The sequence below is a fragment of the Canis lupus genome, chromosome 17, assembly GCF_011100685.1.
Source record: "Canis lupus familiaris isolate Mischka breed German Shepherd chromosome 17, alternate assembly UU_Cfam_GSD_1.0, whole genome shotgun sequence".
NCBI lineage: Eukaryota > Metazoa > Chordata > Mammalia > Carnivora > Canidae > Canis > Canis lupus.
In genome coordinates, this window is record NC_049238.1 from 30518288 (window position 1) to 30590376 (window position 72089).

Genomic DNA, 72089 nt, shown 5'->3' on the forward strand with positions numbered 1-72089 from the left:
ATTGGAAAGATTTTAAAAAACACTTTTACTGTCCTCAAATAGTTTAAAGAGAGCTAACATTCACATCCATTTGTTGCTAAAAGCATCAGTTTCATTTGAAAACATTCAGTCAGTTGGAATTGGTTCCCTGTGTTGTGTAAGACAAGGCCAGTGTACAGTCTCGCATCCCCCATGACTGAAGCAAAGAGACCCCAGAAGCAGGAAGGCCACCAGGAAAACAGACTGGGTGAGCAGCACATGGCTTGAGTCAGAACAATGGAGATTTTTCCCATTTCTCAGTCACAAATATTTTTCCAGCTTTGGCTTTTACTTTGAGTAAGACCTATATTTTGATCTAGCCAACTAATTTCCTGGAGAATTTGCTCAAATTGCTTATTTTGCATCTTGCTAACTGAAGTGGAAAATGAACACTTGAATGTTCCAGTTCACACGTTCCTGATGTGTGGAGATGTGAGCTCCGGGGAACCAAGGTTTCCTCCAGCTGCAGGGATAAAATGAATACACGGGCAGCTTAAACCAGGAAGAAAGTGAGCCATCCTGCAGAAATGTGTGGTTATGGGCTGAGACTTTAGAAAGTGAGGAAAAGACATCTTGTTATCAGACAGAAACTGAGTTACCTCAAAGGACTGGAAAGGTGAATCAAACAGTAGTTACGGGTATGTCAACGCACAGAGGCTGTAATATGGAGAGGATGTGGGGAAGCGCACCAAGGTCCATCTGACTGGAACACGGGATAAATAGAGGGGAGTAAGAGGTCAGAAGATTAGACAAGTGCTTTAGGGAAAATCTGGAATGCCAGGATGGAAAGGAATGTTAGGTGTTCAGTAGTGCCTGGGTGGGGCCCTGGGAGTTTGGTAAGCCTGATGGGAGTTCCCTTGTTGAAAGTAAATCCAGCCATGGTAAGTAAAATGAACTGGAGTAATCAGAGGCAAGACTTAGCAAACAATTGCCTTTGGAAGTCCTTGATGTGGAGCCTGGGTGAAGGGAAGAATGATACTGTCACTAAATTCAAAAAAGACCCCAGAAGAAAAACTTGGTCTGTGATAAAATATTATTAATCTACTTTTAGCTCTGCTAAGTTTAAGACACCATTCAAAACTTCCAGCAAAAATGTCTACCAGAAAGTAAGAAACAGAGTTTGGTTGCTGAAGGGAGAAGATAAAGCCAGAAAGAGAATTTGAGACATCACATGTAAGCAGTAAAATGGTGGGTATGCAAAGTGGGGGCAGTGGATGGAAATCATCTGGGTTTTCTTTTTCTTTTCTCTCAACTCAAAATACAGATGCCTTTTGAGTTTTGTCAGCCACCCCTCCCAAACCATCTACCTCGATTCAGGAATGAAATGCAGAAATATAGGACAAAATTTTACATGTGGTCACATGGATTAATTCCCTAACTTTCTGTTGTTGGGTAGAATCATGGTAGCCTTAGTAGAAGTGTGAGAATTCTAAGTAAAATGATGAGGGGCAACGCACTCTCTTTACTTTGCCCTCCACCAAGTTAAGACAAGGGCATCCATCTTCAGACCTAACATCCTGATCAGTCTCCCCACGAGCCACAGTGCATTGCTGCCCAGGACAGGCTTTGAGGAACTGGCACAGGGCAGGGAGAGCATATGCCTTATTTAGGGGTAGAGGCAAGGTGAGGCTCAAAGCTGGTAGGATATGCCCAGCACCCCCGAGAGATTACCCATCTGAAGAGTCAGTTAGTTCTTTCTTAAAACATCCTAAACAAAAGAAAGTGCAATGAAAAGGCAAGATTCCACTGTTGGATTCCTCAGCCGGTTCTACAAATGAAACATGAGTGTTAATGGGCTGAAAGTGAAACAAGTATGGAAGGAGTCTATACAATCTCATTTGGTCAGGCGTCAGGGGTCAGGAGCATCCGCTCATCACTCTTCCAATGATGGATGCATTCTCATTTCGGTCCGCTGTCTTCCTCTCAACTTGCCTTAGCTGCATCTGTTGGGTAATTTTGTGTCATATTGCATGTTTAGGATGAGGTTGCATGTTTCCATTGTGAGTACAAAGGGGTCACAGTAGGAGAACTCCCCCAACATGAACTTGGAACAACAGGAAATCAGATTGCTGGATGAGACCAAAACTTGAAAGTAAATGCTGATGAATCAGAGAAGAAATACAGCAGATCTCCTGAAAGAACAAATGTGTTCCTGGAAGAGCACGATTTGACTTGATTCTAACTGATAGCATATCTAAAGAAAAAAGGTATCCATGAGAAGGGGAACCCTGCTCAGTTATGAAAAAGGCAATTGCAGTTGTTCAATAAATATTTTTCTGAGTACCTACTATGTGCCATCAGTGAGCTCATATTCTAGGTGAGGAGACAGGAAATAAACAAATGCACATATAACCAAATGTCAGGTAGGGATATGTGTGTGTCCCAGGCAAAGGGTCTGCAAAGTAAAGGACAGCATCCAGTACTCATTGGCCACAGCAAGATGAACTCATTCAAGTTTTGTGCCAGATTTGGAGGCATGGTTGGACCTACAAACCCAAACCTGTGTCTCCAGCACTTACTGGTGATATTTTGACCTAGAAATAGCCCTTCTGTCGATTTCTTTCTGTGTGACTTTCATGAAGACATACACAGAAAAAAGAATACATATACAAGCATGCATGGTTCAATGAATTTTCCAAACTGAGCACATCTGTCTAACCAGCACCCTGAATCCCTCCTCATGCCCCCTCTTAGCCCTTCTTCCACCACAGACTAACCACTACACTGATTCTAACACCATGGATTTGTTTTGCCTGTTTCTGAAACTTAATATATATGGAAATATCATAAGGCTTCTTTTATTCAATATTACGTCTACATGATACATACATATCATCGTATGTATCAATAGTTTATTCTTTTTTCACTGTAGTATATTTCATTGTATATCACGATTTATTTATCCATTCCATTTAAATGGACATCAGGGTCATTTCCACTCTTCTTTTGATAAATTATTTTTGTTTAAATCTGTTAGGGCTAATTTCTGATGTTTGTAACTAAGAATCCTGAGTGATACATTTTTGTTTTAATTCTAAATTTTTATTGAGTGAGAAAGTGATTGAACATTTTCTGTAGAATTTCTGTAGAAATTCTTCTTCTTTTTTTAACAATGCTATGAAGGCATGGACTTTCTCTTCCTCACTATTTGGCAAAGAACATTAACTCACTCTATCTTAACAGTGAGGTCAAATGATCAACAATAACATTCCATGTAGATAAAACTCTGAGTTCCTGGCTTAAATACAGTAATTTCTGGAACAACAGCTATAACTTGGGGTCTCTTTGGTTGCTACACAGACTGGTTAGGAGGTTTTCTCTGCAGGGGCCAGGGAAATGACCACTTTCGGGTATGTGTCTCAGCAGTTACAGTGGTTCAGATTTTGATTGTGCAATAGGAGAGGTTTTGAGACTGTGGTTTTGGTTTTCCTCACAATCCCCATGGCCCCAGCTGCTGCTCTCAGGAACTCTGAAGAGTATTATTAATAGGCAAACACAATCCAGTGAAAAGGAAAATGACAGACTCAGTTAAAAGACAGTCATACCAGTTATTCATCAGTCCCTGAGATCTTTCCATTATTCAAGCACACATCAGTGCCCTTCATGTGGGAGTCCACCCTGTCCAAGCAGGGCTATAGGAGAGAGGAATGGCCCACTCTGCCTTTTCATCATTTTCCTCTTTGGCCAGGCTGAATCAACTGTGGAGGCAATCATTCATGGCCTGACTTTTGAGCAATGACTTGGGCCAGCCGGTAATTGTTCCCCTTGGTATTCCACTCAGACATTTGTAATAACTGTGGCAAGTACTCACTGTGCATTTATTATCTGTACCAGGTACTATGCCAAGGACGCTCTGTGCATGCCCACTCCATTAAAGGCCAATCTCTCTATTTATGCTCTGGATATATCCTCTCATCCTTCCCGTAATTAATCTCTCTCTTCCCCTGTCACGATCAGTTTCTCCCTCTCATTTCCACGAGCAGTCATATCTCCCTCCAGGCACATCCCACTCCTCTGCTTTTTCACAGCGCAACTTCCTGAAAGAATGATCTACAGTCCCATCTTCACTTCCTCATCTCCTAGTATTAGCTCAACCAATTCCAGCAGGCCTTCCTCCTCTCCGTGCCATTTGGAGATTTCAAAGTCATGACCAACCTCCTTTGCCAATCCAAAGGTTACCTCTGTGTCTTCACCTTACTAATTTTGCAGGAGCATTTGACACCATTGACCATGCCCTCCTTAAAATCTTCTTCTCTCCCAGATTCCATGATGCCACTTCTCTTTTCCTCCTACCTAACCAGCTGCATCGTCTCTGACTTTTTGCTGGTTTCCCTTTCTTTGCCTGATCTCCAAGTGGAATGATGGGAGACTTGTCTAGATATTATTCTGTCCATCTCTACCCTCTCCCTAAGTGAGTTCACACAATCTCATGTTTTTAAATATTATCTACATACTGATGTTGTTCAGATGTAAAATATCTAGTCTTGATACCAGTGACCTTCCTCCGACTCAGGTCCCTGCACCACACTGTCTGCTCTGCATCCCCAGGGATGTCAAAGAGGCATCTCAGATTCAGTATCAACAGACAAAGCTGTTCCGGGTCCCCAGTTTTGCCTCCCTGTCTCAGTAAACAGCACAAATACGCACCCTCTTGTTTAAGGCAAATATTTGGAAGTCATCATTAGGTCCTCTTGCTCTCACTTTCCCAAGTGAATCATCAGCAAGTCCTGTTGGCAACAGCTTCATATCCATAGTCAATTCTAAGAGTCTTTTATTCCTTTTAATTTTACAAATTAAAAGAAAGTTTGAAAACAGGAGGGAAACACCAGGGTTTTCTCATAATCTTATAATCAGTATTTTAATAGTTGCACATTGTCTCATGGAGTGGACACATTCTGATTTCCCAATGCTGCATCTTCAATTCTTCTTATATTTCACTTTTATAAACAGTTGTGCAGTGAATATCTGCATGCACATATAGGTATTTTATTTACTTTTCTTTTTTTTAAGATTTTATTTATTCATAGGGATGCAGAGAGAGAGAGAGAGAGAGAGGCAGAGACACAGGCAGAGGGAGAAGCAGGCTCCATGCCGAGAGCCTGACGTAGGACTTGATCCAGGGTCTCCAGATCACGCCCTGGGCAGCAGGCGGCGCTAAACCGCTGCGCCACCGGGACTGCCCTACTTTTCTTTTTAAAATAGAGAAGCTGAGAGGCACCTGGGTGGCTCAGTTGGTTATGCATCCAACTCTTGATTTTGGTTCAAGTCATGACCTCAGGGTTATGAGACTGAGCCCTGCATCGCTCGCTCTCTCTCTGTCCCTCTCTCTCTGCCCCTCCTGCCACCCACTCTCTCTAAGAAAAAAGATAGAGAAGATGATATTTTTATCAAGATCACTGAGTAGTTGTCTTAGCAGAGAAAAAACTAATACATAAAACCTACTTCCTACAATTCAAAATTAGGGAACCCAAGAGGGGGGACCTGGTATGACCTCCCAGGTCCTATGGGCAGGAAAGGCAATGAGACTATTGAGACAAAGGCCATGGAGAAAGGGATATTAGGCTAGTGGTCCAGATGTAACATAGTGAACACTTGGACTCATCATGTAGCTCAAGCATCTGAGCTGGAACTTTTGGAGCCAAGATGTGGAGATTATTAATAATCTCAACCTTGCAGCATGGGGTTATGTTTTAAAGAGCTCCTGTGGCAAGTGCTGGCACTTAGAGGGATCTCAGTATGACCCCAGACATGGATGCCCTGGACCATTTTCAATAGTAGTGCAGGTGGTAATGACAGAAGCAACAGTAACTGAGCCTGGAGGTTCTGCTGTGGACTAGTCCAATCCCCTTCTTTTCTGACTCTCTTTGGATTGAATAAAGCACCTAGTATTCTTAACCAATAAAGGAAGTGATGAGAAGCTTCAAAAAGTCAAGACTCAACTTCCTGCTAGTAGAGCATTAGAAGTTCAGGCAACTACCTAGAAAATGGGTATTTGCATCCCTCCTACTGTGGAGCAGGTTTGCAGGTTACATGAGGGATTCTTTCCTGAGGCTAGATTCCCAGAAAAAGGATTACCGATTCAAAGGGCATGAACATTTTTATGACTCTTGGCCAAAAGTACAATTTCTTTTCAGAGGGATGCACTAATATCCACCATCTATTTCTCTATATCCTCTCCAGCAATGAATAATTAAGTGGATTTTCTTTTTGTCAAAACCAAGAATTCTTGAAAGGAGCAATCAGTGTGAGAAGCAGTGACCCACAGAGGGGTCAGTGCACTTGTGAAATCAGTAGCATTTTGAAACCCACTCATTGCCACTGGTTCCAAAATGTGCATTCCCAGGCTGCTTCCCACGTGCCTCATCCACACTCTCAGGGCTTCCCTTCTGCACCAGCCCTATCAGATTCTCATGCCTTTGCCCTCCTTTCTCGTGCTTCTTAAAGCCAGCATAGGAACAGATATGACAACAGTCACCTCTTCATGTGGCTCTAAATCAAAGTATCATCTCTCAAGTACATGCCTGCATCTCTTAAAGATTTAGGAATGAAAAGTTCTCTGCTAAAGGAACTGTGAGCTTAGATGTCCCAGATGGAGAATCTGTCAAAAGCCATACCTTTGACTTGAAGAGCAAAGGACCTCATCATCAGGCCATGATTTGAGAAGCACCAAGAGGCCAGAGCTTCAAAGCTGAGATCTGGAAGGTGGAATTGGCAGGGGGAAGATAAGAGCAGCCAAAGAAGACTGAGCCCACCAGAGGAATAAGGTGTTGGGGATCAAACATGAGATAAAGAACTGAAAGTAGAAGCCCCCCAGGCTGAAAACATGCCTCACTGATGTCAGCATTTCACCCAGAGCCGCTCCAAGATGAGTGAAACTCACTTAAAATAAAAACCCGAAAGCATAACCCGAAAGTTATGCCTACAAATAAAGAGCAATTTAATAAATACTTGTCAATTATGTTTGTATAAATTGCATGTGAAGCATGAATGGTTTTAATCTTTTATACTCATGACACAAAAGCTTTTAGTCCTGTTTGTGGTTCTATCATTGCATAAGCCTAGGCAAGCCTTGCAATCTTGCTGGCCTTGACTTTTATTTATGGGCTATAGACAATTGCACCCTGCCTAATGGCCTGGGGGGCTGGTGAGGATGAGGAGGGGGAACTGAGTGGTTAAGCTGAAAGTCAGATGTGGTCTTTAGTGGTTGATGCCAAGCATTACCTATGGTCAAGGTCTAATCGTGAAGAGCCGAAGATTAAATAACAAGGAGAATTGAATGCCTTGAGCTCATTGTCTCATGACATGGATGTATAGTTAACAGCCTGCAGCCCAGATTTGAAAGATACTAATGGGAATATAACAAAAACCCCATAGAGAGTAAAGGGCAAAGGAAACTTAAAAATGAGAGGCAGGAAATAAATGTTATTTAATTTGGACATGTGCCCCCAATGCATCTGGAGGAAAATCAACAAAACATAGATATCAATGGAAAACCTAGAGCGATGAGCCATAATTACTCTAAAAAGATATGCAGACAGGAAATTGGATGGGAGCTTACAATGTTGTTTTGGGCTGCACAGATGGCCTTTTGGGCCTGCAAAGGGAAATGAGTTTATCTCTGAATGATCAAACGGAGTTGTACATAAAATCAGACTACAATTTGTCACAAGTCATCTCAGGATGGCCGGGGTTTTGATATACTGCAGGTCAGTCTACGATCCTGGCAGAGACATGGGTGCAGGGAAAGACATCTTTCCGGTTTATGGTCAGACATCTTCATGGGATCTTTGCCTTTGGCTAGCTCTGCCTCGTTAAATGTGTTCTAACTTATCTAACCAATGGGTTTGGTTCAAGAAAATGGAGAGAAAAAAAATCTTCCATTCAAGGTTGTTGGAGGGACTCCAGATAAAGTATATGAAGTTCTCAGCACATGCAAAATGGCAAGCAAATGTCAGTCAGTAGCAGCAACATGAGTAGAAATGAAAGTGGACTCCTAAGTTTTCAAACTCCACCCATCACTGAGTCTTTTTCTGCCTTAAGTGTTCCCACAGTCCTGATCCCTGCACCTGCACTCCTCACCCACAGCCAGTGGAAGCTCTGGGATTGTTTCATAAGAGGGTTTTGGGAGATGATACAAATTGCCTGCAGGAGGTATTCAGCTACTAGGAGAATGAGCTGTTACCTGAGTTTCATGGTGGATGTGATCACTAGCTGCCTTGCTCACCAGCCAGTGCCAGCAGCTACAAATCCACCCAGAGAGTTGCTTAATGAACTTGATAGAATGGAAATCTAGGATATATTGTCTTTTAAACAATACATTTTTCCAGTGGCCAAGTATGTATGACACTTTCTTAACATCTCCCTTCTACAAATTATGGTGGAATGCATTTTCAATACATGCTTTGCCAATTATTGTTCAAATGTTGCTTTTGATAATAACTTTGATCACATGCTTTGCCAGCTACTTTATGTATTTGTTCATATGATAATTTGGGCCACATGCTTTGCTATATGCTTATTGCAAACGCCGTTAGAGATTGAGGCCCTAGCAGCCCGCCAAGTCACCTGCTGGCACCACCACAGCCTCCCAGCTCCAGAGGTAGTTTCTAGGAAAGCAGGAACCCATCCAAGCAATGGCCTTGACTCTGATACCAAAGTTACCACAGGGCCCTTGCTCACTATGCTGCATTCTCAAAATGGAAATGACAGCTGTGTCCATCAGAACCCACAGAACCCCTGAGAAATGAAAGAGGGAAGCAATGATAGGTAGAGGGAGGCTGGTGGGAAGATGTTACCCGGCCCTAATGTTCCCAATCCTTGAGCCCTTTATGCTGAAAACTGTTTATGCCAGACAGACTGTAGATTTGGGCTGGATGTTGGCATGCTGTGGATGAGTCAGGATCTCTTGTCCTCACCCAAAAGAAAGTCATGTGTTGAACGGCACTTTGTCCTCTGTTCCCTTACTTTATTGGTTTCCTGTAAATTATAGCATAGCCTTTGGGTCAGAAGGCTTCTCAGACAGAGAGAATTAAAATGAAAGCCTCAGAGCAACAGAATGAGTCAGAGTGATAGATCAAATATTGAACTATGAGAAAAAGAAATTGGAGAAGGAAAAAAATGGGATTCAGAAGTTTTAAGTTATGACTTCTAGAAAGCAGGCAGAAAACTTGAAGCCAGAGTAAAGAATATAAAGAAATTCATAAATGTTCACTATTTTAGCTAAGTTGAGGAAGAAGCATGAACTTCAATAGAAAAAAGTGTTTGGAGATTAACATGAAGGCCCATTCAAGATGTGGAGGAAATTAGGAGCAGAGAAATACATGCAAAGAGAGACTATATTAAAGAGAAGTGGGACTCAAATAAAAGTTCACACACACACACATACACACACACAGAGATAAAACCAAAATATTTAGTGATTTCCTTTTCCTGTGGTCTGCTTTAGAATTCACCCCAAAGCCATTTGCTTTTGTGGTTATTCAGATTTTGTTTCTCCTTTCAACCTCCTACTGTCTAGTCCCTAATCCCCAGAGTTGGGGTAGAATAAGGGAGAGGAAGTGAAACTCAAATCTGTGTTTTACCCTCTGCTGGCCTTTTGGCTGAGAGATGTGAGGAGTGAAGAGGTGTCTGTGGCTACAGTGTGGTTTGGAGAATGTGCTGGTGCTGTTTGTTTATTTTTGTTTTTAGCTACTCTACTCAGATTACCCCAATTTACCACATCAAAAACTGTTTGGGCAGGAAAGAGAGAGACTCAACAAATGTGTTGAATGGCTCGACTCCGCTTTGCTCCTTTTCTTAAACATTCCTCAGTGGAGTCCTAGCAATAGGAACCCCAATGCTAGTGTCTGATTAATTGGGTCATCGATGATGTGCTAATCATTACTGGGAGACAAAGTGGGCTAAGACTTGCAGTAGCCAAAATACATTTTATAATGTATTCTTTAGAGTCAGAAACAAGGTAAATAGGAGGAAGTCTAAGCTACTCAGGAGCATAAGCTGTTTTCAAATATTTCAGCACTAAGTATTTGCTTACCAACAAGAAACATGCTAAAAAAAAAAAAAAAAAAGAAACATGCTAAATACAAATGGCATTTCTCAATTCGCTAAAGCAACCAGCAAACCCTTAACCTGGGTGTGCCCAATACACTTTCTTAGCCACTAGTTCATGTCCTTACATATACATGTTTGTTGTAACCTGTTCCTCTTCCTAATTCTCAATATTTGAGATCATTCACTAACTTGGTCTCCCCTCCAGTCATTCAAAGTGGGGTTTTACTGTGATTTTCAAAACTATGTAACAAAGCAGGAAGAGGTATGATCTTCTAATATTGACTGTTCCTTTCTCCTTGTGTAATATAGAAAAGACTCTACACACTCCCTCCCCTAAAAAGCAAAATTCTATCCAGCAAGATGACTTCAGGCTGGATGAAAAGAAAAAACAAGCATCTCTGAGGTCAGTAAAGATAGTAAATGTGATTTGTAAGAGGAGAAGGGATCTAAGAAGTTGAAAAGCCCAGCTCAATGTGAGACGCCTTTCTCTTAGAACATGGATTCCAATTCTACTCCAGTTCCATACCAACCTGGGTATAACCATCAGGAAATGTAAAGTCCCTTTCAGGCCATGCTCCATGACCTGGGAGAAACACTACCCACCAGCATGCATCTGGAAAGGCACTAGCCATCCTGGGCTCCCCAAGAGCCCTGCACCTTGGGTTTTTTGAGAGAACCCCAAGTCCCATAAAAGAGATATACTACTCACCTCTATCCTTGATAGTAAGCATTTCTTCAGACTCCTCAAAAGAAGATAAGCCTTTTTTTTTTTTTGTCCTTCGAAAACTTGACACCTGAAAAAAGGGAAGCAAAGAGAAAAAGAAAAGCATAGCGTATACCAGGAGTCTCATATTTTCAGAGCCTCTTCTTCTGTGAATCTACTTTCCACTGAGCTAATGTCTGCCTTCTGACAGGCTGACCACTCTACCCTAAATTCAACTCAGTAACTTGTTCGACTTTGACCAAAGACATTTTTAAGAAAAGCTCCATAATAGCATAACATTTTAGATATGGCAAAGGCAATCAGTATCCATATAAAACTGATAAACATGCATGATTCAAAGGAAGAAATTTTCCTCTATATATTATCTACTGTTGATAAATCCTTGGTCAGTGAATCACCTCCTCTGATTTCTATCCATCCTCTTCACTATTCTTGGGAGGATAGGTCACATCAGGGATACTTCTCCACAATCTCACTGTAAATAAGTCAGGGATTCAGGTTAGGGCAGCTTTAAGAGATCAAATTCAGTTTTGTTTTTTTTGTTTTTTTTTTTTGAGTACAAATACAAGATTGCGTGGCAACCTTCTGACTGGGGTGGTCTTTGGGTTTTGGGTTAGGCAATCCTCCAAGAGTACCATAGGTAGTGCCAGAGAAGTGGATGTCCCTGTGGGACTTAACATAGCCATGAAGACTAAGTCCCATTTTCACTCATTCATAATCCATCTCCCATTCTCCCTTCCCAAGCCATTCTTGTCTTCTTCATACATTCTCACATGGTTTTCCCTGACCCTGTGTCCCAAAGAAGCCTAATTCATTCCTAGATCTCCCTTCCTCCATGAAAATAAAGAATAGATAAAAATTATATCTAGTAATTCTTTTAGAAGTTAAATTGACTTGATTTCTAGTTGAAATCAACATTGGCCAGATGAGATGGTTTTCATGAGTGTTAATTCTTATTTTGACGGTGGAATCAGCACAATGGGCCATTGCATAGGTAAGTACACACCAAGTCAGCCAGTGAGATAAACAATACCTAGAGCCATAAATGCGCTATCACAGGGCTCCTTCAAATGAATCTTTATTTATTTATTTAGTCTACAGCAGGAAGCCAAGTGCCTCACTTCAGCCCAGAGGAGGGATGCTGAGATACTGAATGAACCACATGCGAGTATCTAAGCTTCAGGAAATTCTAATTGACACTGACTGACAAAGCCCATCCTACTTGTACTATATTGAGCTGTTGTTTAAGCCCTTTTTCACATGTGATGAGCGCATATTCAGAATGTTTTGACTCAACATGCATAATGGCTTGGCAAAGGTTTGTGGGGAGGAGCACACTGTCACAGAAAGCAAGAGAAAAATAAGGCTGGGGCTTGGCACATTCTCTTAGAGCACACAGGCCTTCAGGAACCAGGCTTTCTGGTATTAAAAAAGCAAATAGAGACTCTCTTCTCAATACCCCACTAATTTCCAGGTTACAATAAGTCAACACTTTTTCCATGGCTTTCTACTACAGAGCATTCCAATAAAGTGTATACTTGATCTACTAACATATGTTCTAAAAGGTAGAATAATTAGACATTAGCCAATATCGGTTTTGGTTATTTTACCATCACAAACTTGTTTAAAATGGCCATCATTTCAGAGTTCACCACATGCAAGATACATATTGCTTTAATAAGTTTATTTAACATCTGGAAGGGATACATATTTTGCTAGGACACACTGTTCCAAGGAGTTTATAAAGGATGTAGTGCTCACAGGGCCAGAGGTTGCTAGCTCTAAGACTGCGCATACTTGTACTTGCCAGCATAAATGCCCACAATGCACATCTAGCCCCAGACTTACTCTCAGATTTCAGTGCCTCCAAAGAAAGTCCTTGGAAGTCACTATGAACACAGTTCATGCATAACGTTTTCACCCTCAAAAAGACAGTCATCCTACAGCATCTGGGTGGCTCAGGTCATGATCCCAGGGTCCTGGGATCGAGCCTTGCATTGGGCTCCCTGACCAGCAGGGAGCCTATTTCTCCCTCTGCTGCTCCCCCTGCTTGTGCTCTCTCTCTCTCTCTCTCTCTCTCTGTCAAATAAATAAATGAAATCTTAAAAAAAAAAAAAAAGACAATCATTCTATTCCTGTGTTTCAGTGGAAGTTGTAGGTAATCCAAATTAAGAAGAGCTAGAATGGCTGCAATGAATGTACTGCACAGAATGCCATATTGAGTGATATTTACTTTATTTTTCCATTAATGTGGAATCCAGTAAGGTTTTAAAGTCTCTTTGAGAATGAGTCCAACAAGAGTGAGAAAGATGGATTCAAAGGAGTATACAACATACAGAGATGTAGGGAGCAGATCAAGGCCTTGACATATATAATGTTGGTAAGAACACAAAGGAAGGGAAGAAAAGAAGGGACAATTAGATAAGAATTGATTAGCCTTGATACAGAGCAGAATTCTAATGAAGGGTCTTAAAATTCGCACTACTGGATCTGCTTAGTCACATATCCTCCCAGAACCAATCACAATGACCAAGGAGTCAAATATGGTGATCTGAGTCATATGCTCCACCCCCAGAATCAGATTCTGTAGAGACAAATGAATCCCCAAATTGAAATAAGGACTAATGGGGAAAAAATAATAGAAGTTGCAGGATCAACCCCAAATATCTATTATATATTGTTTGGCTGAATCCCTTTCTCTTTTTTTCCATATCAAGTTTATGACTTTTCTGCTAGGTAAATGATTAAGTGGTTTGCCCCAAAGTTTCAAAAATGTATTATACAGAAATCAGAATCGCTGTACTTATGATAGGGCTGAGAAAAAAGAGCAAGTGTTTAGAAAAATTTTTGAAAGGGTAAGAAAAGTAACTAGAGTGAATAGATTCAAGCTCTAGACAAATGCAACCAAGTCTTTGCCCCTGAAATATATTTTAGGCAGCATTCTCTAATGTCAGGTGAAGTCTGAGGCTGACTCAGTTGTGGGCTGGCTTGGTGGTTGGTGACCCAGTTATATGAGGTTACTTGTCACTCTGGCATTGATGATGAGTGGTGTGACAAAGTTTGATATAACTTTGAAAATTATTTTAAAATAACTCCAAATTATCCAGGTCTTTTTCCCCTACACTATTGCATAAGAAAGTCTTTAGCAACCCGTGGTACATGCTTCTGAGAAGCATTTGACCACAAGTGTCTTAGATTCAAAACACATTACTTTGTGGGAAGAAAGGCACTAACCAGCACACAGACCCATCCTAATTTGGAATGGACTTAACTTCTGGATTCTAGACATTGCCTCACAATGCTATTAAAAACAGTAAGTGCCTCATTAAAACTCCAAGAGGCTGAGCCTATGAACAGGGACTAACAGAGTTCCTAAGAAAAGGTAACTGGACGGCATTTCTAAATTTTGAGCTATCTGGCTGGCTAAGGCAGATGATCTCATGGCAGGGATGGCTTTCAGAATATTCGACAATGACCAAGCAGGGCAGACAGCCAACCAACCTAAATAGTCACTGATTCTCACATGCTACCTTTCCTCACCAGTTAAATATCAGACCTACTCCATGGACAGGGCAAATCTGAAGGGGGAAACTCACATAAGGCTGCACTGAAGCAAGTGAAGGCTGGTCTGAGTGGCAAGATGGGGAATCAGCCCACTTCTCCTAAGTCAATGCAGCCAACATGTTCCAAGGAGGAGGCACTGATGAAAAGAAGAAGGGAAAGAAATGGAAGAAGAAGTGGGAGGCAGGTGGAGATGAATGAGGACAGAGCAGAAGCAGAGGAAGAGAGGGAGGAAAAATGAACAGAGGAGAGAATGAAGGAACATGGAATAACAGACCAGGAATAAACAAAACAGTGAAGAAGACTGAGGAAAGAGGAGGAAATTCAGATACTTAGAGGAAGAAAAAGAATAATGATGAAAGGGAAAGCAGAAAAAGGAGAGGTGTTAGGGATTAATAAAAAATGGTAGTGTTTATGAGTGATCATTGTCTCTCATGTGTGTGATGCAGGAGTCAGCAGACTTTTTCTGTAAAGGATTTGACAGCAACTATTTAAGTTTTGTGGATGGTGTGGTCGTCGTTCAACTACGTGACTCCAGTAACATGGAAGCAGTCCCAGACAGTAAGTACACAAAGGGGTAGGTCTGTGTCCCAGTGACAGCCCAGTCAGCCCATGGGTCATAATTTGCTGACTCCCACACACAAGGGTAGTTCTGACACTTCTGGTACCTCCACAGTGCCTAGCACAGACCCAAGCACAAAATACTAGAAATATTAAAACCTCCTGAAAGAGCTATTTTACAGGCAGAAAAAAAAGGTCAAAATGGCAGCCATTTTCAATGGCTTTTTATAACTTTTAGCCTACAAAATGGCAGTTTCCAGTGATTCAACCTATCACTTCCTTAATTGGCCATCTGTTGCCCAGATCATATGACACTCTCACTCCCAAATACATCTTATAACAATGTACACAGAAGAGAAGCACTAGGCAGCTGATTCAGAGCTGTATTCAGTACTGACTGTTAAGCTTTCAGACTGAGAGTTCTCTATGCCCTATAGGTAATGGCTTCACAGAGTTTAGATCTGTGTCCCAATACTGCTTCAGATACCAGCACCAAAACCAAAACCCCTTTTTTGTCTCTTTAATGTATAGCCTCCTCTTTCTCCTCATCTTTGACTTCTAGAATGTCCCCAGCTTAACTGCAGAGCTAGGTTCTACAACCACCCAAAACAGCCTATGGTGCCTGGGAACAGCTTCAGTGATGGGAGGTATCAAGACGTGGCCAAGGGGGGGCTCCCCAGGAGTTGGAGCAAGCTTAACTCTCAAGCTCAGTATCAGAGAGATAGCTGACTCTCTGCAGGCTCAGACTTCTGACAGTGACCTCACATTCTCTTGTTTTGTGATTGGAAAAGAGTACCTTGCAGCCTCTGACACAGGCAGCTCTTACTTGACAATTGGGTTTCTGTTTGGGGAAGGCAGAGTCACTATTCCATGGCCTATGAAGCACCATGTAGGATGTGGGAGGTTGATCTGGTGACTGGTTTTCTTTCATTTATGTTCATTTGGTACCTGGCACCATGGCCATCTTTCCATTCGTTTTGGCTCCTGACCTTGACCGTTCTTCAGCCACTAGGAGTTTTTGAAGTCCTTCTCACATCATCATTTCCCAGGGCAGCACAAGCCACCTTGTGAATTACCAGAGTTAAAAAATGCCCCCGAGGGACATCATCTTGAAACCACATGATGAGAGACACCGTCACATGATTGTAAATAAAGCTTGATGATACCAAACATTCAGAAAAAGGAAAAGCTAGCACAGGTCTAGCATGAGCACCTGCTCTGCATTCCAAAGGGAACACACAGCTCTTGTAGGAAGGGAATCCTAACATGTTACTCTCCAAGTAAATAAAATGCTGAAATGCTTTTGTAGGCATTTTGCCTTTGCAGAAAAAAAATTCAGTTTGCATTTAGGAATGAATGAGTGCACATGGGTGTGTTTGCATGAGCACATTTGCTTCAAAACATTTTCTAGTAACTGCTGACAGCAGCAACCCTAAGCCACCAGACACCCAGTTCTCATCTTGAAATGGACTGTTTGCTTCCCAGAGCAGCAGCTGTGATGCTCCATAGAATCATTCCTGGCCTCCCCAGTTTCTGAAATCTGCAGATCCTGACCCTTCCTCCCTGGCCTCATCTGTCTCCCTGAGCTTCCCTGCTCCTGTCACGCAAAGTTACTCAATACCCAGTAGGAGCTAACTAGAGCCAAGGAACCATGTTCCCACGGCTCCCATCTTGCGATTCACTTTGTGCGGCTGGGTTCCTCTGCACTGCCACCCTGGGGCACAGAGGGGAGAGAGCTTCATAATTCACATCCCTAGCTTTGGTCAGATCAGCCCTCCTCCTTTGTCCCACACCAGTCCCTGCTGCCCCTGGTTGAACCCATTCCCCACACCCTCTGTCTGTAGCCCAGTACATGCTGTTTCTCTTTGTGACCAAATTTCACAGCAGATTGTGTGCAGTTTAGTAATATCACCAGTAGCGCTTCATCTTTTTCAATCTATTTAGAGATCATGCTGAAATCTACCAAACCAGGGGCACCTGAGTGGTTCAGTCCATTAAGGGGTCTGCCTTTGGCTTGGGTCATGATCTCAGGGTCCTGGGATGGAGCCCCACTTCCTGCTCAGTGGGGGGCCTGCTTCTCCCTCTCCCTCTGTCCCTCCTCCCTACTTTCTCTCTCTCTCTCCCTCTCTCTCTCTTAAATCAATAAAATCTTTAAAAAAAAAAGAAAAGAAAAGAAAAAGAAACCTACCAAACTAGCTCTCTTATCTGCATTATCTTCCATAGTCTTTTCTCTTTGAGGCTTTAGTTCATACCATTTCATATGGTATAAGAGACAAGCTTCATTTAAGACAGATTTAATAAATTTTTCTAGTCTCTATATCTTCCTCTATAAAATAGTGATAATACTGTCTTACTAACTCCCCAGGAGTAAGAAAATCTATGTGAAATTCCTAGCATTGAACCTGATTCATAACGGGTACTCAACATATGTTAATAGCAACCTTCCCACCACCATAGCCACATGGTGTGACTAAAGTCAATTCAGATTGTCAGATCACACTCTGGACCAGCAGTTCTCAACCTTGGGAGCATAATATAGCTACCTGGGAGCTTTAAAAAGCACTTGTGTGGGGAGCCATCATCCCCTCCTACCCTTAAATATCCCAAGTGGCCAACCTCCCTCACCACTTCTTTTGAATTTAGGCATCAATATTCCTAGGTGTCAGCCCCGCCACCAAACCAGACATTTGGTTTTCTTCCTCTTCCTTCTCTCTTTCTCTGCTTTCCACAAAGCTTTGGGGACTATTTGTTACATAGCAATAGATATCTAGTACACTCCTCATATCACAACATAGCACAGTTATGTCCCTGACTTTAGATAGATTTTCATTTTTATATGACTTGTTTCCCAGAAATAAAAATTGTCATCAAAATTGTATTGGACTGCTCCATTAGCTGTGTTTTAAAAAATGAATGCCTGAAGCCATAGGACAAGGGAAGGAGTGGCAGGGCTTCCAGATGCACGGCCTAACTACAGCTGTGCTGCTCTGTGCCCTGGCCCAGGCTGCACGTGCAGGGCATCCCACCTACAGGCTCCTAAACATTCAATCTGGAGCCCTTGATGGACACAAAGTCAGTGACTGACAGGGTGGCTCAGACCCTGCTGTGGACTGAGCTCTTCCAAGGACTGAGCAGGGTCCTGAATGTCCTGTTCTGGGAGCCGGCCACCATCAACTACCCAAGGACCCACTGAGCCTGTGCTTCCATCCGGAGAGGGGCACTGCACCATGCGCAAGCTCTTCCAGGCTGTGCACCCTGTCCGGGCCATCACCAGCGAGGCTGAGCCCCGGGGCCCACGTCACCCGCAGGACCAACAGCTAGGACATCCACAAGGCCAAGTGCATCTACTGCAGCATCTACTGGGAGGCCTACCCTGTGGCGGCATAGTTGAGGGCCTCAACTTGAGTTCTCCACAGAGACGCATGAGGAGCTGCTGTAAAACAAGGAGAAGTAGCTCAACTGGGCCTAGGAGGAGGCCAAGATGCAGCCAACATCCAGTCCCATTACCCCTACCACTGACACCCCACCAACCCCCACCTGTAGCCCACAGCCCCCGCAGCCCAATACAAAAGCTCTGCCTTCCCCCCACACTCAAAATAATGGTTTCTTTAGCAGCCCTTGGTTCTCACTGGTGGGGCTGTGTTGAGGCTCCATCTCTTAAGAAGTGAAAGATTACTTCCCCTCTTGAGAATATTGGATAATTCATCAGTGGGAAACTCGTTGTGGAGCCTTCCTTGTATTCAGTATTCCCCTTCCTACCTGACCAATAAATATGACCGATGATGCCCATGAGTTCCTTCTGTTCTTGGAATAGACATTACTTCTTCAGGGACAGCTTGGCTGACTGACAAGTCCCTATATTTCTTCTCTCGTGGAACCAATACAAATCAATACTTTAAAACAGATATATACTTAATATTTTTTTGAGAATGCTTATGTATACTAATAAACTGCATTCACCTTTCTTTTGTATCAGAACTACATTTTTATACACATATTGCTTAAGAGTATTATGATGAATGCATGGCCTTTCACAGACTCATCCTGTACCAATTTACCATCATTATATTCATATTCATTATTTGATGTTCATATGCCTTTTTTTTTCCTGTCCCACAACTGGATTCAACTGACTTCCAAGAAATTCTGATTGCTTTGAGAAAGGAATAATGTTAGAAATGACAGTTCAAGCTTCTTGCCTGTGTGTTACAGAGAAGTGCCAGGCCTTTAGCCACTGTTGCTTGGGGCCTATTTTGTGACAGAGCCAGGAATGATGTTTTCATAGGGTAGAAATTCATGCTGATTTTCCTTATGTAGCATACTACGTTGCTATAAGATTTCTGTCAGCCAGGGTCTCATAAGAAAAATAGAGTGACTATTCCTAGAAAGTCTAAAGGTAGGCAGTTTCCCAGCCAAACAGTGAGGCAGAAGCCCTCAGAGGCACGTCCTCCCCAAGATAGCATCACACAACCTTGCCTGGGTCCTCAAGAGAGAACAACAGGGCTCAAGCTTCCTCAATGGCACTGCCTGGCCCACTGATTATTTCCCTGAGCTGCTTCCTTTTTTAAAACAGATTTATTTACTCATTTTAGAGAAAGTGAGTGAGAGAGAGAGAGAGCATGAGCGGAAGGGGCAGAGAGAGAGAGGGAGAGAGAATCTCAAGCAGATGCAATGCAGAGCATGGAGCTAAACACGGGGCTCGATCCCATGACCCAGAGATCACAACCTAAGTGAAAACCAAGAGTCAGACCCTTAACCAACTGCACCACCCAGATGACCCCAAAGCTGCATTTCTATTAGGACTAATACTTCGTCTGCACCTTGCCTGCTGCTCTACTCCCTCACTGTCTTTCTTTGCCTCCAAGCAGCCTCAGTGCTCCACTCTAGGGTTCTCAGGACCGAGAGGGTTTCTAGGATGCAGGATTTTCCATTTTCAAACCAAACAGTCCCCAGGCCAACTGGGATGAAGTGGTCATTCCATCGCCAGTGACCTAATAGCAGGATAGCTAAAGCAATTCATCACTTCTACACTCTGCTTGATGGAATACTGGAAGATGGAATACAAATATGCTTGAGATTTACATGTAAGGCAATCATTCATGTGAATTTAAGAGTCATACTGCAGTGCAGACAAATTCTCCAGCTCATACAGCCAAGATAATTACATGCAAAGCTGGAAGAGGCTGAGCTGTTTAACCTAGAAAACACACAGCTGTGAACAATTTTCTCATTCAAAAAGCCCTGGTCTTCCAGCTGCAAAACCTGGTTTTCCTTCCCTATCTCAGAGGGCCCTACAGAAGGTAGGTCTGAAAAACTAATCCTGGATAGCATATTCCCCAAGAGGGAGAGGTACAGAGAGTAAAGCCCGTAGGAGTTTTCTTTACCCACAAACACCCTCCCTCCTTACCCAAAACACCCTCCTGCCTCTCACCTTTGAATGATCACAGGTCATTTGGATTTCATAATCAACCAGTTCAATACAAGGCTTATTTTTCCATTTGAAACTCAAAAACTTGAAACCCAAGGGATGTTATTTTACCCACTGTCAAACTGGATCTGTTCATTGTAAGATGCCACAGCACTGGTTTTTGCTGTGCAACCATCCAGTTGAAATACAAATGAATGTGAACCTTCTATCTAAAATACATCATCATAAAAATAAATAAATAAATAAATAAATAAATAAATAAATAAATAAATAAATAAATAAAATAAAATAAAATAAAATACTTCATCATGAAATTTTCCATGCATCAAATAATTGAAAGGCCAAACCACTGATCAGGTTGTAAAGTTGTGAAATTCTCTCAATTCTGAGAGGTAGTTTGAAATTAAACCAAAAAATACCTATGGTCTCAGGAACAGCCACCGTGATTTGTAATCCAATACGGAAAGAGCTATGGAGAAAATGATGACCTTGTGTAAGGTATGTGCACTCTTCCTTAGAGTTCTTCCCTCCAAGGTCAGAGGGCCCATCTCGCTGCCCTATGTGGTCCCCTTGTGGCCTGGAAGTGTCCATTCACCACCAAGTTTACTTCTGAACACTAGGTTACCATAGCATACTTAACTATATTTTCTGAAAGAAGTACCTCAACCTTGTATATTGGCACAAGCTAACTATAAACCTACAAAAGAAAAGGATCCCACATCCTCTGGCCATTTATGGACATAGTACTCGGGGGGCGGGGGAGGGAGAAGAAACTTGAAATTCTCTGTCCCCTACATTAAGAAAGTCCTCTGTAAGAGCTCTTTTCGGATTAGAGCTGACAATAGCAGGGACAGCCCAGTCACGCCATGGAATTCTTCCCAGATCCAGTTTCATAATTCACCCTCTCCCATGCGGCCTCTATTATTACATTTAGAAGACTTTTCTTAATAAGGGTCACTTATGGGATCCTAACTGGGAATGTAAGAAAGAAGAAGTTTAATAGCTATTCCAGGACTCATGACATTGTAAAACAAAGGGTGGATTTTAAGACTAAAAACTTAGCACTGAGTGCAACTTCCACCAGACACTAGATGTGCTGACCTGGGAAAGCTGCTTGCCCTCTCTGAGCTTCAGTTTTTTTCATCTGTCAGTTGTTCAATGGGCTTGGTCATTTGCAATAATTTTTATTATTTTCTAAAGTCCCCTTTAGGTATTGTGAGGGGGGATGGTTGGATGGATGGATGGATGGATGGATGGACAGACAGATGGTTAGAAAAATGATGGATGAGTGGGCAGATGGATAGATATGTTATAGGCTGAACTATGTCTCCTTAAAATTCATTTCTTGATGTCTTAACCCCCAGTAACTCAGATTGTGGCTGTATTTGTAGATAGGGTCTTTAAAGGAGACCTTTAAGATTAAGATTAAAGGTTAATTAAAGATTAATTAATTAAATTAATCTTTAATTAAAGATTAAAGGATAATTAAAATTATCTTAAAAATTAAGATACAATGAAGTCATATGGGTGGCCCCTGATCTATTAGGACTAGTGTCCTTTTAAGAAAAGGAAATTAGGACAGATACACACAAAGAAAAGATGGCCATTCCTAAGCCAAGGAGAGAGTCCTCAAAACAAAACAAAACAAAACAAAACAAAACAAAAACAACCCTGTTGACACCTTGATCTCAGACTCATAGCTTCCAGAACCATGAGAAAAATAAATTTCTGTTGTTTAAACCACTCAGTCTATGGTACTTTGTTATGGTAGCCTTAGAGAACTAGTATAGGTAGTTGGATGGATGGATAGATAGATACATAGATACAGAAACAGATGATAATCTGGAGCAGAGAGACCTATTGTTAGTAAGATTCTGGTGTTTAAAGTCAGCAAATCCAATAAGAAGCATCCCTTTTTGTAATACTATCCTGGCAGAGCCAACAATTTCTGTGTAGATGTGCTATGTATTACAAAGAGTCTTCTGCAATTTCCAAATATAAAAAGATAGTCATCTGAGAACCCCACATCCCCACTTTTTCAAGCCACCAACTCTTTCCACAAGGTCATGAGAAAATTATTGTAACAGGAGACTCCAGAGTCATGTCAACTCTTTATTGCGAACTGGACCTTGGGCCTGAGCCTTAGCCGAGCTGGGCTGATCTGCTGATCCAGGCTGCACAGGTACAAAGAAAGGACTTCTGTTGCCCAGAAGCCTTGGCAGCCCAGACCAAAAGTAATAAAGGAGCTAACTTGGCCTCTTCTCTGAGGCTTACACTTACACCTGGTAGCCTAAGGTCTAGCAACTTGAAAAAGTCAGGAATAATGAACCCAAAGAACAAAAGGAATGAGAGCTCTCCTCCCTGGGGTTAAGAGCAGTTGGCCTGAGTCATCCTTCCCTGGGCTCTACCCTGTTCCTGCCTGGCCTTCCCAGAACAGGATGCTCCCACACATAATGCAGCCCCAAGCACTTTGTGCTCCTCCAGAAGCCTAGGAGCAAGATTCCAAATGTGAAGAAAATGATCCAAGAAAGAAAAGTCAGAGTCAATGGCATTAGTATGTAAATGCCTTTAAACTCTCCTAAAATCTCCCCAGTAGTATCCTCCCTTTTGACATGGATCACACTCCTTTTTCCCAATCATGGAGCTCTGAGGGTGGGGTGGAAAACAGAGAGAGTGACCTGGAAAAAGCACTGAAGTATAAGAGGCCATTACCAAGAGGTTTCATTACCAAGATGTCTATGTTTTTCCATGAACAATTATTCAATGCATCTCGATGCTAAGCGCTGTCCTAGGAGCTCATCCCACTAGATGAGCCTGGCCCTGGTAAGGAATGTGAGAATAAAGTGTGGTACTCAGAGCCTGGCAAGAATTAATTGTCTTACCTCTCTTCTGGATTCCAACTGTCCCTTCTCTGAATTGTTCTTTTTGTGTTGTCTGACGTTGACATCCTCTGCACGTCTTTCCCTCTAAAGTCCTCTGGGAACAAGGCTATGCTTCACTCATTTGTGGGCTTTTGGTACCTCCCAGCCCAACCCCTACTCACATGCAAGTTGGTTCAATGTTTGTGGAAGGAAGGAGGGGAGAGAGGATGGAAACTTATGGCTTGCTTCTGAAGACTTCTTACTAATTCAAGGAAGAATTTCAATGATTATTGGTCACACATTTTGAACTCTCCACCTCACCACTGCCATATATTTATACTATGGACCAACCCAACTGAAATGGACTTACATTTTAAATGTGTCATTTTGCAGAGTAAAGCATACATCACCAAGGGGCTCTCAGAAACAGACCATGCCACTATCTTACCGAGAGTGATGATTTCAGCAGCAGCACACCAGGGTCTCGGACACTGCATGTCCTTAATATGTGAGACATTCATTAGAGGGGCTTTCCCAACTGTTATTTTCATAAACCACCAGATTAATATAGGGGATTTTTCTTGCATTTGTTTGGAGACATTTTATCCTGATGTAGAACATTCAAACTCCACTGCTTACAAATAAGCTACAACCTTTCCTCTCAGTTGTCCCTTGGCCTTCGATCTCATCCCAGCTGAAGCAACAAGTATGCTTAATTTTGGTTTGTTGTCCTTCTAATATAGAAAGCACTTCAGGTCAAAGAACTGAGAGAATATAAATGCTGACCCTACATGTTTCATTATTTGTGGTTTCCTAGGTACTTACTGTAGTGTGGACTTTCCCCCCCCCCTTCATCCCTTTACCCGCACCCCCCCTACCCCTGGGGCCCTTAGGATTAAACCAAAGTATTGTTCTAGCTTTAAAGCAACAGCTTCTTTACTTAGTTACAGCCATGAGAGGCCTACCAGAGTTCAACAACCACAAAATTCCATCAGGAGTCAACATTTCCCAATCACAAGCCTGAGGGGCCTTCCCGGGGCCATCAGGCTCAATGCTGCCTCCTCAGAGGGTCCATGGGCCACCCAAGATGGCTGGTTGTCTGCGTCATCTGTTTCCTTTTCCAGCCAACTATCTTTGAAAGAAAGAAAAAGAAAAGATCTCTTTGCACCCATTTCTTTCCCAAAAATCCTGTTTAATGAATTCCTTATTAGGCCAAATCCAATGCGCTGAAGTATGTGCCGAGCACGGCACTCTGCACAAAAGGAGTCTGAAAATAGCCAGCAGCTAATGTAAGGAGAGCACATGTGAAAGGACTCGGTGAGGAGTTTCCCATCAGTGGCTGGAGGTCCACCACTGCCTCGCTATTTGCAGATTTGGGCTGAGCTATGCACTACATTGTTCATGTAAAGAAAAAGCGGCCGTTCTCCCTGAGTGCCCCTTCCCTGCTCCGAATGGCTGCGATCAACAGCCCCAAGACCCTAATTGCCACAGCCTATTAGAAATAATGAGACTTCCATGGCAGAAGCCAAGGGTAAAAGCGACATCTCACAACACGAAAGGTTAATATCAACATATACTGCCAGTGAGTGCAAAGGGCACGTCAATTGGTGGCTCATTACCGCGGGTTGACCCATGGGGAAAGTGTCATTCTGCAGAGAGGCTTTCTCAGGATGTGGCAGCAAAAGTTACAAAAGATAAGGACTTGCCTGTGGAACACGCTCAACTAATGAGAGCTGGAAATTGTTTGAAACATCCCGATGACCTCACAGATGGGGGATGCTGATTAAGGTGGCTACATGAGGCTCCTTTCTTGTCTGACAGCCCATTGAGAAGCTTTGGTGAGATGTGACTAACCGGCCGTGAAGGTGTCTCCATCTTCCCTGACATGGTCCATGCTTTGGGCAAAACAAACATGAAAAATAAGTCTAAACCGACATGCATGTTTGAGTTGAGTTTTCAGAGACATGCTTTGGGAAAAGAGCACTGGTGGGACTGTGAGCTATGATTCCTTTATGGCAAAGGGGGTCTGTGACTCCTTGCGTGACTAATCGCATGACTGCGCTGGGGGGGAGCCAACAGCAAATTTAGGTCTTGAACACTTGACAAAACAACTCTACTGTTCTCTGGGTGAAATTCTATGGAGCTTCATGTGTAATTAAATGAAAGTTTCACAAGAGTCTACACCTCAATCATTCAATGCTGATATGTGGCACAAAGAACGGATTTGGCCACATCAAAATACATCCACGGAACAATAGGGAAATGAAACCAGATTTTTGTTTGCTTTGCTGGACGTTTTCTGAGACAGAGATGTTCAAAAAAGCCACCCTGGAGTTCTCTTGACCTTCATTTAGAGCCTGAGACTCTGAAAAGAGATCACCATTATGGATGCCCTGTCCCTTTCTCATACTACAGATAAGGATGAGGGTGTATATTGTACTGTTTGTCTTAACTCTTTCTCTAGAAAAGCCATAAGTAATGCCGGCCTGTTTACCACCTCACTTAAAATTGCAAGAATCACTCATATCTTACAAAAATAGTCAGATCTCAGAAAAAGAGCTTATCATTGAATTAAATAAAGTTAGATAAGGATTTTTATAATGAGATTCAGGAATATTTTGTTCAAGCATTTCTAACTGGTTGTACTAGTTACAAATTGCTTTATAACAAATTATCACAAAACATAGTGACTTAAACAGCAATAAACTTTTATTATCTCATATAGTTTCTGTGAGCAACCACATATGTTGCAGTAAGATGTTGACCAGAGCTGAGATATCATGTAAAGCCTTGTCAGGGGGTGGAGGATTTGCTTCCAAGGTAGCTCACTCACATGTCTGACAAATTAGTGCTGATTGTATTATGGAGGCACTAGCCAGCTCCTGCCACATCCTTACTATAGAGCTACTTGAGTGTTCTTACTACACGGCCACTAGCTTTCCCCAGAGTGATAATCCCAAAGAGAGAAAGATAGAAGCCATAACTTCTTTAGTGACTTAGCCTCAGAAATCATGCCTCATCATATCCACAATATCCTAGTGGTTACACTTCAAACTATTTGATGGGAGAGGGGACTACCCATGGGTATGAATACCAGGAGGCAAGAATCTTTGGGAGCCATCTTGGAGAATGAATACCACATGACTTTTTAAAATATTAAAAATATATCAGACTGGTAAAAAAAAAAAAAAAAAGGAATATGATTGTTAACCTAGTCACCCAGAATTCTACAGAGACAAAACCAAAAAACAAAAGTCCATGGTAAAATTTCTGAAGAAAATATGCTCCATTCAACGAAAAAAAAAAGTCTTTTAAGTATACCTATATTCTGTGCCTGCAAGGCCAAAGTAAAGAGACAAATTAAGAGCTTATTCAAGATAAGTTAAGCTTGATAGATTTTTTAAAAACAAAGGTTCTTTTTAAAACAACTCTTTTGACCTCAAGAGCAGGATGTTTTTTTACCTAAAGCATCTAGAAAATTTCATAGTCTCCCTTTTTAAGTGCATATCCATGGATGGTTTATAATCATTCATCAATGTGCCAAGTACAGAGAATTCAAAAGGAATGTGGTGAGAAAAATCAAAATTGGATAATCCATTTTAGGCAGAGACACCCTTTTCAGGGAACTGGACTTGATAAACCTGTGAGGAGTCCCTGTGAGTAAGGAAATGACCAAGGTTTATACCATATATATTTTTTTGATATATTTTATAAATCAGCTTTATATATATATATATATATATATTTATAAAATATATCAAAATTTATCTCATAAAAGAAATTCTTATTTAAGTACTTAATGAACAAAAAAAGTACTTAATGAACAAGTTTAATAATGAACTTTTCTTGTTTCTTTATAGAATATTATAGACTTGTTCACCTAGTTCAGGTTTATCACAAAATTAGATAGTCTGTCCTCTAATTTATATTAAATTCCTATTTTCTAAGAACAACAACTTTCTTTTTTTTTTTTTAGATTTTATTTATTTATTAATGATAGACATAGAGAGAGAGAGAGGCAGAGACACAGGCAGAGGGAGAAGGAGGCTCCATGCCGGGAGCCCGACGTGGGACTCGACCCCGGGACTCCAGGATCGCGCCCTGGGCCAAAGGCAGGTGCCAAACCGCTGAGCCACCCAGGGATCCCTAAGAACAACAACTTTCTTAAACCTCTTTTCTTTTTGTCTCCCATCCCAACTATTCTGATCTAAATAAATGGAGAGACAGACCATGTCCAGAGATTAGAAAATTCTATTATTAAAATAGCAACATTGCCCAAATTCTCCCCAAGATTCAACACAATCCTCATCAAAATTCCTACTGGCATTTTTGTAGAAACTGACAAACTAATTCTAATATTTATATGGAACTTCAAAGAATCTAGAAGAGCCAAAGCAATTTTAATAAGGAACAAAGCTGAAGAACCTCTTCTACTTGATTTTAATACTTAAAATAAAGCTATACTGATTCAGACTGTAGGGTACTGTCTAGGAATAGATATATAGATCAATGGAAAAGAATAGAGTCAAAAAATAGACAAAGACAAAGTGACTTTTGACAAAAATACCAAAGCAATTTAATAGGAAAATCAAGGTTTTTCCAATAAATGTTCAATGAACTAAGTATTCATATTTTTAAAATAAGTATCAATCCTTAATGACTACAATACACAAAAATCAACTAAAAAGGTATCCAGTAGCTTAATGTGAAGCCTGAAACTACAAAACTTCCAGAAAACACAGGAAAAAATACTTTAGACCTTAGGGCAGACAAAGATTTCTTAAATATGACACCAAAATCATTATCTAAAAGAAAGCATATTGAAAACTAAACTGTATCAAAATCTAAAACTTTTGCTCTTTGCTCTGACACCAATAAGAAAACAAAAAAACAAACTACTGGCAGAAAACATTCACAACACATCAATCTGGTAAAGAACTTCCATTTAAAATATACAGAGAACTCTTATAATTCAAAATTCTATAACACTCTTCACTAAAGAAGAGATATAAGTGGCCAATAAATACATGAAGAAATGTCCAACATCATTATTCCTCGTTGTGGCAAACATATAGCAATGCAAATACCACAATGAGGTTCCACTACACATACTTTGGCTAAGATTAAAAAGACTGAGCACTAAGTCTTTGCAATTATGTGAAGAAACTGAAAACTCTTACACACTGATGATAGGAATATAAAATGGCACACCCACTCCCAAAACAATTTGGCAGTTTCTTAAAATAAACACCTACCATGCAACACAATCATTTCAACTGCTAGGTATGTATGTATGTATGTATGTATGTATGTATGTATGTATTTATTTATTTATTTATTTCTAAGATTTTATTTATTTATTTGAGAGAAAGAGATAACAACAGAGAGCATGAGTAGGGAGGAGAGGGAGAAGCAGGATCCCAGCCAAGTAGAAACCCCGATGCGGGTTCTACCTTTGAACCTGGAATCATGACCTGAGCCAAAGGCAGATACTTAACCAACTGAGCCACTCAGGCACCCCACTCCTAGATATTTAACCAATGAAAAAAAAATGTATGCCCACACAAAGATTATACGTGAATTTTCTTAGCAGCTTTATTTTGTAATACTAAAATATAAAAATAATCCAATTGTCCATCAATAGGTAAATGGATTAATAAATTGTAGTGTATCATACAAGGAATACTATTCATTGATTAAAGGGATGATCTACTGAGATATACAACAACATGACTGAATCTCCAAATCATTATGCTAAATGAAAGAAACCAGGTTTAAAAAAAAAGGCAGATGCTTGGGCTCAAGTTCCAACTCCATCTTGCTATGCAACATTGAGCAGTGTCTTACTTTACCTGCCTTAGTTCTCTCACCTACTAATGGGAATAGTAATAATGATAATGATTAATACTACTAATAATAGCTACCACTTACTAACTGCTTACTATCTTTCAAAGTCTTTCCTTGCAATATCACACTGAATCCTCACAACTCCACAATATTTGAGATAATGCATGTTTAACACTTACCATAGGACCCAACAAATTGCAGTTATTATTTTACTTTCTTATTTCTTGTTAATAATAAATAGATATATGTTGAAACCCAATTATGTCTAAGGCCATATGGAGAGATACAAAGATAATAAGTCTGAGTCCCTATCCTCCAGAATCTAACAATCTATGATTGGAATCAAACATATTCACAGGTAACTGTAACACAAGGTAGCATTAAAAAGAAGCAAATATGGTGCTGTGAGCAAGGATCATGGAAATTTTCATAGAGAAACTAGTGCTTAAGCTGGGCACCTCACCAGGGAAAGCTGCTGAGTATAAAGAAACTCTGGATATAATAGTATGAAGAGAGAATGTAGGAGCATTGGGAACAACAGCAAATAGGACGGTATTAGTGGAGCACAAGTTGTGTGAAAACAAATGTGAGCAATGAGGGTCAGATCTTGGAAGGTCTGAATAGTAGGTAATAGTAGGAAGTTTGAGTGACAATCTGACTCTTGATGAGATTGTGGTGTATTTTAGCAGGATTACTATGCCAGGGATATGGCCAAAGGAGAGATGAGAGGTGAGAAGAGCTACTAATAAGTTTCTGTGAACAGCTCAGTGGAGCCTGAACAGAGGCAATGGCTGAATAAATGAAAACTATGTAAGAATTAATTCTAAAGTAACATCAAATTGGTATAGTGAATAACGTGGACCAGAGTAGAGAAGGAAGTCAAAGGGATTCCAAAGTGGCAAGCTTTCTTGACTGGAAGGAATGGGAAGTCCATTATTAGATGTTCAGAACTCCAAAATAAAAGAATATTTGAGCAGGATACAAGAAGTGCTAACAATAAAGTAAAAAAAAATAAATAAATCTTGAATTACATTAAAATTAACATTTTTGTTCACAAAGCAAAATACAACACCCCCTAAGAGAACGAAAAGCAAACCACAGAGTGGTGGGAAATATCTAACAAAGGATTCATTTTTAGAATATATAAAGAACTAGTATAAATTGGTATGAGAAAAACAGACAGCCCAACAGAAAAATGGACAAAAAGCCTCAAAAAGCACTTCACAGGATGATATGCAAATGGGCAAAAATGCTAAGTTGCTCAACCTCATTAGTCATTGAGGACATGCAAAGTAAAGCCCTAACAAGATTACATGGCACACTCACCAAAATAACTCAAATAAAAAAAATAGGAAATACCACATATTGTCAAAAATATAGACTAAATGGAATTTTCTTTTCTTTTTTTTTTTAATTTTTTTATTTATTCATGATAGGCACACAGTGAGAGAGAGAGAGGCAGAGACACAGGCAGAGGGAGAAGCAGGCTCCATGCACCGGGAGCCCGACGTGGGACTCGACCCCGGATCTCCAGGATCGCGCCCTGGGCCAAAGGCAGGCGCCAAACCGCTGCGCCACCCAGGGATCCCTAAATGGAATTTTCATACATTGCTGGTGGAAATGTAAATCAGCATAGGCACATTGGGAAACTGTTTGGCGATATCTGCTGAAACTAAATATGTGCACATCACAAAGCCAGCAATACCACTCCTAGGCACAAACCCAAGGTAAATGCACATGTATCCAAAAAACCCAAAACTTTAAAAGAGTGTTCAAAGTAGCATTATTAATAACAGCCTGAAACTGGAAACTACTTAAATGTCCATCAACAATATAATGGATTTTAAGAATTGTGGTATGTTCACATAATGGAATATTATACAGTAATGAGAATGAATAAACTCTCTCTACATGTAAGAACTTAAAATGATATTATAAATATGATGTTGCATGGAAAAAGTCATAAAACACATAAATATGATTCCATTTATATGAAGTTCAAAAATAAGAAAAACTAATCTATTCTGTTAAAAATCAGGATTGAGGTTATTTTTGGGGTGAGGGGACAAGGACTTAGAAAAAAGCAAGAGAGGGGATATCTGGGATGCTGGTAATGTTCTGTTCCTTGGTCTTGGTGCTGGTTACAAGTGTGTGTTCCCTTTGTAAAAATTCCTTGAACTCTATGCTTAATATTTGGCACATTTTTCTGCATTTCTGTTATACATTAATAAAAAATGTATCCCTGAAAAAGCAAGTTTGAGGGTTAGGTGATACAGTTAGAATTAGAAATGATGATTTCTGTAGAAATACAGATGTTCAACAAGCAGGAAATGTGGCTCTATGTTAGTAGTTGACAAGATGTTACTGGAGATAAATATATGTGTGTCATTCATCACAACAGTCGTAGATAATGACAAAAGGGAAGAGGGAGGAAGCTAAAGAAAGAATTTTGGGGAATGTCTACCAACATAGGTGTTGGAAGAAGAAAAATAGAGAAAAACAAAGAGGTCAGAAAGGGTTAAGAAATGCATGCACATAAGGCAAAGCAGAACAGTGCTTCCAAGAGGAGAAGAGCAGCTCAGAGCAGCAGCAAATGTGGCCCAGTGATTAAGGGTATGGACTTTGGAGCCAGGGTTTCTGGGTTCAAATCTTCCATTTCCTCATCTGCCAAATGCCAAATGCTAGCACTGCTCAGATGAATGGACACTAACACATTGGGTGAGTTCATCTGAGCAGTGCTAGCACCCACTTATATAAAGAGTCCCAAGAAGTGTGGGAAAGGCCGCTGAATTTAGTAGTTAGGACTTGAAATGGAGCTATTTTAGGAGAACAATGGGAGAAAGGGGAGGAAGTATGGTCTTTCTCACCAAGAGTGAAATAGTGATGAACAACCAGTGTCCCTAAGACCACAGATGGATCTTGCAGCTTTCTAACATGACACCAAGAGTCTGGTCAACCTCTCCAGTTCCCACCAGAGTACTTTCTCTGGTGCTCCAGACATGAGAGTGAGGCTATGGTTTGGCCAGGGTTCCCATTAGATAGAAACCTCCAGGCAAAAAAAAAAAAAAAAAAAAAGAAACCTCCAGGCATGTGGCCCAGGAAAAAAACAGTGGTTTTCTCCGTTGGCTGAGAAGTTTGAATGCAGCCATACCTATCCTCTAGAAATAATGCTGGGGTGTTGTTCTTGTTTCTTAGATTAAGAAGCCTCCCCCATTAAAAACCCATCGTAGGAAGGAGAGGGGAGAAGTCCTAGACAATTGTACATAAAGGCCAACTTACCTGTTCTCTCTGAAGTTTCTTTTCCAGTGATGCCATTGATTGGCAGCCCACATGGTGAAACTAAGTTTTGCTGTAACTAAGTATTAACATATGGATGTATTGATGTAAGTATTGATGTAATAAAGTATTGCTCCTGTCCTAGCTTTCCCATTATTTCCAAGGGGCATCTCAGCCACTTATATCACTTCTTTTAAAAATGGATCCTTGAACAAGATTCACTGAATTCCTCGGGTGCTTCTATGTTCTCTGTGAGCCATCAAAAATGTCTTTTTTATGGCATCAAATTCCTTACAATTTCTTAGATTCACTGAAATTCCTATATAATTCAGGAGGTTTTGTTCCAATGCTGATACTATCAGAAAAAAATATATGAAAGTCAGAATAGCACCTCCATCCTATATGCTGACAAATGGATCCAAAGAAACAAAAACAGATCGGATAATAGAAATTTGCCTTTCCTGAAAGGCATCATTTGTGTTTTTAGAAATCTTGCTGTTGCAAGAGCTAGGGTGGATAGGTTATACCCAGGATTTTGGACAAGTTAGTTCTCCAGGGTTTCAAGTAAGAATAAGGCTGGACCATAGAAAACTAAAGTCGAAACCAGAAGATATGATGTTATGAAGAAACTGCTACTCTGAACACCAAGCATAAATTCCTGTTTTTTTCCAGAGAATACCAGAACCACAATTCACAAAACTTATTTTAAAATATCCTTTGCCTAAAAAACTCCTTCCTAAGAACTTAAGGAAGAAGTTCAAGAGACGCCAAACAGAAAACTATATGTGATAAGATAATTTGGCAGTGTTATTTCTAATAGGAAAAGAAAAGTGGGAGTAACAAACAACCAATGGTACAAAGTTTTGTAAAATAGGATGTTAACAGAGTAAGAGTTAGTGATTTTTTAAACAGTAATTATGAAGTCCAAACACACAGGGAAATATTTTCCATATTTTAAAAATATAATAAGTTTAAAAAAGGACATAAAAACGTACATACACTTATTACTAACCTGTAAAAAATTACATGAATATTGGCAAGAAATGGAAAGGAATATGTAAAAATGAAAAGATGAGATTATGGGGATCCCTGGGTGGCGCAGCGGTTTAGCGCCTGCCTTCGGCCCAGGGCGTGATCCTGGAGACCCGGGATCGAATCCCACATCGGGCTCCCGGTGCATGGAGCCTGCTTCTCCCTCTGCCTATGTCTCTGCCTCTCTCTCTCTCTCTCTGTGTGTGACTATCATAAATGAAAAAAAAAAAAAAAAAAAAAAGAATTCAAAAAAAAAAGATGAGATTATGAATGGATTTTTTTTCTTTTCTCAAAAATGTGTCAAGACTTCAGCTTCCAGGGATCCCTGGGTGGCTCAGTGGTTTAGCGCCTGCCTTTGGCTCAGAGTGTGATCCTGGAGTCCCGGGATCGAGTCCCGCATCGGGCTCCCTGGATGGAGCCTGATTCTCTCTCTGCCTGTATCTCTGTTTCTCTCTCTCTCTCTCTCGAATAAATAAATAAATAAAATCTTTAAAAAAAAAAAAAAGACTTCAGCTTCCAGGAAGATAGAAGAGATGTACTTTTCCATTCTTCCCACTAAGTACAACTAAAAACCCTGCACATTATATATAAAGCAAACATGAGAAAGCTCTGAAAGGTAGGAAGAAGAAGGCAGCCAGCCAGGGATGTTAAGACCCATGGAACAACATGGTGGTGAGTTCCATAGGTTTTCTTTTCTTCTTCATATAGACCAGACTTAAATCCAAAGAAGCTGGCAGCCCAGAAACACCAACAGGAGCAGAGAAACAAAACAAACAAAAACAAAATAAAACAAAAACAAGAGAAGATTGCTATCTTAAGCCAAAGGACTGGGAAAAGGGTGGCCTAGAAAGACAGAAAACTTTTAGACAATTTAGATAATTATTGTTCTACTCCAGCCAAACACCACAGAAAAAACTGTGGGCCCACCCTCACCCACACATGCAAAGGCTAAGTGAGAGCCAAGTCTTCCACTCTTGCCAGGTTGTATCCAGGCTCCCAGAACTCCAGCTAGGGTGGTGTTAGAGACCAGAACTTTAGGAAACCAGTACTTTCATCTTTGCTGGCTGATAGCAAACATTCCCTTTCCCCCTTGTGGGAAGCCTGGCTTTCCACTCTCACCTGGCAGTAACATGACCCCTCTCCCTTCTCTACAGGGTGGTATCAGAGTCAGGTGGACAGTCAAGACTTTAATTATCATCTAGGGGTAATGAGGCCACCCTTACTGTAGTGTCCCTGAAGACCATCTGGAAAGCTAGATCTCCTTCCCATGCCCAGCAGCTATGAGGAGCCATTCTGCCAAGTCCCCAAGTGGGGACTCTGGACTTCTACCTCCTTTGGAACCAACAAGGCAGCACTCTCCCCACCGCTTCCCTCTGCCAGAGTGATGTCAGAGAAAGCCAGCTAAAACTAATCATTTAAATTAAATCCAGGGTCTCATAATTAGAAAATGTCCAGGTTTTAATAAAAAAAATCACTCATCCTACCAAGTACCAGAAATATCTCTAACTCAATGAAAAAAGACATGTTGCCTTTAGGATGAGAAATTGACTAAAATCATCTGACAAAGATTTGAAAGCAGCCACATGTAATCTCCAGAGCAGCCACTAAAAGTTATACAAGATACACTTTCAAACACTATAGATAAATCGTTATAGAATTCTTTAAAATGTTCAAGTAACCCATGTGAGGGCAGAAAAAAATGAAAAACAGGACAAACAGAAAGCAAAAAATAAAATGGCAGACTTAAGCCCTAATAAATCAATGATTACATGAAATGTATATGGTCTAACTACACCAATTAAAAGGCAGAGATTAGCAGAGTAGATTCTAAAACATGACCCCAAAAAATAAAAAAATAAAAAATAAAACATGACCCAACTATATTCTGTAAACAAGAAACTCACTTCAAACATAATATAAGCAAGTTAAAAGTAAACTGCATGTAAAGTGTCACTAAACACCTACCAGAATGGCTAAAATAAAAAAAAAATAGCAATGATGCCAAATGCTGACAAGCATGTGGAGAAACTGAGTCACTCACCCATTACTGGTGGGAATGTAAAATGGCACAGCCACTCTTGAAACAATTTGACAGATTCCAAAGAAACTAAGCATTTAGTTTTATCATAAAATTAAGCAGTTTTCTTTTAAAACTTAACTATCACAAAATTTAGCAATTGTACCCTTGGGCATTTATCCCAGAGAAATGAAGAAGGATGTTCACACAAAAGCCCATATACAATGTTTATAGCAGCTTCACTCATAATAGCCAAAAACCAGGAAAACCTCTCATGTCCTTCAATGGATAACTGGTTTAAAAAAAATTTTTTAAACCACCTATGGTAAACTCATATCAAGGAATATCACTCAGCAATAAAAAGAAACAAACTATTGGTACACACAATAACCTGGATGAATCTCTGGAGGTTTATGCTGAGTGGGAAGAGCAAATCTCAAAAGGTCACATACTGTAGGATTCCATTTATATGCCATTCCAAAATGATAAAATTACAGAACTGGAGAGTAAATGAATGGTTGCCAGGAATTAAAGAGGGGATGGAGGTCAGGGAGAAATGAGCATGGCCCTATAAGGCAACAGGAGAGATCCTTATGGTGATGGAATGTTCTGTATCTTAGCTGTATCGATGTCAATATCCTGGTTGTAGGACTGCTTTATGGTGTTCAAAATGTTACCTTTGGGAGAAACAGCCACAATCTTTATCTGACTCCATTTGACTTATAAGTTAAACACTAATCACACCTCACTAAAAGCTCCTTACGTTCACCTACAGTGTTGTCTTAGCTCAGGCTGCTGAAAAAAAAAAAAAAAAAACACCAGACATAGACAACAGAAATATATTTCCCACAATTCTAGATACTGAAGTGCCAAGCATGGTTGGGGTGCTGGTGAGGGCCCACTTCCTGGCTTATATAGACGACCGCTCTCTCCCAGTAACTCCAAGTGGTAGAAGGGACTGGGGCACTCACTCAGGTCTCCTTTATAAGGATATTCATTTTGTGTCACTTACTTGGTGATCATTTTTATAAAAGAAAAAACAGGATTGGTGCCTGGCCAACTGACAGAACAGCACTGTAGCATCTAGAGGGCTGAGACACTCTGGAGGCAAGAGGGAAAGTAAAAGAATGAGTCTTCCTATGGAGGCAGACTGACGAGGTGGGGGTCCTTGGTGAGAGTAAGATCAAAAAGACCGCTCTCGGCTGGCACCTGATGCAACTGTGCAAGGGGAGGGGAGGGGGGGCTGTCAGTGGCTGAAGCCTTCTGAGCACCTCCCCCAGTGAAGTCCCAGCTGGATGCCAGAGCTGTTTTTTTAACCCTAACAAGATCTGTCATTAAACGTTACTGGAGCCTGACTTTGCCTCCTTCCCTCTAGGCCCCGCTAGTGGAGGTCAAAGGTCACATCATCCTTCAACACAGGCTCCTGGGCCCCAGCTTTTGTTCACCAGGCTTCATAGTGATGATGGGGAAGCACCCTCCTGGCCCTTGGAAGGCATACAAGAAACCAGCGAACCATGGTCCTTAACGAACTGGGCCCCTACAAGGCCAGCCAGCAATAACCACTTATGATATTTACAGCCTTCTGTCTGTACAGATTAAACACAAGGAACCAAAAAATGGAACTCCTTTGTCTTGGTAAACTTATGTCATTCCTTATTAAGACAAATAGAGAACAAACCTTGATTTTGTTGGGAAACAACATTTGCTTCTAAGACAGTCTTGGATGAGGATAGGAGCATTTCTGGGGACAAGGACATCTTGTACGATATTATTAATAAGTGACTGTGTTCTGATAATTTCATAAACACTTGGCTGCATTGTTTTCTAGCAACAGAATATACTTTGGCCAAGGGCACAATTTATCACTTGTTCATTGACAATTAGTGTTGCAAACAGATACCTTGTGGGTGCATTCCTTAGAAAAGAATCAACACCAAAGCAACAAGATCTTGGCAGCTCGAGTTTTCACTTTTTGTTTGAAATGTGGACTTTTTCTAAAGCTCCCTCAGGGCTTTGGGTGCTGAGGTTGAGGGAAGTATTCTGTTCACTGTCTTTGCAATCTGAGAACTACGGGTGTAGGGACAATAAATTCTGGCAGAGAGACCTTTATCCAGAGAAAGAATATGCACAAACCCAATATGTCAATTTAAACCCAGAAGTGCTTTGATTTAAACCAGGTAGGAGACAAGAGCTCGCCTGACCTGCAACCCTACTTCCCATGCCCACCCCAAATCCACTGCCCTCACACACAAGCATCCCCTGAAGAGGCTCTTAGAACACAGCTTAACAGCCACACATCTGTCAACTGTGCCTGGAACTAGTTGTCAGAAGACCTGCATGCCTAAAGGATCTTCAAGCTTCATAAGCTGGGGAAAGCTCCATGGTCTCATTGTGGCTAGCTTTCTCATCTAGTAAATGTGACTTCCTTATTCCCTCTGCCCAATGGGGCTGTAATCAGTGTTGAAAATCAAGGACAATGTGCTGATAAGCCGATGGCATCCCACTCCTGAGGTGTGGGGGTTATTATTCATAACAGTTGTATAAAATAACTTGATTGAGACATGATTCACATATTTTATAACTCACCCATTGGAAGTGGCTTCAGTATATTCTATAACTATCACCACAGTCACTAACAGAATGGTTTCATCACTCCAGAAAGAAACCCTGTACTCACTGGTGGTCACTCTCTATTTCTCCCTACTCCTTTCTCTATATGCTGCCTTAAGCAACCACCAATCTACTTTCTGTCTACATGGATTTGCCAATTCTGGACATTTTATAAAAATGGAATCAGACAATATATGGTCTTTTGTCTTTTGTCTTTTATCATTTAGTGCATTTTCAAGGTTCATCACTACTTCACATCATTTTTTTTTCAGAACCATCCATTGTGTTAATGTACACAGTTTGTTTCACTGAAGAACGTTTGAATTATTTCCATGTTTGAGCTATTATGAATAATGCTGCTATGAACATTAAAAACACAAACAAGGTTTTATTTTTTTCTTGTGGACATGTATTTTCATTTCCTTGGCTATATACCTAGGAGCACACCATGAGGGTCACATGGTAACTCTATATTTAACCATTTGATGAGCTGCCAAACTGTCTTCCAAAATAGCTGCACCACTTCACATTCCCACCAGCAGCATGGGATGGGTCTAGTCTCTCCACATCTTTGCCAACACCTGTTAGTATTTGTCTTTCTGATTACAGCCAGCCTATAAAGATGAGATAAAGTAGTATCTCATTGTGATTTTAACTTGATTTTCCCTGATAGCTCAGGATGTTGGGTATCTTTTCATGTGTTCATAATGGGTCTTTCCATTTACTGTTTCCTTTGACCAAAATACCACCCTATGCACTTCCCAAGATAATGACAGACAATCTAATGGTGGAAGATGTCTGGATAGACAGAACTCTGCAGGTGTCAATTGTTCTCTGTGTCTGTCAAGTGTACTTATTTGAAGACTAGAAATATTTTTACTTAAATTATGACAACGATCTGTGTGTCCCCATATTCCCCTTACTACATTACTATGCTTTAAATTGGGCCAAACTGTTGCAACAAAGCTTTTCCTACAAAATTCTCTGAAAAACAGATGAGCTCCAAAACCTAGCCAATAACTCACTTTTTCAATAAATCCTAGCATACCAGGTCATTTGAATTTCACCAAGCTAGCACTCCAACCAACCCTGGAAGATGTGATTCATATCATCATCTACCTGTGCCTGGAGCCCTCTAGAGCTCTCTCCTTTCCCTCACCCACCCCTAACCACACTATTAATGGAAAGTGTTTTCAGGAGTTTTTGTTTAGCCAGTCATGGGAGTGATTTGCACTGACCTAAAGGGCATCTGCAAAGTAGCCAAGTCAGGTGAAGAACAGGGTGACGGTGACCATCTCGATCTGTTCTGTCCATCTAAATGTTGATTTCACAGACTTGCCTAGAGCAATGGTCATCCCCAACATCTACATAAAGCTCTCCCTCAGTCACAACTAGTTACTAAAGGCAGCTCTGAACAGCAGTTAGGAGCAAGAGCTCATTCTGCTACCTAAGGAGTCTTCATCAAACATCTCCCACAATGCACCAGCTCTGATGTTACAAATACTCCATCACTCTTGTTTCCTCACTTGTAAAATTATCAATATCTTGCTCAGAGTTGTGAGAATAAATAGAACACTGTTTAATCCACCTTTCACAGAGTGCTTAGGAAATGGGAATATTAGAAGGAGAACAAAGAAAGGAACAGAAGATTTATTTGAAGTAATAATGGCTGAGAAATTCTCAAAACTAATGACAGACACCAAACCATAGAGCCAGAGAGCCCAGAGAACACCAAGGAGGATAAATACACAAAAATCTATACCCAGACATATCAAACTTTAGTAAATCAAAGACCAAGGAAAAATTTTGAAAGAAGAAAAGAACCCTTGACCTATAGAGGAACAAAGATAAGAATTACACTAGACTTCAGAAACTATGTGAGCAAGAAGAAAGTGAAGTGAAATATTTAGTGATGAAGGAAAAACCATCAACCTAGAATTCTGTACTCAGTGGAATTGTCACTGGATCTACAAAGAACTGTCAAAATTCAGCAATAAGAAAAGAACAACCTGGTTAAAAAATAGGCAAAAGATCTGAACAGACACTTCACTAAATAAGACATACAAAACCTTAAATAAGCATATGAAAAAGATGACATTATATGTCACTAGGGAATTGCAAATTAAAACAACAGTAAGACACCACTGCACGCCTATTAAATGATTAAAACATAGAGGGAAAAACCTGACAGTACCAAATGTTCCACACAAATGCAAGATGTTAATAATAAGGAAACTGGGTTGGTGGGGAAGAATCATTTATGAGACCTCTCTGTACTACTTGCTCAATTTTTCTGTAAGTCTAAAGCTGGTCTAAAAAATTAGGTCTATTATTTTTTGAAAATCAATACAAGGTAAATTGAAGCCACATGGAACATTCACAGAGTAAAAGAATAAAAAAAAAAAAAGAATAATAAAGATCAAATAAGCTTAAACCCAGAAAAGACCTTAGAATTGGTCATTTGTTCATCCAATTTATTGACCACTTACAGAGAATCACTCTCTGTGTGAAGCACTACAAGGACAATGAAAACAAGACAGCCCTGTCACAATACACTCTAAGTGAAAAATGCCAAATGACTTCATTTTTGATAAGCACTTGTGTATGGGGTAGTGGATAGAGAACTCTGAGAGGATGGTCACTAAATTATTAACTTTTGATAAATACTGGCAACCCAGTATTTATAAATAAAATGAATAATAATGAATAATAATGAATAGCACAATTATTTATAGCAGAACATATCAAAGCCTTCATTACTCTATGGTACAATGTGTGTCTCCAAAACAAAGTATACAGTGTTTCCCAAATTTGTTTGAGAAAAAAATCCACCACCAACACCATGACCCCCACCCCCTCACTTTATTCATTTGTTTTGGTGAAGGCAAGAGAATCATGGACTTGGTATCATCATTTCATATACATTTTGAGAACTGTTACTCTGTCATATGTCATATCATTGGTTCATGGGCCATGATTTACCTTCTTTGTCATATCTCCAGAAGCTAGCACATTGAAGACTTTGCATAATAATTTGTTAAATAAATGAATAAATGAATTTCACTGAGAAAAACTGACTTGAGGTGCCTGGCGGGCTGTTGGCAGAGCATGCAACGCCTGATCTCAAGGTCATTAGTTCAAGTCCCACATTGGGCATAGAACTTACTTTAAAAAATAAAAATTGAAAAAAGAAAAGGAAAAGAAAAACTGACTTACCACAAAGCTCTACACTTATTGTATTTTTCCTGGGTTGTGCTTTTACTTTCCTACCAAGAAAAGAAATCACCCAGGATCACAATGAACCACCCAAATCTGGACAATCCATGTAGGCACTGAAGAAGTCAAAATCTAATCTCACCAGGACTCTCTCTCCCAAGGGTTCTGTCATTTGTGAATGAAATTCCCTCCCCACCTGAGGTTAGGGACAAACCAACACAGATGGGTCTGTGGTTCATTTTACCATCCACTTTAACAAATTCAGCTTGCTTCTCAAGAGTCAATTGGGAAAGCCCCCCAAAAGAAAACAGCCACTTAGGTTATATGAGGTGACTGCATGACCATCAAAGCAATAAAGCCTTGTCTTTTCCTTTTCCTCTTCTCCATCAAGAGGTTAGTGGGGACATGCTTTCCCCATGTAGCCTGGTAACAGCTGGGCTGGAGGATGGCTTGCAATGGATTAGAACCAACTGGAGTCAAGAAAAGGTCAGCCACAGTCTTATAAAAAGGGGTGCCTCTGGGGCTGACAAAGCACATATTCCCTCAAATCTTTTCCTGCCTCCAAATGCTCAGTGCCTGTGGTACTTGATGTTCCTATCTTCTACAGGCTCCTGACATGCTAACAACCAAGGAACTATTAGACTCATTTTTTAAGACACTGAAGGAGCTCGTTAGCCCCTCAAAATACAACAAAGGAAAACTCTGGCCAAAAGTTCAAGCCTATATTTGAAATCTAAATATTTGAACTTACACTGATGTCCACATGCTACAAAATTATAACTTTACTTAAAAACCCTGCTGATTGTACCATATTTTAAGAAGAATGCCTTTTAAGTCTAGAGCCATTTTAAACTCTCAAAACTTCGAATCCCTGGGTGGCGCAGCGGTTTAGCGCCTGCCTTTGGCCCAGGGTGTGATCCTGGAGACCTGGGATTGAGTCCCACGTTGGGTTCCCGGTGCATGGAGCCTGCTTCTCCCTCTGCCTGTGTCTCTGCCTCTCTCTCTCTTACTGTGTGCCTATCATAAATAAAATAAAAATTAAAAAAAATAAACTCTCAAAACTTTATATATGCAAGGAAAGCAAACTGAAAGTGAAAGTCCCTGTTTACTTTTATTTCTAAGATTAATTTCAACCTCCCTAGTTTTCAGCACTCCTGCCATTGTCCAGACTACTAGATGCCACTAAAATGAGGGATTTCCTAAGTCACACAGGAAACCTGGACTAAATTACTGTAGGGGAATATGTGCCATTTCTAAGTTTGTGGTTTGCTTCACTGTGTTTAAAGCAAAGGTTATTAGACACTAATGCTGCACAGATTTTCTAAATATTCTGTATTGCCAGTGGCAGAGCCAGATGTGAACCACATCAGGAGAGACATGCGTGACAGTGTTTTCCTAAATGCTTGTGATGAATTATAATTTGCAAAGGGGAAAATTGCAGTTGTGTGGTTCCAGGATCATTTCTTTCAAATACCACTCTCATCAGGGTATTTTCTCCTCAGGGACAGCTGGGGCTCCCTTTTGTGTGAAATCTAAAGACTGGTATTGAAGAGCTCAGTCATTGGCCTACACTACCTTGAGGCTATCCAAAGGGAGTCCCATGCCCCAGGACAACCTCTCTCCTCTCCTCTTATGTATTTGCTTGGGTGGCTACCTCTATCTGAAGGATGGCTCTAACATCCTTCAAAACCTGGCTCAAACATCGTCATGTTCAAGGAGTCTCCCCTTTCCAGCTCCTCTCCAGGCTCATCATTCTCCTATATTTGTTATTCCTTGTAGTTTTCTATACTTATCATCATGACTATTGGTGGAGGCCACCATCACATCACATCTGTGGTCCCCTTAAAGCAAGTTTGTAGAATGGACTCCCTAGTGTGTATTTTCTACCCTTCCTCCTTCTTTCCTTCACTGTACACTATATGTCCCCACTCTTGACTTTCCTTTACTGTTTCACCCTTTCTAATGTGTTACCTTGTTCTAGATTATCTATTTTTACATGATATCTTCCATATTCTCTGGACGAAAATGGAGTGTCTATGTGACTCTGTGGACTATATTAGCATGTGCTATTCTCTCAGCACATCCTCCATGCATGGCTGAACTCCCACCACTTTATATACTTTGTTGAGTAAAAAGTTATCTCAGAAGCAAGTTATCTTCTTGTTCTGATTGTCTTCTTGTATCTAGTTATCTTTGATGTTCTAATTTTTGAAACCAACATTTTTTGTTCCTCCTTTGATTAAAAGAGTAAGTGTAAAAAAAATAAAAAATAAAAAAATAAAAGAGTAAGTGTGCAAGACCTTTTATATGTATTATCTGTAACCCAGAATTATTATTCCATGTTATACATGAATAACTAAGTAATCAGAAAAGTTAAGTGGTTGGCTCAATGTCAACCAGCTAATGAGTTAGAGACTTGAACCTCAGTCTACCTGATTCCAAATCCCTTGACTCTATATCTCCTAAAAGTGTCTAGCTCCATAACAGGCACTCCACGGTTGTACTAATTGATTGTTGAAGTATCACCAGGAAAAAGTGGTCCAGAATCAAATAAAATCCTGGAGGCAAAGCTACTGCAAGTTGAACTTGTAAAACTGGTATAAATTGGCTTCATAAAGACTGTGAATTGTCTTTCTATGACTTTCTATGTCTTTCTATCTGGGAAAGACAAGTCAGACCTACTAAAGTAACCAAAACACTTAGAGTTGGGAGTAAAGAATACAAGAAGGTATGCCATGTGCTGATGTCCAAGTTTGGATACAGAGAAAGAACGGATGTGGCACACTGGTTTGGATGTAGGCCTAGGGAAAGCTGATCCAGCTGTGCAACCATCCCAGCAATTCTAGCCCAAACCCTGGATTTTAATAAGGGTAGCCTTGGTGGTTATCTCCTGAGGGAATCTGACAAAATGGAATAGACAGACTTCGTACATATGAAGCCAGAATATAGAATCTTTGCTTACTGAGAATCTTTACACATGTTACCTTCTCTGTAACATTTTCCCTAACTCCTCCCTGGTATTTCATTTTTATGTAATATTTACCACATGGTATTATAATCATGTGTCTAAAACTGTCTTCCCCCACTAGACCATCAGCTACTCAAGGGCCATAATATAATCTTTTGGAAATATCATACATATGTCACTTCTTCCCAAACTGATCTAAAGATTGGATGCAATTCCAATAAAAGCCAAATAGAATTGTGGAAGAATTTGACCAATAATTCTCAAATGTATATGGAGGAGCAAAGACCTAAGAATAAAGAAGGCACTCCTGAAGGGAAGGATCAAGATACATTACAAAACTGTAGTAATAAAGACAGTGTGGTAGTGGCACAGTTATCAACAAATTGCCCAATGGAATACAGAAAGAGCCCAGAAATACAAAGAGAGGAGAGAGGAGTGGGTCCTTGGGGTACAACAGAGCAGGTACTGCAAATCACTAAGGGAGCAAGAGATTCATCAACAAATGATACAAGGCCAATTGGCTTTCTATATGAAAAAGAAAACCTGTAATCAGATCCTGCTTCACACCATGCAGAAATGTCAAATCCTAGTGGATTTAAAACTTAGATATAAGAGGCAAAACTCTTTAAATTTTTGAAGATGATTCAGGAGAACATCTCCAGAATCTAGGAGTTGTGATGATTACTTTAAAAAGTACAAATTATGGGGGCACCTGGGTGGCTCAGGTGGTTGAATGTCCAACTCCTGACTCAGCTCAGGTCATGATCTCATTCATGATTGTGAGATCAAGTCTGCTTGACATTCTCTCTCCCTCTCTCTCTGCCCCTCCCACTCATGCTCTATCTCTCTCTCTCTCTCTCCCTCTCAAATAAATAAATACTTTTTAAAGTACAAACTACAAAAAATAAATAAATTCTGCTGCAAATTAAGAACATCTGTTTTAACAATAGATCCCATGATGAAAGTGATCAGAAACCCCACAAACCAGAAGATAATTTGCAACATGTATAACCAATAAAACATACAAGAAGACAATATATTCTTTTTATCTTTAAAGTCCAGTAAATAAATGAATAAATCCCAGTAGAAAAATGAGCAGGTTCATAGAGCAGGAAACATGACAGGCCCACAAACACATGAGAGAACACTCAGCCTCATTAGTAATAAAGGAGACACTAAGACACCATTACTTTTCACCCAATGGTTGAGCAGAAAAGAAGAAGTCTAACACTGTCAACGTCTTGGTGAGGGTATGAATCAACTGGAATTTTTTTTTAATTTTTATTTATTTATGATAGTCAGAGAGAGAGAGAGAGAGAGAGAGGCAGAGACACAGGCAGAGGGAGAAGCAGGCTCCATGCACCGGGAGCCCGATGTGGGATTCGATCCTGGGTCTCCAGGATCGCGCCCTGGGCCAAAGGCAGGGGCCAAACCGCTGAGCCACCCAGGGATCCCTCAACTGGAATTTTTATACATTGTTGGCAGGAGTCAATTGGTACAACCACTTTGGGAAAAATAAGTTGAACAATCACATACTTTATAGCCTAGAAGTTCTACCCTAAAGAAATTCTTGCACCCATGCCTCAGATTCACGTGCTTCTACTTCTATGTATAAATCCTAGAGAAGCTCTTGCACAGCATTTACGTGTAGGAACATTCTTAGCAGCATTGTAATAACAACTGGAAACAACCCTTGTCCAAAGTGACTAGAGAATGAATAAACAATTATTTATTCTACACAATAAAATGTGAAAACAGCAAGTGAAAAAAAGACTGGGTATAGTATAATACCATTTTAATTAACCAAGCAAAATTAAATAATATACTATTTGATATTGCATGTATATGTGCTAACTTATTTTTTTAAACCAAGTGTTCATTGAAATCAAATTCAGGGCAGCCCCAGATGGCTCAGCAGTTTAGCGCCGCCTTCAGCCCAGGGTGTGATCCTGGAGACCCAGGATCGAGTCCCACATCGGGCTCCCTGCATGGGGCCTGTGTCTCTGCCTCTCTCTCTCTCTCTTTCTGTCTCTCATGAATAAATAAACAAAATCTTAAAAAAAAAAAGAAAAGAAAAGAAAAGAAAGAAAAGAAAAGAAAAGAAAAGAAAAGAAAAGAAAAGAAAAGAAAAGAAAAGAATAGAAAAGAAAAGAAAAAAGAAATCAAATTCAGAATGTTGGTGATTCAGAATGTTGGTGACCTCTAGGGATATGCAGGGCATGATACAGGAAAGGAGCCCCCAGTGAGAGAATATTAGCCATGTTCTCCTCAAAGTAAAGCTCACAGGTACTCCTATTGTTGTTATATCTACCACTTACCTGTGTGATATTCACATTCTTTTGCACATACCAGCTATTAAAAGGGAAATCTAGCGACCAGGCTTTTCTAAGAACACAGAAACAAGATCCTTCCAGTATCTCATGTTTCTGCCTGTGCTCACAGACTCATCAGCATCCAATGTTAGAGGAAGACAGGGCAGCGAGGTCATCCAGGCCCGTCACTATTTCTACAGAAGAAACTGAGGCTCAGAGAACACAGGCCACTGCTCCATGCTTACCTAACAAAGGCAGGAGCCAAATCCAGGTCTTCTGACACTTCCTGCCTTGAACCAAATCCCTATGCTATACTCTACCATCTGTTGGATAATAAAAAGAAAAGAAAATTCCAATCTTCTTTATCTTTGCTTTTCTGAGATGGGCACAAGGTCTGACAATTTATGGGCCCTCAATGTATTTAGCTATGTATCATAGAATTCTTGACAGATTGTCCACAAGGTGTCTCCAAAAGCGATACCAAGGACTTCTCTCTCCTGGGTCAATGTCTTCAAACCAAGATTCCTGGAAGCAAAACAGAAGAAATGATCAGTGATGTGATTAACAAGCATTCCCAGAACACATGTGTGGGAGAACCTGGGAGGCGATATCTGAGGGAAGGGAGGGCAGAGATCTCTGCAGTAGTCATGGATGTACTTCCCAGCAGCCCAGCCTCGCGTGACTAACTTCTTTAGCTTAAGGTGTAGAATTCAGGAGAAAGGAGCCAAACCCTAAGAATGTGTCTTTGTTGCCTTTGAGGCAAGGAGTTGCCAGGGTCTGCGGTTTGGCTGTGGAATGAGCAGTGAAGCACTTTCTCTTCCATTATAACTGTTTAATAGACTGGCTGATCCCATGCCAGGTTACTAAGTTCCTAGCAAGGCAAGTGGTTTCCAAGTTACTGCACTGATGACATCTCTGAATCTCAGCGTTCTCTAGTTCCTGATTCTGTGTGGTGAAAATTCCAAGTATCATTAGTCTTCCTCTTTTGTTTTTTCTACACCTTCCCTATCACCAGAAAACAGAGCCAGAGTCCTTGTTTGTGGGAAATTTGCAGTCAGCCTCCTTCCCTAGCTCCTGTCTAGAAGAATGCTTAGCAAAGGCTCTTAAAGCAAAGCTGTAGAAATGGCCTCCCCTGAGTGAGCAAGTCATTTGACCTCCCTATGCTTCATCCCATCTGAAAATGGGAACATGAATACCCACCTTATAAGACTATGGTAAGGCACAGATGACTTTGCCAAGAGTTGTACAAATGCTGGATATTATACTTTTACCCTAAGAATAACAATAAATGTACTATAAATATCTTATTTCAAGATAACAGTTATTTAGTTAGTGCTTATATGTAGACAGAATATAGGAAATGCTGGTAACACTAGAAAATGACAACAACAAAAACAATAATAACACTGGTTTATATTCCCTGGACACATACTATATGCCAGGCACTTTGCTAAACCCTTCATGTGAAATAACTCTAACCTTTGGCTGATAATATTATTTACCATTTTTACTAAAGGAAAAAACCATGTGTAGCAAGTTTTAGTAACTTTGCCAAGATCACAAGGCTTCTAAGTGGCAGGGCTGGGATTCAAACACAGAATGTCAAGTCTTGAGCCTTGCTTGTTTCAAGAAGCTTTCAAACTATCATGAAAAGTAAAACATATTTGCAAATAAGACATAATCACCAAAAAAAAAATCTATCAAATTCACAAATTAACAAATAAAGAAAGAGGAGGTAAACCATGGGTAATACCCAATGATTACCCCAATATGTGCTTTATTTCCTGACTCTGGGTCTTTGTGCTCACAACTGCCTTTGTCTGGGGCATATTTTGCCTCCTTTACTTGTCAAAATACTCATACTTCAAGGCACAGATAACATGCTACTTTTTCCATGAAGTCTACCCAAATTCTCAGTTCTCCCTATCTCCCTCTGGCTCTTTGTTTATAAGTGGAGGAGGGAAAAGTGTCCTAGACAGAGGGAGACATGGGCAAAGAGGCTCAGAGCCAGGAGACAAAGCACATATCTGGGTAGTATATTTTGTGCAGCTGGAATGTAGACAAAGTAAAGGAAGACGTAATTAAAAGTAGGGACTGAGGGCAGCCCAGGTGGCCCAGTGGTTTAGTGCCGCCTTCAGCCTGGGGCGTGATCCTGGAAACCCGGGATCAAGTCCCACATCAGGCTGCCTGGATGGAGCCTGCTTCTCCCTCTGCCTATGTCTCTGCCTCTCTCTCTGTCTCTGTGTCTCTCATGAATAAATAAATAAAATCTTAAAAAAAAAAAAAGTAGGGACTGATAATTATGTCCTAGTATCCATTTGTTCTTCTTTTTGTTAAGAAAACCCCAATTTTATCCTGGCACATGGCTACCCAGCTAGAGACTACATACAATTTCCAGCCTCTCTTGAAGCTAGGTATGGTCATGTAACTAGGTCTGAGCCAGTGGTGCATGAACTGACATGACATGCTACTAAAGCACCATGCTAATGTCCTAAAGACCGAGCCCCCCTTCCTGAGACTTCCCTTGTTCCTCTTCCTCCTGGATGCAAATGGCAACAAGTACAGACTTGAACTCAGATATGGAATCCATAAGTGAAGGATGGCAAAGCTACCCACCATAGCTGGACACTCACCTCTAGACCCATGACAAAGGAATAAATTTCTATCTTATTTATGTCAGGGTACTTCTGCTTCTTGTGCAACCTCCAGAACCACAAATTTCTGCTGTCCACACCCTAATTAATACAGAACCCACCTTTATAGGGTCCTGATTCCAAGCTAAATATTTGGAAGTAATTCATAGACAATCGGAAGCCTCTTTTTTTTTTTTTTTAACTTGAAACATCTGTATCCACACAGTGACCTAGTGGCATGGTTTATCTTTCTTAAAGAGCATTAATGTATTAATGATGAGCCTTTCTATCAACTGCATTTCAAATTATGTTAGCTAGAGCTTGAGGTCAGAATACATGTTTGCCTGGGTCACATAGCAGAAGGTTATACTGGCTTTACTGAGAGAGTTTTGCTTTCAGACTGTAGAAAGGAAAGAGGAAATACATGGAAAGGTGAGGAACATGTGTATCTGAGACAATTCCGCCAAGAAACTGTTTGCTCTTAGGCTTCAGTAAGTGCTATTCCAGGTTATTCTGGAATAGGGTTACTCTAAGGAGGGAAGATCTAAACCATTGGTACCCAGCTAACATCCACCATTTTACATCTTCCATGTAGAACACAGTAAGCAAGTAGATTGAGACCTAGAGTAAGATCTTGTCTATGTGTTTTTTTAAAGAAATGAGCATTTCAGACAAATTCTTCTGATATCTGAAGCTTAAGTTCTCAGGTATTGTCTCATTGGCCAATAATTAAATTTGTGCTATTGTTCCCAAGCTGATCATAAACAAAACCAAAAACACATGTACTAAATTGGTGGCAGAAATTATCAGAAGGTGGGTATCTGAGTAATCCAGAACATGCTTGCTTATCCTTTTTTAGACTAACATAACAGAAACACAAAACATCAGCATTTTCTAGAGAATCTGGGGTCAATCTATAACTCTCCTGTTTGAGAAATTCGGGTATAAGCAGCCAACATTTTGAAGCATGTGGTCTATTAACCAATCATTGGTCTTTCATAAATCTTGCCTTACAAATATATGTTCAGGATACCATTCAGCATGTGTTGTATATTAATTATTTCTACTACACAGACTTTTTCCTCATGGATCTGTGGTGAGAAAGGAAAACTTTAAATGAAAAGTAAAACTGTGTAGTTCTCAAATTACACCTACATCAAATCAGCCAAAAGTCGGGATACTATTACTTGAAGATAAAATAGTCCATTGATTTACAGGGCACTTGCGTTCCTGGAAAACTCAAACTATTTTATTACAATGTAAAAAAGTATTTGTATTTCTATCTAAAATGGAGTTCACATCTAGGTTCAAGCAATTGCAATTGAGTTTTTTACGTGAATATGCAGTGAGATTAGAAAGTCGTATGGGATGTGCAATAGTGTATATGATGTGCAGGAATGTGCTGTGCATGGTAGGGTGACCAGCACCCCTAACCCCACCCACTAAAAGCGAGTAGCCCCCAATCATCTTGGAAGAAAAAAATACTCCTAAAATTCTCAAAATCCTCCCCACTGAGCATCACTGTCCAGAGTGGCAAGCTTTCCTAACTCACTTTCTCCAGTATATCCCTCTGCACCTGAGGGCCTCAGGGGGTGGTGGGCATTAGAAAGCTGGCATAAGGGATGTGTTTAGACAAAATGTTCAGATCAACTAGGCGCTCAGCCTGAGGGTCCCACCCTCCCAGGGAAAGGATTCTCTGCCTCACTGAACTGACACAGAAAGAATTTACACAGTGGAGCATTTTCACTTTGGGTAAACCTTCTCTGCACATAGCCCCAAAGCCCTGGCTGGATTAGACAACTACGCAACTGGATTTTAGCAGCATTGATAGTGAGCAGAAGTAATGCAGGCCCTGACCCCAAAAGCTCTTTTTTCATAGTCTAAAAGACAGCTTGACAGGCAATAGGAAATGTGGAGGCAGTTGGGGCTGGAAGGTGAGAGGCTGAATTCTGATAAGAGGGGAGGGGGCCGAGGGCAGAGAGACAGTGTGGACAGGAGGTGCCAAGTCTAGAGTTAACGCATGTCCTTTAAGGTGAGGGCATGGGTTGTTTGCTTTGCACCCCTGTTTTAGGGACAGATATGGGTGGTCTATGTACAGTGAGTGTTTGCAGACAAGAAATCAAAGGAAAGCAGAAGAATCTTGCAACCCAAGATCCCCACAAAGAATTAACTTTCCAGTTAACTATAACTCTACCAATAGTCTCATTTAACTGAAATGATGTCATATCAAAGATTCAAAGGTATTCTAAGCTAAGCACACATGTCTCCATGTCCTTAGGAAGGAGGGGACACAGGCCTGGAATCTCAGAAAGGGGAATAGCTGTAAGGTTCCTCTCTGCCTTCCATGTTTTACTCCATAGCTGCATTCTTGACTCAACTGTTGCCCATGGCATTCATTCTGCTCTGTTCAGGCTAGTCCCAGGGGTCAGAGCTATTCTCCTGCCTCTGTGCTGATAGTCACTCAATCCCACCTCACCCTGGGAATCAGACAAGGCAGAGGGAACAGCAATTGCCTCCACTAGTGCACAAAATATAACCCCCAAAAGGAAACTCAACATGCTCTAAAAACAAGAAACAAAGGGCACTGTGTGGCTGTGGTTGAGTATATGCCTTCCACTCAGCATCGTGATCCTGGGATCCTGGGATTCAGTCCTGCATCAGGCTCCCTGCAGTGAGCCTGCTCCTCCCTCTGCCTATGTCTCTGTCTCTGTGTGTGTCTCTGATGAATAAATAAATAAAACCTTAAAAAAAAAAAAATCCCGAGTAGGAAGTGACTTGTCAAAAGGAATATAAAGCCATTAGATTGTCTAGATTTGCAAACTCTATCACCTGTAACCTTTCAAAAGGATACTTCACACTGTAATTTTTTCAGGCAATTCATTTTTGAGATAGAATTATAATAATATGGAAAGATCTCTAGGGAATATTAAGTGAAAAAAACAGATTGCAGAACATTATTTTTAGTATGATCTCATTACATATATCATTTAGGTCAGCCTTACTAATTAGGTCATTTAGATCTTCCATATCCTTATTTATTATTGTCCACTTGATCTATTTTTTAAGATCCATCAGTCAATTCATAGAAAGACAAAACTCATTTTACAGAAGGTAAAAGGGAGGAGTCTATTCCAGATTACTCAGGCTGGTAGTGCCTCTTAATCTTTAAAGCCCTTTACTTTCTTTTCAATTTGCTCAGATTTTTCATTTATATCCTCTACTCCATATTCAGCAGTGTCTGTTTTCCTTCATGTTCCTTCCAATATAGCTTTAATTTTGATCACAGGGTTTTTTGGCCTTTTTTTTTTTTTTTTTTAATTCTGGGCTCTGTGCTTCTTGAGGAAGATAGATGTTTGGCAGTTTTCTCTATTTCTTTTAATGTAATTGGTCTATATAGATATTCTATCTACCCTTAAATCTTATTTGGTAATTTATATTATACCTGTTTACATTTCAGCAACTTTTGTTATTGCAATCTATTTCCCTGATCTTTTGTATCTCTGCTTTAGGCTCTTAATTTGATTACTTTTTTTACCACCACTTCCTGCAAGATACAGTTCAAACAAATTCTTTTTTTTTTTTATTCATTTATTGGAGAGAGAGTGGGAGAGTGAGCATGAGCAGGGGGAGGGGTAGAGGGAGACAGAGAAACAGACTCCCCAGTGAGCTGGGAGCCCGACACAGGGCTCAATCTAAGGACCCTGAGAACATGACCGGAGCTCAAGGCAGACACTTAACTGACCCAGACACCCAGGTGCCCTCTTGATTACATTTGAAATTAATTCCAAAGTATTTTGTCATAATTTTAAAACAAACTTTATTTTTTAAGGAAGTTTTTAAGTCCATAGCAAAACCAAATACAGAGAGTTCCCACATACATCCTGCCCCTGGCATGCATAGCCTCCCCCACCATCAACATCCCACACCAGAAGTAGTACATATGTTACAACTGATGAAGCTACATTGACACATCATTATCACCCAAAGTCCATAGTTTAGAGTTTACTCTTGGCATGGTACATACTACAAATTTTGACAAAGGAATGATGCCATGTACCCACCATTATGATATATAGAATAGTTTCATTGTCCTAAAGCTCCTCTGTGCTCCACCTGTTCATCCCTCCTACCCTGGCAACCACTGATCTTTTTACTGACCATCATTTTGCCTTTTCCAGAATGTGATATAGTTGGAATTATATATATATATATATATATATATATATATATATACTGTGTATATATGTATATATGTATATGTATATATACAGTATGTGTATATATATACGGTATATATATTATACTATACTATATATATAAGTATACAGTATATATATACTGTATTATATATATATATATATATATATATACACTGTATAATTCCAACTATATTACATTCTGGAAAAGGCAAAATGATTGTATACATATATATATATACATATATATATATATATATGCCTTTTCAGATTACCAAATATAATCAATACGCATCTTGGGTTCCTCCAAGCCTTTTAATGGCTTATGGTCCATTTCTTTTTAGCACTGAGTAATATTCCATTGTCAGGATACACCACAGTTTATTTATCCATTCACCTACTGACGGCCATCTTGGTTCTTTCCAAGTTTTGGCAATTATGAATAAAGCTTCTATAAACATCTGTGTCCAGGTTTTTGTGTGGACATAAGTTTTCAACTCATTTGGGTGAATACCAGAGAGTGGGATTGCTGAATCATATGGTAAGAGTATGTTTAGCTTTCTAAGAAACCACCAAACTGTCTTCCAAGGTGGCTGTACCATTTTGCATTCCCACCAGCAATAAATGAGAGTTCTTGTTGCTCCACAACCCCTCCAATATTGGGTGTTGTCAGTGTTCTGGATTTTGGCCATTCTAATAAGTGCAGTGTTGTTTTATTGTCATCATTTTTATCAGTGAGACTGCAAAAGTTTTTCTAGAGTGTGTGTTCTGCTTGATATTTTGTTTTTACTTCTCCTTTCCTTTTTTTTCTTGTAACATCTTTGTATATTACATCCTTTTTTTTTTTACTACTTCTTACAGAAACAGGAGATATTTTCCTGTATCAGCTTTTTGCTTTCCTATTCACGTTACTTCCCTGCCTAAGTCAACCACTTAATGACAATGTAAAAGGGAAAAATGAGCTCCCTGGTGTTCCTCTTCTTCCCAGACCCTCCTTACTCATCAGAAAAACAAAAGTAGAGAGCATAGGTAGAATGTGTACATATCACGAAGTAAAGTGCAAACAGCTGAGTTAGTTGTGTGCAGTGCTTCTACTGCTCTGGCTAAAACAAAATAACATATGTGTATGTGCAAGCTACAAAATGTGAATTGTGTAATTTCAGTGATTGTGCCTTTGATTTCAATGATTTTACCATTAATAACTTATAACTGACATTGCACAATATAAAGATAAATGGTAAAATTCATGCTAACATTTTAATTTTTATTTACTTAGAACATTAAATAGTAAATGGAAAACATTATGACTGGTCGAGGGAACACAGGAAAAAGGAACAATTTATATCTTAGGATCTTAAAAAGTACTTTTCCCGGGATCCCTGGGTGGCGCAGCGGTTTGGCGCCTGCCTTTGGCCCAGGGCGCGATCCTGGAGACCCGGGATCGAATCCCACGTCAGGCTCCCGGTGCATGGAGCCTGCTTCTCCCTCTGCCTGTGTCTCTGCCTCTCTCTCTGTATGATTATCATAAATAAATTTTAAAAAAATAATAATAATAAAAATAAAAAGTACTTTTCCCGATTTTTGAACAAAGGCCTCGCATTTTCATTTTGCAGTGAGCCCAAAAAATTATGTAGCCAGCCCTACCCAGGAGGTTAGTGCTAAAAAAGACCTTAGAGATTATCTAGCTCAATCTCTTCATCAGACAAGGAAGATAAGGCCCAGAGAGGTGAAGTAACATCTATCTTGCTTAGGAAATCAATTAAAAGGGAAGGATAGAATGAGAGGAACATCGTCCATCCTTAGAGCTTGAGGAGTGAACTGGGGCTTCGCTGAAACGTCCTAATTCCCAGAGACCTGACCCTCTCTGCTCTATCACAGTCTAGGTTCTCTAACACCCAATCCCTCTCATGATGACCTTGGTGTTTCCAGAGCCAGCCTTGTCTCCAGGGTCGGAGGACAGTAAAGCCAAATTCCCACATTCTGTGTGGTTGCTTCATATTCCAGCCACATCCCCACCATCCTGGGATCCCCTTAGGCATCACTTGCATACATTCAACAGCCAGACAAGGTCTTTTGCTACCAACTGTGTCCTGCCAGCTCTGAGCACCTGGGGACTTTCGATGGACATGTTTTCTATCCTCAGGAACATCTGGCTTCTAGTAAGTCCACAAACCCTTTTAAGTTTGGGAAATAAACTATTAGAGGTGGAGTTTAGGGGGGGAGCACGGAGAGTTCTGATGCAGTGTCCTGAACTTTCCTGCCTTACATCAAGTTCTTCCTTCCTACGAAGACAACATGAAGGGGAGAAAAGGAGAGCACTAGGAGAACAGAACTGGGAAAGATGTGTTGTATTTTTCTACTGGCCTCAGGACACTCTTGCTGTGAGGCTCAAAAATGTTGACTTCAAAAGACTTAACAATTTCTTCCGAAGGCAACTGACTGAATAGCTCATATAACAAGTCTTTTTTCTCAGATGGCCTGTCTTCTGATAGTCTAGCCAGTACCTCCACCACACACACACACACACACACACACACACACTCACACTTTATTTTCACTTCTTCAAGGAATAAGAAAATAGGCACTTCTTCTCAAATTACAGTGAGATCATTTTACCCTCTCCTATAGCCCTACAGCCAACGCATTCCCAAAACACATTCCCAGAGCAATGTCTGAAAGGACACCATGTACCCTATCATTGCTTTGGGTGTAAACATGATTTTGAACTCCACTCTGCCTTCCGTCCACCTACATCAAAACCCTAGAAGGATATTTTCTTCGAATGTTATATTTCCTGGGACTTCCTCGTGTTGCCTGAAAAGTGTTTCTTTCTAACCAAAACCTTTCAGCCCAGGCCATGGCCAGCTCTGGGTGTGGAAGCAGATTGGGACCCTGGTTGCACAGCACAAGAGCGGGGCCTCCCACCCCAAGACCAACACTCCTGCCAGCTCTTGGGCCCTTCGTGCTTTCTCAAGGAATGGTCTTTCTCCTGCCACCAACCAGAGATTTTACAACAGAAGACCACACCCTCTGTTTCAGTGCTATGGGGCAGCTTCCCGCTCCACTTCCGGACCCTCTGGCCCTTCGGGGGTCCCACACTGTCTAAAGACCCTCTGCTTTGGACACATTGTCTTGCCATTGACTCCTGAGTGTTGAACTTCAGATTCTCATTGCTTCCTGAGCTTTCCTGCCTGGGCTGGGAACTCAGTCCTCCTGTCTGGTTGTCTGACTGTCCTGCAAGAACCAGTTCCACGCAGCTGGCCCTCCACACCTCCCCTAGACATTTGAGAAAGGCCTGTATTCTAGCACATTATCTTCCTCTCGGGATTGCTTCACCCGCTGATTGGAACTCAGGGATGATAACTTATTTCTCTATGCCTCCCCTGCGCCCCAAATGCCTCCCGGGCAGGACTGGCGTATAGGTCCCCTAGGAGCTCGGCAGAGACCGGCGGTGTCCGGGAAAGCTCCCACCGCCAGCACAGCGCTGTCAACATACCTGCACACATGCCCAGTAAACACGTGTGCTGGTAACTCTGATTTCAGCTCGATGCCTGTCTCCCAGTGTGTTCCCAGCGCCCCTCCTCCATCACCGTAAAGGCCCAGCGAGGTTGTCACACCCCTGTGAGATCTAAAAAGCTACGTGGGCCGCTCTGCCCAGCTGCAGAGCACCAGAGGCTGTTGGGGAGCTTTGAACAAATCCGGGATTATTTATAATTGAATGTCAGACTGCAAGCGCCTGCAGAGCCACGAAGGAGTTTATTATCCTCCGCCCTCGCATGCATCTCCCGGCCCTTGGCCCTGGCCCTGGGCCCCCTGCCACGCTCACAGCCGGCCGCCCGCTGGCCTCGGAGCACCTGTGCTGGCAGCAGCTCCCTCCGGGCGGGGGTGGGTGGGTAGTGGGGGGGGGGGCGCTCAAGCATCTGAGACCACCCAGCACCACTGGACCCTGCCGACAGAGGTGGAGCGTCCCAGAGTAGAAGGGCCAGCTGAGGCAGAACGGCTGGACTGGCTTCCTCCAGACTTATCTCGGGGGGTTGGGAGGGCCGCTGCAGGGTTGGGGCAGGGTTGGCAGCCGCTAGGAGAGCCCTGGGGGGAGCCTGTCCTGGGGGTGGGGGAGTTCTGGTTTCCCTGTCCCCAGCACTTGGCCTGAACTCCCTGGCCTCGAAGGCCACCCACCTCAACTACCTGAGCTGCAGAGCCCTTTTTTCCAAAGACCCTTACCAGAAACCCAGAAAGAACAGCCCACATTTCTCCATTGTGGTTTCCAAGGTGTCTGCATTTTACTCTCCTTCCTCTGCTCCCTTCCACTCCTGACCAGCAGAGGCACCTGGCACCACGGAGCCCAGCGCCAGGGACCAGGCCGGCAGGCAGCCTGCACCTGTCGGGCAGGAATGGTGTTTATGGAAAGCCACAGAAGACAGGCACATGGATGAGTGCATTAGAATGTTCTTTCCTGCGAGTGGTGGAAGATCAGTTCAAACAAGTTTAATTAAAAGGGCCTTTACTGGAAGGACCCCCGAGCACCTGCACACACATCTGGGTTCTGGGTGCTAGGATTGGGCCTCAGAGTCACGAGGATCCCTCTCTGTCTCTCCTCTCTCCTTACCTCCACATGGCTTTTATCCTCTCCAGTGGACGTGGGTTTCCTCGGTGTGTCTGAAAATACAGCCTCTGGGCAGCCCGTGGCTCAGCGGTTTAGCGCCGCCTTCAGCCCAAGGCGTGATCCTGGAGACCCGGGATCAAGTCCCACGTTAGGCTGCCTGCATGGAGCCTGCTTCTCCCTCTGCCTGTGTCTCTGCCTCTGTGTGTGTGTGTGTGTGTGTGTGTGTGTGTGTGTGTGTGTGTGTGTGTGTCTCATGAATAAGTAAATAAAATCTAAAAAAAAAAAAACAAAAAACAAAAATACAGCCTCTGGAACCCTAACCTCCCGCCCCTTCCCTGCAACCTCCTGAGTTCAGATGCAGTCACCCTGACGTCTTCTCAGAACGATCCCAGGAAAGGCCTCTGATTGGCCCAATCTGTCACGTGCCCACCCCTGAACCAATCACCGTAGCCCGAGGGAGAGATGCCCGCCTACTCCGTGGCCCAGGGCAGGGAGCGCTGGGATTGGCAGCCGCTGCGAACCGCAGGGGGAGCCCAGGGAAGAAGTTCGCCCTGGAAAGAGGGGCTCCCGTTAGGTTAAGGATGGTGGACAGCATGGGTTCTTAACATTTTGACGAGGCTTTCTTGGAATCCGTGTCTTCACCAAAAGAAATGGTCCGAATGAGTTCAACCTCAAGCATTGGAGATGGGGGCGAGGAGAGCCTCGCAGAGCCCCCGGGACCACCCACAGAGGGAGCCACGTTCGCCCGGTGCCTACTCCACCAGAGCTAAACCCAAGCATTAGCTGGGAGCATGTGTGTTGCTTTTCCTTTTAAACTTAATTCAACTTGAAAGGGCTCTTCATCTTATCTTGTGCAAGTGAGCAAGGGAGAGTGTGTTGGTTCAGTGGTGCAATAAATAACCTCTCATTATGAGAAATGTGATGCCTCAGTCCGCTAAGCCATTTGGTAACCATAATCTGACATTACAGAAGCTTTTCTTGTGAGACGAGAGATATCTGAGCCACTTCCCTTTTCAAACAACTTCAGCTAATGGCTTTCCATGCTATTAGTGGAATGAGTCCAAGCTATCTTTGATTTGTGGCCACTTGATTGGGTCCTGAAAGCAGAGGCTCAGCCTTGTGAGGAGGAATAATTGCCTGGGAACGCCGCAGAAAGATACAATTCCTGTGCAGTCAGAGGGACCACAGATGGAGAGAAACTCAACTCCCCTCAGGAAGATGAAAACGTTTGTAAAGATTTCTCACCCCTATGCTGGCCCCTTCCTCACTGGGACAGTTCACTTCAGCCCTCTCTGCCTCTGCAATTTTCCTGACTCTGGGAATGTTTTCTTAAAAAGGAAGGAGTCTTCTTGGATTCTACTACACCCAGCCAGAAGCCATTTAGAAAATGATCCAGCTGCCCGGCCTGGCTAACAGGTCAAACCTCCATATCTGTAGGCAAAATGTCAGTCCTCACAGTGCACCTTAGCCTCTGCCTATGAATTCCAAACTGACTCCAGCTGCTGCAGGGCAGTTAGAGTGAGGGGGCAGCAGTGTGTGGGCTGCAAAGTAGACCTCTTACTAATAGGAAGAGAGACGCCATTTTGTAGAGCAAAGTTGCATGACCACCTGCATGCTTCTGGGCTAACCACAGGCCCGTTTTGGGAGTCTTGGTGTTCTCAAAGAAAATGACAGTAGGGGATCCCTGGGTGGCTCAGCGGTTCAGCGCCTGCCTTTGGCCCCGGGGCGTGATCCTGAAGTCCCGGGATCGAGTCCCGGGATCGAGTCCCACGTCGGGCTCCCGGCATGGAGCCTGCTTCTCCCTCTGCCTGTGTCTCTGCCTCTCTCTCTCTCTCTCTCTCTCTCTCTATCATGAATAAATAAAAAATATTTAAAAGAAAAGAAAAGAAAAGAAAATGACACTAAAGCTCAACACTGTGCTAAGCACCCTTCACAGGTCAAAAGAGGGAATACCAGTGGGACAGCATTTGTTTTGACATTGGAAACCCGGCTTCGTTTGCAGAACCATAACAACCAAAGGTTATCTCGAGCTTGGAAGGGACTTTTTCTTTTGAATAAACTTTTGATTTTGGAATAATTTTAGATTTACAGAAAAGTTACAGATATAGTACAGAGAGTCGCCACATACCTTTCACCCACTTTCCAATAATGTTAACATCTTTCGTTATGCTGCATTTCTCAAAATCAAGAAATTAACATACCATCAACTAATCTCCAGACATTATTCAGCTCTTCACTAATTTTTCCATTAGTATTCCAGGATCTCACATTGCATTTAGTCATCATGTGTCCCTAGCCTGCCCTGATCTGTGACAGTTTTTCAGTCTTCTTTTCCTTGTTTATCAAGACCTTAACAATTTTGAGGAGTATTGGTCAGATATTTCATAGAATTCTCTATTTGGGTTTTCTGATGTTATCTCATGAGTAGACTAAGGTTAAGGGTTTTGATGAAGATACTCAGATATGAAATGCTCAGGAGGGATTTTTTTAAAGGCCAGGTAACTCAGAAGTTACAAACTGATCTGCTGTCAAATCAAGTCATAGTTTGTTTGCAGCCAATTTTGTGCTGAATTTTTTCAATTCAGATTTCTAGCTTCTCTTAAAAACTAGAAAGAGCTGATGACTGAGGGCTTCTATTGCAGTCAGAGGTGGGCGCTGAGAAGCCATGGCCTCCCCAGCTCTACAGTCCAGCAGCAGCTGCCATTGATCCTCATATCAATGATTTTGATCTTCTTACAGTAAAAAGGTGCCTTCTATATTTCCATCACAATAGAAGTGGACCTAGATGGCTCCACACTTCAAGAGAAAGAAAGCAAAAGCAAGAAATGTGGTTAGGGGAATCTCAAAGAAACTACATTTTTCCTAATAATAGAAAAGGGCATGAATGCACACTCTGAAAACTACATGTGATTTTTGGTGACTATTGTCCACCTGACATCGACCTCACCACTTATTTGACAGCAGAAAGGAGGGGGTGGGTCAAGAGGGAAGCCAATTATAAGAAAAGTAGATGGGTTAGGAGAAAGGATATTGAAACTTCCATCTGCCCTGACTTCCTCCCAAGACCCTTCCACAGACAATGTTCATATTATTACCCAAGGATGGCCCTGTCACCTACCTAAACACAGACATCCAGTAGGGTCTACACATCCAGGCCTACCCTGAACAGGGGTTTCCAGTACTGCCAAAACCACCCCAGGACCTGTGAGCAGGGAGAGGGTCTGCCATGTCTTTTGTATCCTTCCTAACGTAGGACTTGCTAAAGGCAGTGTCAAAGTCGGCCTGATTTCTCCTCTATTGCCCAACCCTGCCATCTGCATGTCAGACATCCCTTGCCGCAAAGCTAGAATTCCCACCTCCCCCACCCCAAGCAAAGTGACCACAGGTTTCTCAACTCCTCCTCATGATCCCTCTCCCCTTTTCCATTTCTATCCCCCATACCCCCTGCCTTTGAAAGCTGCAGGATCTATAGAACGTGACCACACCAGGCACTGAGGTATTGACCAAGCCAATATCCAAGTCTCAAGCCCCCCTACCAATGGGATGAGTTCTACCCAGTGCCTTGCCAGAGCAAACCTGGAGTGGGAGAACTCCATTGAAAGAAGTGAACCAGGAGTCAGAGGATCTGGATCTGGTCTGGATTGCAGTGCTGTGTGGTATCAGGCAAATCACCTGATGTCTCTGAGCCCTAGATATCTAGCTATCTTAATAGCTGGTGATATTTTTACCTGCCCTGTTAACCTCTTGATTACTGTGATGTGGAAAGATGATCAAGCCACAGAATTAGCTTCCTAGCTTGCTCCCTTTACTACTAAGCACAAATTATATCCTCTACTGTCCACAAGAGCCACACCTTCTCCATCAGTGCACTTCCATCACATTCCTTGTTTATCTGTTTACCCTGCACCCTCACTCCTAACAGGACTGCCTTGAGGACAACATACTCATATTGGAACATGGGAACTCGCACTGTGGTATCTATTCCTGTTCTTGGTATAGGCCGTATCAATAAATATTGAATGAATAAATTAAGCAAGCAAGCAATAAAATTAATGTAGTGTATGTAAAAGTACTTTGTAAACTATTGGGTCTTGTCTAAATGTGAAGGCCTAGGAGGCTACGAGTCCAGTTCTGGGGTAGCTGATCGGATCTACCAAGCCCCCTTCTCAGACAACCTTTTCTGCCCCACAGCCAATGGTTAGTCCTTGACCCTGCCTTCTGCTCAAAGCTGATTGGACCAATCCATTGGCTGACCAATCTAGCAGTCTATTGGCTGATGAGCTGCCAATGAAACACTTCCAGTATTGGAACAGTTACAGAGATCTTTAAAATCATAAAATGAAAGTAGGTGATTCAATAGCCAGACTGTGGAAGGAGCCTCAGTGTCCATCAAAAAATGAATGGATAAAGAAGATGTGGTCTATATATACAATGGAATATTACTCAGCCATTAGTAATGACAAATACCCACCATTTGCTTCCACGTGGATGGAACTAGAGGGTATTATGCTGAGTGAAGTAAGTCAATCGGAGGACAATCATTATATGGTTTCACTCATACGGGGAATATAAAAATAGTGAAAGGGATTATAGGGGAAAGGAGAGAAAATGAGTGGAAAACATCAGAGAGGGTGACAAAACATGAGAGACTCCTCTAACTCTGGGAAATGAGCAAGGGGTAGTGGAAGGGGAGGTGGGGGGGGGGGGGGGGGAAGATGGGGTGACTGGGTGATGGGCCCTGAGGGGGACATTTGATGGGATGAGCACTGGGTGTTATGCTATATGTTGGCATATCGAACTCCAATAAAAAAAAAAAAGATTAAAAAAAAGAAAAAGAAAGTAGGTGATTGAACAGAAAGTGTTATGTAGAGCCATGCCTGGGGCAGCTATATTGGTCCAAGAAGCCAGTACAGTAGATGGAGAAATAGATGTGAGAAAGATTATCTAAGCCTTGCAACTGCAGAGGGCAATTTCTGTTCCCAACATTCCAGTTGCATTTCTAGTCTGACTGCACTTTGTGTCTTGTGCTGCGATGTCTAAGAGATTTTCCATTGACATTGTATAATAAATAAATCCCTCTTTGCTTAAACTAGGGGTGGAGTGGAAGTTGGAATATCTATTCTTTATACCCAAATAATCTTTCATTTAGACATTGAGCAAACAACACACAGCCTCCTACTAACAGGTACAAATTTATCCATAGGGAGAAGGAAGAGGACATCCTGAGAGCTAAGACACAAGGACTTACCTAAAGCACTTACTTCAGATAGGGCCTGTGGCCCAGAACAGACCCTGAATCCCAAAGTTGATAATGAGAGTGGTACCTCCCTGAGAAATCGAGAGATACTGAGGAGGCTAAGCCATAAGGCAGCCAGAAAAAATATTCCAAAGAATTAAGCATCAGGTTGGCATGTTATTGCTGGAGCTGATGGCTAATGGTTAGTAGCCAGACCAGGAAGCCTTTTGGGACCCTCTGTGGAGACTGGCTGGCTCTGAAAGGCTGGGATTCCACCAAATCAGGAGATGGCTAAGCTCACAAGAGGCAAAAGTGCTAAAGAACCAGATGAGCAAAGCGTCAAAACCAGGAGGAGACATAGCCGGATTTAGCTCTGGCTGGTGGATCCTGGTAAGAAAAGATTTCTCATCCAGGAAACATAAGTAACTCAGATGGTGTTTGTCATAAGATTATGAAACACTGTGGAACTTCTGTTTCCTGTCATTTGTCTGCCTCAGAAGAGCTAATGTTTATTGATTTTCTTCTGTAAGAGGCAGAATCATCAATTTGGTTTGCCTATATTGAAAATTCTCAGGTTTCCAGGGCGCCTGGGTGGCTCAGTGGTTGAGCATCTGCCTCTGGCTCAGGGCATGATCCCAGGGTCCTGGGATCGAGGTCCACATCAAGCTCCCCGCAGGGAGCCTGCTTCTCCTTCTGCCTATATCTCTGCCTCTCTCTGTGTGTCTCTTGTGAATAAATAAATAAAATCTTTTCGAAAGAAAGAAGAGAGAGAGAGAGAGAGAGAGAGAAAGAAAGAAAGAAAGAAAGAAAGAAAGAAAGAAAGAAAGAAAGAAAAAAAGAAAGAAAGAAAGAAAGAAAGAAAGAAAGAAAGAAAGAAAGAAAGAAAGAAAGAAAGAAAGAAAGAAAGAAATATAGAAGAGAAAGTTAGTTCTCAGGTTTCCAAAAGAAGTTAGAACAAAAGAATTGAAATCAGGGTCTCCATATTGGTTTTATCCTTATTCACAGAGAGTACTATAATGACAGACTTCACAAAAATCTTCAGATTTTCAGAAAGACTTCATCTAAAATCTTACGCTTTTTCAAATACTCGGAAGCCAAAAATGATAGAAGGAAATGAGCATTTATTGAATACTGAGCATGTGTCAGGCACTGAGTTAGGCCCTTTTATGAGTCAAGCAGCAAAATTTATCTTGCAGGACTTCCAAAAGTTATTATACTCATTTCACTGAAGAGAAAACTGAAAAATAAAGAAACTAAATGGCTTGCCCAAAGTTCCACTTACAATATGGAGCCAAACTGAGATTCTGATCCATGTCTATTTGTCTCAGCTTCCTCATCTTTCCATGGCACAGACTGCCTCTCTGTGACTGGCCTCCCCAGGTCCTTAATAAACTAAGTACTGTGAAGAGATCTAGTTTTTATGACAATCTTGGGCCAAGAATGTAGAAAAATATTGAAACCCCAAACTGTGACTAGTATCATCTTTTTTCTAATGTAGTTTTTAAGACTTGTATTGTGAATCCATCTGGAACTTATTTATGAGTAAGGTGTGAATTAGAGGTACAGCTTCATTTTGTCTTAACAGACACCTGTGTACACCTGGTACAATTGATTTTTTTAAGCTTCTTTTTCCCACTGAATTGAAATTGCCACCTTTAGCATTCATTATGCTTCTATATTCACAGGTTCTACTCCTCACTCTTTTCTTTCCACTGATCTATTCCAGTACCATTTCTCAGCTGTCTAAATTTTGTAGTTTTTTTTCAAGTTGTACTACCTGGTAAAGCAAGCCATCCTTCTTAAATTCCTCTCAGGTATTTATTCTTCCATAGGAACATTAATACCTCCACCTACACAAAATAACGAGTTTTATTCCTTTAATTTTGAATTATATGTGTATAGTAATATGGCTTATTAATAAAGATTGATGTTGCAAATTAAATCTTATATTGGTGTGTATCTCCATTTTTCAATCTTACTCTATGTTAATTGACATGATTTTTAAACATGTTATTTATTTATTCATGAGAGACACACAGAGAGAAACAGAGACACAGAGAGAGGGACAAGTAGGCCTCATGCAGGGAGCCTGATGTGGGACTCGATACTGGGACTCCAAGATCACACCCTGGGCCAAAGGCAGGTGCTAAACCACTGAGCCACCTAGGGATCTCTGCTACTGACCTTTTTATATGTTTATCATATCCAACCACCTTACCAAATTCTCATCTTCAGACTAGTAGGTTATTAACATCACTAAATTCTAAATATATATTTCTGAAAAAAAAGATAATTTATTTGGCTTTCCTCCAATACTTTACATATTTTATTGCTCTTTTGCATTCCTTAAAACTTCCAAAATAATACCAAGTAGTGATAAAAGCTCTCAGTGTTATTTATTCCTGATTTTAAAATGGCTTTACTATTTCAAGTTTTAATATTAATATTGCTTGGGAACTATTTCTAAACCTAGGATAGTTTAAAAAAAAACTCACCACAGTTTCATAGATGCTGACACAAAACTCCTGGATCAGAGACAAAAGACAGTTTATTACTGCAATAGCAGTTGTGAGAGAACAGTGTATTTGTGCCAATCTCTTAAACCCTGATCCCCACAGGGCGATGTGAAGAGGACCAGATGACACCTGCATATGCAGTGGTTGGATTACAGGAGCAGAATCCTGAGTTTAAGGAACCTGATCTGATTGTTTTATAATGAGCATTAAGCATATCCACTCTTTGCTCCAGAGTGAGACACACTCTCTGTCTTCCGAGGTTGTAAAAAACCCACCCTTTATTCTGAAGAGAATCATTATATCTTTCATAGTTGTTTGCAATACAAACATCTTTGAAAAGATAATCCAGAACAAGGAGCAGTCAGTAGTTCACTCATAAATATTCAAAAAGGTGAGAGATCCATGGAAAGTTATTTCCCAATGATGAAAAACTGAGGCAAAACAGACAACACATTAGTGCTTGTTAATTTTTAGCGGGCATATGAATGGCATTAAATTATTTCTTGTCTTTTTTCTATATTTCTATAAACATCTGCTCCCACCCTCCAAAAAAAAAAAGAATCAAGAACTGTCTAGTAATGAAATAGCTGCCTCAAAATATGGTGAATATTCCAAAAAAATATGAGTAACTTCCCCGTAGGGACACTGGAATCCTAAATTGTATGGGTAGGGCAGGGTAGGTCCCTTCTAATTCAAAGAATCTGGAATATTAGATGGCCAAGTCTGAAGGCATGTCAGAGTTGACTTAGCTACTTCTACTTATTACATCTGCATTTCCCATCATATTCATAGGAGCGCCAGAGACAAATGATTGGAAATCACACACACATGTACACACATACACAGTTTCGAAAGAACTTGTGGCTAGGATTATCCATGTTTCTTAATCTCTTTAGTCTTTCTTTAATGAGGTCAGTGGGAGGACTGTTATTTATGCTCCTAGAGCATTGGCATATGAGAAATGTCATGGGCACAGGAAAGTCAATGGTGAGGAAGATAAACATGACCCTGTCCCACAGAACTTACTATCTTGAGGGGGAAGATAAATAATTCCACAGAATATGAGATGTAATTGGCTCTCAAATTCACTAGAAATTGATTTACCCCCCCTCCTCCTCCACATCTACTCACCCACTAGCTCTCAAGGGATCCATAGCTAGAGAGAGATGGTGCAATTTTCCTGTGTATGTCCCACAGGGAGTAACAGAATAGGGGGACCAGGAAAACCAAAGGTTAATAATGCAAGGTCCAATAAGATACTGGATGAAAAAATGCTGTCTGCTTAGGTGATTCTGCTCTCTCTGACTCAGATTTTCCTTTTCAAAGGAAACCTAATATCTATCTTCATAGCTCAAATGAATACTAATTGTTTTAAAGCAAATCTAACATAGCATTAAAAAGTCCAAAATTGGGCAACCCGGGTGGCTCAGTGGTTTAGTGCCGCCTTCGGCCCAGGGCCTGATCCTGGAGACCCAGGATCAAGTCCCGTGTCAAGCTCCCTGCGTGGAGCCTACTTCTCCCTCTGCCTGTGTCTCTGCCTCTCTCTCACTTTCTCCCTCTCTGTGTGTCTTTCATGAATAAATAAATAAAATCTTTTTAATAAATAAATAAATAAATAAATAGTCCAAAATTAAAATGATCTCTTGAGGTTTTTGCCCAAAATTTAATACCCCACATCCCTGATCCTTCCTTTGTTTCTGCCTCTCTGATACCATTCTTGTGGCCATAACAGTATATAAAACACAGATGCACACACACTTACATACACTCACACACACGTTTGCTTTCTCTATATTTCTAAAATTTCCTCTTATTCACTCTCAAAATTTGAGACCTACTGTGGCTGGAATAAGAATAAGATTTTAGCCAATGGGAATCATGGTTTCTTTACCCTCTCTCAGTAACAATAAAACGCAACTACCGTTCAATTTGAGCAAACACCTAAATGAAAATTCATTGAAAATATTAAATTAATATTAAACCCACTGAATTGTCTTTATTTTTGAAAGCATTCAGAATAGAATTCCTTCACTTAGCAAGCTTCTCTCACAGCTCTTCTAGAAAAATATTTACTCTGAAAGGCAAAATGTTTGTCTTTTTCCCAAATTTGATGCCAGATGTACCCCAAGTCAGATAAACAATGAGCAGAATGCAAAACCCGGTTCCAGATTCCTTCAAAAGCTGAACTAAATAACATTTCTACTCTGCAACGCCTGAAATGCTAGGCCTTGCCAAATGATTTTGAAAGATGGACTTCCTCTGCCCCCTGCCGTACTCTAGGTAAATGACAGGACTTCCTAACAGCAGGAGATGGGGCCAGGGTAGGTAGGTACGGACATTCCTTGTAGAATATAAAGGCTGTGGTCAAAGGGCCTGTGCCTGTCATTCGGCACTGTGCTCCTGAAATGAGGCAGAATTGGAATATAGCAAGCCCTCTATAGATAATGTGCCGAATGAGTAAACATACAGGTGAGGGAAATGGGCTTATGTACTCCACATAGGCATAATAGCAAAAGCATACTGGCCCAAGGAAAAAAATAGTCCAAACATCTTGTGATTCTTTCTTCATAAGTGTTTGAAATAAATTGGTAGCAATCAGCATGCCTAGCATTCTCTAATAATTCCCCTGGGCTAAACAAAATAATAAAATTGGAATAGTCAGACTTTAAGGATAAAGGTAGATTTTTCTAAATGTTACTGTCAAGAAATAAGTCTTTGAGAGCTTAGGATCTAAAAGCCATGAGGTAAACAAAACAAAACAAAACAAAACACCATATAATTTTCTCCAAGATGGCAGAACAAGTTGAGAGATCATAAAGTTCTCTGTGTTATCTTTCATCCTTTTCTCCAGAGACCCCTGTTTCTACCAACCCTCCAATGATTACCCATGTATCTCTCCAGGAGTAGCAAAGCAAGGTTGGGACAGATAGGCATCATCTTTAGTTGGAGGTAGGTTTATTGAATATGAAAGAAGTCATGTTAGGGCTAAGATTTTGACATTTGATATACCTATGTACCTACCCTGAAGAAGCTTAGGTTTCACTGAGAAGTCAACAAATAAGTATATGCAGAACAGTTCTACAGGGAATATAATTAAGTGCCAGTTGTGATATACAAAATGTCCAAGGGGCAAATGTTTCCACCAAGGAGTATTTCTACCAGTTGAAACAGACACTTATACAGTTCAGGTTCTTTAGACCATATCCCTAAACAAGCAAATAAAATGGAGGCTAGATGGAGGGTGGAGTGAGTGTTTACTACTTTAGCTGAGGTAATTGATCCTGGTTACGAAGTGGAAATAGGATTAATACTACATGAGACAGGAAGGAATGTTTGGAAACTAGGGGATCCTCCTTGTCCTGCCTTGTTTAGGGATGAAAGTTAACAGAGGCCTAGAGCAATGCTAGAGAGGTAGAGGGCCACCAACGGCTCAGATCTCTCAGGAATAAAGGTTTGTGTTGCTCTACTAGGTAAAGCCAGATGAAATAATAGTAGCTGAGGGCAAAAGAAACATGGATTGGACAAATATCAACTACGGACATTTTTCTCCATCCTTGATGAGTTGTGTGCATAAGCATGTATGCTAATTCTTTCTTCTTTTTCTCCCCAACCCTACTAATAGTCTCTGTTGATTCGTTTCATATTTTACAGATGATAGGGTATTAAGATGAGATTGTGTTTAAATTAGAAGAATGAACATCAAACCCAAATCCTTAATTTAGAGTTGAATGCAATAAATTAAAATTTAGGGCTTCCTCTTTTGAGGAATGAGTAGCATACTTTGTAAAAGAGATAGTAGCCTAGTGTGAAGTAGAGTGGAGACTCATTTTTTCCCTAACAGTTACCACCTTCTAACAAACCTTATAATTCATTTTACTATACTTGTTGTTGTCTGACTTCCCTACAAAGGCTTGATGTTTTAGTCTCTTTTGTTCATTGAGGTTTCCCTCAGGCCTACACCTGGGATCTGAAATATGGTACCCAATAAAGATTTGTGGAATGAATAAATTGAATTATCAAATGAGTAAATGAGTTATCAAATGAATGAGTGACTATTGCTTCTACAACTCTTCTGCTGCTGCTACTACTACTACTACTACTACTACTACTACTACAGCCCTCTTTCCTGGCCCTTCCAAGTTCATTGTATTCACCTTGCAAAATTCTGCCTGGGCAAGAAGTGAGATTCAGAGCAGGAAGTTACTAAGCCAACAGCATAACTTTTCCTTATCAAGAATAAAAAGCTATTAATTTTCAAATGTAATTTTGTTTGGGGGGGTGGGAGGAAGAGAAGGTATAGGGGGATTCTTTCATTTGTTCATATTTAAAATGCCCTAATCAATGAAACCCAGTGACTCAGCCTAGAAGCACAATTCTTAAAAATTAAGAGGTAAGGTAAATGGATCATCCTTAATTTTTGAGGAATCTTTAAGATCTAGAGCTTATGCCACACAACCAGGGTAATGTCCATGAAAAGTTAGTTCAAATTCTTGTAGTGGATGGTCAGGGGCTTTGGCTATATGGAGATATTTATAAGATAACTGGGAAGAATTGAATGCTAACTAGATATTTGATTTTGAGTAGTATGTTATTCTTTTTGGAAAAAAATAGTATTGCTTGCTAACAATGAAAGTCCTAATGTTTTAGAGGTATATACTGAGGTATTTATGATTGAAATAATATACCTGAGGTTCAAATTAACTGACTCTGGGGATGGGGAATGGGAGTACATAGATGAAATCAGACTGGCTATATGCTGGTAACTATTTAAGCTGGGTGATGGGTACATAGCAGTTCATTATACCGTTCCACTTTATGTCTGAAAATCTTCATAATAATATCCTTAAGCATCTCTTTATGGACTTTTACATTAACTCCTCATTTGATCTCTTCCCCCTGGCACCACACCTCCTTAGTCAAGAAAAACATAGTCTGTAGGTATATGCACTGACACCACAAACAGCCCAGAAATAATATCCTGACATTTACTCAACAACAGCTGTTTGCCGACACCCAAGGAGTCAACTTCCATGGGAAATATTACTCAAGGCAAACCACTGTGAAGCTTACCTGAAACTTGCCTCCTTAATTTCTTTCTCCTCTGTGGAGCTTCTTCTCCACTATTCTACCCACATTGTCCTTGAAAGATTTACGAGAGTTTTGCTTAATGTATGTATAGGATCTTTTTAAGCATTGAAATTATCTGCCAAATACTTTTAGTTAAATATAAATGATATAAGACTATTCTTTTCAATATTAAGTTTATCCATTTACTTCTCAAGACCCCTCCAAATTTGTGATATGAGTGTGTTTACAGGACCATTTGCTGTGGCAGAGACCTGCAATTGTTTCATCCAATAGCTCTGTTAAACTGCCTAACTGTATACTTAACGTGTTTACAGTTCTGACAATTCAAGTAGTTAATAATACTGTATTTTAACTCTACCAGGCAGACTTCTAAAAGCTAGAAATGTGACAGTTGAACAGAGAACCCTTATCCTTTAGAAGCCAACATACTAATATAGAAAGACATAATATGCAAAAAATATGTCATCAGGTACTGCGAAGAAAATGCTAAAATAGACTAAGGCAATAGAGCTACTGGAATAACTGGTTAGGAGACATCTCTAAGGAGGTAACTAACATTTGGATTAAGATCTGAATGATGAGAAGGGAGATCTGGCAAAAAGAATGTTCCTAGTGGAATAAACAACAAGCATCGAAGTCCCGAGATAGTCTTCATATGCTTAAGGGCAGAGTCAGTGTGGTTGGAACACAGTGAGTGAGAAAAAGAGAAGATGAGCTTCTCAGCCAAGGTAAGGAGCCAGAGCTTAATTTTTCCAGTAAGGGGAAATCATTGGAGAATGAAACAGCAAAGTATGATCTGACTCACTTATTAGAGAAAGAGTGGTTCTGGCTACTTTGGGGAGAACAGACTAAAAGAGGGTGAGCAGACCACTTTGGGCTGATGACAGATGACCGTGTATGACCACAGCTGTAGCAGGGGAGCTGGAGAGAAGAAATCAAATTCAGGATATGTTCTAGAACAGAACCGATGAGCCCAGGGTGGGTTGAATGTGGCTATGAGAGAAAGAGTAGAATGGAAGAGAGCTCTTAGACTGTTGACTGAGACAAATTGCTTTTGAGCATTCTCAGTTGGGGCTGAGAGACAATCAGTAGACCTGTTCTTGGCAGAAACTGAAATGGACATACAAAGGGAGATATGGATCAGTTCAATACAGAGTCTGTGTGGGCGATAGAGATTTAATAGTCACCAGTGTAAAGATGGTGGTTATGGGATCCAGCAAAGGACAATGAGTAGGAGACCAGTGAAGTGAAATAATCACAAACGCATTTGAACGAACGTGTGGTCAACTCTGTCAAATGCTAAGAGACTGTGCTATTAAATTAACCGTTAGCTTTG

General features: G+C 41.0%; 1 long non-coding RNA gene and 1 pseudogene across 2 annotated transcripts; one reads left to right on the top strand and one right to left on the bottom strand.

The window, feature by feature from the left end:
• Positions 1 to 14091: 14091 nt before the first annotated feature.
• On the top strand, positions 14092 to 18383 carry LOC111090396 (annotated as a pseudogene).
• A 5790-nt stretch (positions 18384 to 24173) lies between these two features.
• On the bottom strand, positions 24174 to 58110 carry LOC111090578. 2 transcript variants are annotated; one of them, XR_005372327.1, is made up of 3 exons: positions 57917 to 58110; positions 46727 to 47006; positions 24174 to 25098 (listed from the first exon to the last, which is right to left on the bottom strand). It is a non-coding gene; the product is annotated as an uncharacterized LOC111090578 (long non-coding RNA). The 2 variants fall into 2 exon arrangements; XR_005372328.1 differs by lacking the exon at positions 24174 to 25098 and adding an exon at positions 38545 to 38599.
• Between the last annotated feature and the right edge of the window lie 13979 nt (positions 58111 to 72089).